The sequence below is a fragment of the Cupressus sempervirens genome, chromosome 4 (assembly GCF_028749045.1).
Source record: "Cupressus sempervirens isolate cs-2001-9-10 chromosome 4, ASM2874904v1, whole genome shotgun sequence".
Taxonomy (NCBI): Eukaryota; Viridiplantae; Streptophyta; class Pinopsida; order Cupressales; family Cupressaceae; genus Cupressus; species Cupressus sempervirens.
Genome location: NC_143121.1, coordinates 324,779,638 through 324,851,726, shown reverse-complemented (window position 1 = coordinate 324,851,726; position 72,089 = coordinate 324,779,638). Strand labels below are relative to the sequence as shown.

The 72,089-nt window shown below is 34.8% G+C and overlaps 1 pseudogene across 1 annotated transcript; it reads right to left on the bottom strand.

Moving 5' to 3' along the window:
• Positions 1-14,012: 14,012 nt before the first annotated feature.
• On the bottom strand, positions 14,013-63,945 carry LOC149561341 (nifU-like protein 4, mitochondrial; annotated as a pseudogene). The gene is made up of 6 exons (XR_016363803.1): positions 63,548-63,945; positions 61,502-61,666; positions 43,708-43,883; positions 18,068-18,158; positions 17,769-17,880; positions 14,013-14,359 (listed from the first exon to the last, which is right to left on the bottom strand). The product of XR_016363803.1 is annotated as a nifU-like protein 4, mitochondrial (transcript).
• Between the last annotated feature and the right edge of the window lie 8,144 nt (positions 63,946-72,089).

Sequence of the window (72,089 nt, the reverse complement as noted above, 5' to 3'; positions counted from 1 at the left end):
AGTTCTTGGTGAATTTGGTGGTTGTATGTTGCTTCTAATCAGCTGCATGTCAAAATCTATGGTTGCATGCTACTTCTAATCAATTGCATGTTATTTCTTGGTGTTTGAAGAAGTTATAACCTATTGGGGTTACACTCTACTTTATCTAGAATGGACAGGTATAGTACAGAGTCTCAGAGGACACGATCTTGGACAATTGATATCTAGAGTCAGAACAGTAGAAAGGATGGTTATTTAGACATTCGAGATAAAATTAGGAGAATAAGCCATGACATGTCTGAATAGTTGGTTGAGCACCACCGTATGATGAATGACATTTTGTTCGACCCAGCTAAGGTGGATAAGTTGACTGGGTTTCTGTTTGGCAGATTTTCTCACAAGGTAGATGACATAATTACCAAGAACTTACATGAGGAGTTTGAGAAACTAGCTTATAGCCAGGCAGAGGTCTCAGATTCTACTCTGGCACAGGAGGTAGTGGGTTTAGATGATGATTATGAGGATGTTGTTGTGCATGATAGTGAGATACCTGGTAGAGATGAGCAGACATTGAGCATTCATGACTTTGTTGAGAAAGAGTACCAGGCACAGTTAGATGCTTCGTCACATGAGGTTGAGGCTGGTAGTACTTCACACGATTTGTCTAGCCAGCTGAAATTGAACAAAGACAATATTGTGACTTCATTATCTCATCATGACAGGTATGTGGAGTTAGTTGGTATTGGTCATATTACTCAAGTGAGGATTTTTCTTGAGTTACCAGCTAATTCTAGTTTACAGATATGGACTCGATATTGTTATATTGGCATTTGGGATTCAGTTGACTGGAGATCTTTAACACTTTTTTGGTAGCAGTTTTTGTTTGGGTGCTATCATGGATTTGATTAGCAGATTGCACGGTGTTGTCTTTTCTTGTGCTAGCAGCTTGTCTGATGTTGGTATTAGTTTTTATACACCGGTGTTGGGCTTTGTTCATATATCCAGTCGACCATACTTGCTGGAATGTGTTGATGATCTTTCATATTTGGCAGTGTGTACAGATGAGTCCCAGGATCATATTGGCATTGATGACATCCAGGAGGATGCAGTGGGTAGTTTTGAAGACTTAGTTTCCTTGGGTATAAAGGAGTTGGACAGCAGTGCTACAGTTTTTGATACTCTGTTTGTTGATATGAGCTTTAGAGTTGATTCACAGGATATGGATGGTAATAATCTAGAGACTAGTAACTTTGAGGATACTCCTTTAGACAGTGCATCAGAGGAGGTTTGTAGGAGACAGTCAAGCCAGTGCCATCATGTGTCTAATCAATTAAGAGTTAGTGAGTGAGACATTGCTATCACTTGCCAACATTTCGATGTTGCTCGTCAATTGTTAGCAGTTTATGGATGGGGTTCTCCTACTAGTGATGAGCAGGGAGGTAGTTATCTTTCCTTGACAGAGTTCCACTCTTTATGGGAGGCTAACCAGATTCTGAGATAGGATTATATGCAGTTGGTAGCCAATAGAGATTATCTTATGGAGTGGGGTAGTACAGCATATGATGCATTGTTGGCCAAGGAAGATGAGGTGAGTGAGCTTACTGAGCAGCTTGAGGTGACTTCTGAGATTCTTGAGAGTACACAGTTGGCTTTCAAGGAGTCACAGTTTCATTTGGCTAAGGTGACCATGGAGTTAGAGCAACTACAGTCTTTACTAGATTCTGTACAGTCACAAGCTGTGGTGTTTGATGATCCGAGGATGTCCATGGTTGAGATTGTCAAAGATAGTGGAGATGGGGATGCATCCATCCTTGATACTAACATTGGCATATCGGATTCATCCCCACTAGAGTCAGGTTCAGTTGAGTTGGGTGCTGCAGCAGATTGTTGTGGTATGCCTGACATGGTGGTGACCTCTAGCACTAATGGCACGAAGACTAGAGATGTTGTATCAAAGACCATTTGTGATGTTGGTGAGCCGATAGTTGGCATGGTTCCTGCTAGTAATACTACTCCCTTGGCGATGTCTTTAGAGGTAGTAGTCAGTTCCAACTTGGTTAGTGATCGATTGCAGTTAGTTACATCTGGATTGCAGTCTGAGCCACTGACTGAGATTGGCACATTCTATCGACATTACATTGTGAGGTATGCTCATCAATTCACCTTTGATGACCATGTTGATGAGATGATGATACAGAGATGTACTTTGGTTCCTAGTGCTTATCATCAGTTATGGGATAGTTTGATGCCTCGGGATGAGAGTTGTGATGGGCATGACATAGCGATAGGTCCTACAGTTGACAGCTTGATAATACATGACTTAGAGTAGGATTTTTGGAGTGATGCCTCAGCGGGTGTTGTTATTGATTCTACTCCTTTGGCTATGACATCTCCTAACTTAGCTGGTGATCAGTCATAGTGGGTTGTATCACTTATTCATGGTGAGCTGTTGACTGAGGTTGGTTTTTTTTATCAACATTATATTGCAGGGTATGTACATCAGTTAGCATTTGATCCTTGTGCTGAGGAGTTGATGGCAGACAAACTTGGTTTGGGTTCCATTTCTTGATGTTTATCTTGTGATGGCTTTTCACCATCAAGGGTGCATGGGAGTTATGGTTATGAAATAGTGGTCGGTGATCTGCAGAGTTGTGTTGACTGCAGGATTTGTACAGTGTGTGGATTCTCCATACTTGGTACAGTTTCATTCGGGAGCATTCACCATTGTTGCAGAGTTGGATTGTACATTCTATATAGGCCAGTGGGATGCGTTGATGGTATTTACTATGTTGGAATTTTGATTTGTCCACTTTACTTGAGTTTTGATGTTCTAAGAGTTTGTGTCTCATGGGTTTCTGACCGTGGAAGTTGTGACTTTGGAGTTTGGTTGAGCAATAATTGTCAGTTTGATTATGGATTCCTCTTGGTTATATTGTAGAGGATATTGCAGGAGCCTGTGTTAATTGACAATAGTATAGTTCATGACTACATTTGGGACCCAGGTGGATTGATTGGTCTATTGTTCACACATTGCTTGAGGACAAGCAATATTTGGAAGGGGAGGACTTGTCATGTCCCCTTTTCAAATAATTAAAAATAATAATCTTTTCTAAGGCAAGCAGGCCCAAAAAGGTGAAGTTTTGGAAAAAAGGGATAATCTTTGGAAGCTAACGGACTAATAAATGAAAATTATTATTAAAATATGTTTTATTAACCCCTCTTGGACGTGAGTTAGGGTTATGCCCTCTTTTAAGGGGTTTGGAGGCATTTTGGGCTAATTCCAGAACTTGATTTTTGCTCATTTCTTTGTTATTCTTCAGAGGCTGCCAAACCTGTGGAGAAGGAGACCCAAGAATGGGAGTTTGCAGGTTTCTAGGAAGGCTAAGGATGGGAGTTTGAAGCCATTCCATGTGCATGCTCATGCAAAGTTTGCCTTTGTGTTGAACAGTGCAGATTTGTGGGTTTTCGGGTGTGTTTTTTTGTAAGAGTTTGGTGTTTCCAGTTGAGTATTTCATATTAGTTTGGGTTGTTGCTGTATGTCAGACTTTTAGATGTTAAAATAGAGCTGAATATATTTATTTGGTCGTGATTATACTTCTGTGATAGATTATTAGTGTTTTTGTGGTGTTTCCGGGCTATTCTATGTTGTTTTTGGGAGCTCGATGAGCATTATTTTTATCCTCCGTTTGGGAGCTGTTGTGTAAATGTTATACAGATCTGGAAATGTCATTTTGTAGGCTTTTATGCTATTCAAATTTTTATAATAATTTCCACTTTTAGATTTACTAATAATATGTGAAGCTGTGAAGTTTTTGGCACTATTTTTGGCATACCCGATTTGGGGTTTATTGAGAAATTGGTGGATCTTTGAAAGATTGGTTGTTTGATCTTAAAGATCTGATTAGAGTCTTGAAATATCATGTAAATTCAGAAAGGGGCATTTCATCAACCAACTTCAAAGGATTTCAAATGATGAGTGTACATGATTTTCAAGCCCAAGAGGTTGATTTTAAGTGACTAAATAAATAAGTGACAAACTGGTAAGGGAAATGATGTGCATCAATGCAAGTATGGTCTAAGAAAATAATGTGATATGAGAAGAAAATCAAGCCCAAACATGATCATGACAACCCTGACACAAACGTCCATTACAAAGTGAGTTAAAGCAGGAGACATACCACAATAAAAGATGAAAAGATGAAGAGGATTGGAGACACCTCATATGCCAGCCACACCAGGTGCTCAGCCCATGCACCTCCTCTAACATACAGAGTCCAAAGCATAAACCCTCATCAAGAGCATCGGTGATAACAGAGAAAATGATGCCTTCCAAAATGAGCGCCGAAATGAAATGTCTTTGTCGAACAACAGACTCCAAATAATTATATAATTTGGAAAAATATTATGGAGAATAGGAATGGACCATTCCAATAACATGTATTTTTGAGAATGGACATATGCTTGTTTTTGAGGTAAAATCGGTATATGTATCCCTATTCCCTATTCTGATTTGACACACCAAAAAGATACTAAACCAATTCTTATTTTCCTATTCCTATACCAACAAACAAATGGGGTTAGAGTCTTTGACATCATTGGTTGTTGCTATGGGATCATATTCAGTATGTGTTGATCGAGAGTAGACTTCCATTCACTGCCTCAGTATTTCCTCGCCGGTATTGCTTGGTGTGATTTGATAATTGATAATGGTGTTGCCCGTCAATGGGAATCCCTTCGATGGTTTACTTTTCGGTTATATATATATATATATATATATATATATATATATATATATATATATATATATATATATATATATATATATAATCAAATGATAAACATGAAATTCCATTATATTCAACAAGAATGTCCCACGTTTTGTGTACCCACTATTGGTTATGTTCTTCAATTCATTTTTTTTTATTCAGTATATTACGAAGGACGCGATTATCCTCCTTACAAATTGCATCATTGACTATATTTCAAAAAAATGAAAATGCAATGATTTTTTTTGAAATTTTCAACATTTGATCTTCATGATTTGTATATTTTGTGATTGAAAACAACAAAAAAATTGAAAAATTTTTGTTGTGTTCTAGGGAATCTGAAAAATAATCATATTTGACTTTTTTTCTGTTTTTTGGTGCATTTTGTCTAGAGATTAGCCAGTGCCTGTTACTAATCCTAACCAACTCTCATTTTATCTCTTCAATTTTGTATGCGATGGTAACATCAAACTTATCTGTGGTCAAGGTACTTGGACATGTTTCTTTTCTTTCTACTCATCTTAGTGGGAATAATGACACCTTTTCTTTAGTACACATGTCGTCGTTGATAAGATGTTCCTATCATATATATTTTCTCAGTGTTGATTAATAATAAGAACTTCTATGTACTCGTCCACTCCTCCTTATCTCTCTGTTATAGTATTAGGGGAGAGGACCCAGTACCTGAACATGTTCCAATGGTTGTTATAGGAGTTGTTAACTAAATACCAACACTTAATGATTTAATATCCAATATTTTGACAAGATTGTACCAATAGCTGTGAACTTAAATTTGTTCTTGTTAATGAGACTACCCATAATTGAATGAAAAGTGTCCCTTTTCTCAAAAAATGATGCCACATCAATTGCTTAAGTATGGGGGTCTCTAATGCACTACGATTGGTCTCACTTTTTTTTGGGCTGTTTTGGACACCTTGACAAAAAGCATGCTGATGTGGCATCATATTTGATGATGTGGCTCTGAAACCTTAGTTATAAGGAGAGGACTTGCCAAGTAAACTGCTAGAAAAAATGGAAGTGGTTTGAAATTTTCACATAAGATTTTGAGAAGCGTGAAATTAGGGTGCTCAACTACTAGATTATCTCCCCTAGTTGCACCCTTCACCATTATAATCTTAGCGAATGGGTCATTAGTTCACATCCATATAAGTGGCGATATGAAATTTCCTATGTCCTTGATAATACTTCGTCTGCTCTGCAATCCCAAATTCAATAAAAATTGTTGTTTAACTCCCTTATTTGATGCAAAAATCTAATACTCCTCAAATCGGTGATATGAATCTCTTGATATCGCAGAGTCGTATCAAGGTATAGATCTGGGGATAATTTCCTACATGCATTATTAGAGATACATCGATATTATACCTTTTGTTTTTTCTTCCCAATTACTAAGCATGGATTGGGCTATTTATTGCCTTATTCTCTGTATGCTTCATAGTATCTATTAATTCTTTTGTACTAGTTGAGTACCCTCATTTTTTTAATCTATGGTCCTCCATCTCTACATATCGACGACCAGGCTCTTCCATCATCAAGACTTCCTCAATACGGTTTGATATATTTGTCTGGCTATCAAAGCTTACTCTCCTATTTCAAGTTCGTAGCCATCTTTCATCGGATCTTCTTCAACATTATTTTCTGTTTTGTTGCAATTCTATCATCACTAACATTCTATTATTTCATAGAATTGTTCCATCATTAATCAACCTGGTCAACTTTTTTCATTTTTTGAACGAAGTTTAATAATGCTTGGTGTCCCCAACCTAAAGTCCCAATTAGATGTCGCCTATCATAGATGAAGTTGGCTAATTAATATTTTTTCTATTATGAATGAAATATCGATGCACATTCATCCGTAATATCTACTTCTTCATTACTATGTTTGGATCAATGTTTTCCATTTTCAAATTAGAGATCCGGTTCTCCATGAGACTATTGGCTATATATATATGTATATATATAATCTTTAAAAGCGCACAAGTGTAACTATGGAGGGCTCTGCCACACACTTTTTCCTGTGCAGTCTCTAATATCATTTGGCCACTCCTCAAATGGATGTTTGATTCCAATTGAATCATGATTTAGTTTTTTCATAATATATATTTTCTTAAATTTAGATTTCATAAAATTGTGTTCATGTTGTACAAGCTGGCAAGATGTTGGATCTGATATTGTAAGTGTCTTTTCTTTTAATATTTGTTATATATGATTCATTTCTATATTTTAATATTCTTTATTACTACCAGTTGCAGTTTATGTATAGTCGATAGGAGGTATTTTGAAAAGAATATAATAATGTGTAATGCAACAAAGTCCGCATTAACTTACAATTATAGAATAATACAATCATGAAATTTAGTATTAATACAAATTTTAATTATGTGTTTTAAATTAGGAGCAATTAATATGCTATCATAGTTATGAATACACAGTGAGAAGTTGAAAATTTGCTTTTAGAAGCTAAAAGGAGAAGTTATTACCTACCACAATGTTTTTTTAAAAATAAAGATTGAAAGCTAAGATAAGATAAACTTTCAAATTGCACTTTTATAATAATATATACTTAATTTGAAGTAGGCTTTAATGAAAAAAAGATAGGTAATTAGTAAGATGCATATATGTATAATTATTCTTTATTGAAAGACGTATATGGATGTGAACTTTGTTTGAGATGATTCAATGTCATGATGGAACCAAGAGTTTGCTAGAGGGGCTAATTTGTAACTCTAAATTCATAGATAAAATAATTAGAAAGCTGAAAAATAATTATGGTAAAATATATGTAGTATTGATAATGTCAACAGTACTTGTAGTATTTTATTAGTATTTTATTAGAGAAGAAGAATTACTAATAATCTTAGTAGGAGGCTATGCAAAATTTAAGAAAAAAGCATGTCGGGAGTGCTAAAGGATGTGATGTTGTAGCACATAAGATCCTTTTTGAAATCCCACGACAAATAGTTAGATTTTATATATTAAGGAATACATATTAATGTTAATAAACGTCTCATTTTGATTTAATTTTATAAAATATTTTTGTGCCAACGAACAAGATTAATAACAAATATATAAAAAGCAATCTAAATAGAAATAAAAATTAGATAAACATCATGAAATATTTTGTATTGTAATTTTAAATTTCAATTTAAGAAAAATATAATTCAGTTCAAAAATAAGAATGATTTCTAAAGATTTTTATTATAAGATATAATTTGCTATGAAATTATATTAAATTATGGTAGACCATAAAAGAAATAAGCTAAACAAAAGATTTTAAAATATTTCAAGAAATTTTATTAAGAAAAGAATTTAAAATTGTAAGAAACAAAATATTTTTCTTTAGATTTATGTATATTGAAAAAGAATTTATTTAAATTGTTATCTTTAGATTTTATATATTAAAGAATCTATAATAATGTTAATAAAGATTTTATGCTGATTTCATTTTTGAAAACACTTTTGTGCCAATGAAGAAGATTAATAAAAAATATATAAAATGTAATCTAAATAGAAATAAAAATTAGATAAACATCTTGAAATATTTTGTGTTCTAATTCTAAATTTCAAGTTAAGAAAAAGTACAACTGAGTTCAAAAATAAGAATGATTTCTAAATAAAATTATATTTTAAGATTTTATGTATATTTAAAAAGAATTTATTTAACTTTTATCTTTAGAATTTATATATTAAAAAATATATATTAATGTTAATAAAGATTTTATTCTGATTTCATTTTAATAATAAATATATATAAAGTAATCTAAATAGAAATAAAAATTAGATAAACATTTTGAAATATTTTGTATTCTAATTTTAAATTTCAATTTAAGAAAAATAGAATTGAGTTCAAAAATAAAAACGATTTCTAAAAGATTTTTTATTTTAAGAAAGATAAAATCATAATGATAACAAACAAGATTAATAACAAATATATAAAAAGTAATCTAATAGAAATAAAAATTAGATAAACATCTTTGTATTGTAATTTTAAATTTCAATTTAAGAAAATTAGAATTGAGTTTAAAAAATAAGAATGATTTCTAAAAGAATTTTTATTTTAAGAAAGATAAAATCATAATTTCAAGAAAGTCAGAAATCACCCACCAATACCATACAAAACTAAAAGTAATGAGACATATTTTAAAACAATAAGAACAAGGAAATGAAATTAAGATGTTATCTGACCTTTTGTACAAGTTTGACATTTCTATTTAATGAAGTGTAATTAAAATAAACAATTGGTAATGTGCATCAGACAATTCTTGAATCCCTATAAAATTAATCTACCCATAAAATATAAAATGATCTGGTTATAAGCAAGCTAAAATAGGTGCCAAACAGAGTTTGAAACCATGAAAATATATGCACCCACTACAAGACTCATGGGTGGAATCATTTTCCACTTACAAAATCAATAGAATCAGATAAGGTACCAGTTTTGACCCCAAGTTCAAACCAAAAACTAAAGGCAATTGATCTATAAAATGGTTGCCAAGATTAGATAACAATTTGGCTTCAGCATGTAGATTGCAGTGGAGACATTGAAGATCCCTACACAAACACATAATCAAATACATTAGTAAATGTTTAATCTTTTATTTTAAATAGAACAGACAAATCAATTAAATCTGTAGATCGAATTCGGGTCTGTTTAGAAAAACGTCATCTTGAGCTAAAGATTGTGGTCAAGAATCTAACACAATCAGCAATATGATCTAAATCGTTTGACATCTAAAAGTTAGCATTGGAAAGGGAAAAAACGGTTTCTAAAATCCCTTACTAGGTATTTCGCTTCAACGTGTAGATTGCAGTGGACACGTTCAAGAACAAAGTTGAAGGCTATGGATGATCATTTATAGAGTTTAATAGAAGACATCAAAGAATTAGCAAGTTGAAATAAAATTGGAAAACTTAATAGAAAAATAGAAAGTTTATATAAAAATGATACTTATTTGAAAGAAAATAATAGAAATTATTGTTTTTAGAAAAATTCCAAAAAAAACAAAGAAAAATGATTGGGCTGACAACTTTTCCATCAAATTTTTTTTTTTTGGGAAGAAAGCTCCCACATAAAGGCCTATCAACTTAATAATCTAATATTTTAGCCCAGTGGGTATTTGTGGAAACTTTGTTCATAGAAATTGATTTTTTGATGAAAAAGTTGTCAGTTGACCAAAAAAGTTGTTGGAAAATTGTAAATCTTTCTTGTTATTTATGTCATTTTTTATCTAACTAGACTTTTAACTCTCCTTAGCTCATGTTGTGATCTTTATTTATTTAACTTTTAATTTTTTAAATTGATTTAGATTTTAGTTTCCAAATAATTTTTATTTTTTTTAATATATTAGTTTAGTTTTTCCTTTAAATATTATTTTTTAGTATCTATTTATTTAGTAAATAGAATATATTTGTTAGAGATGTTGCTATTTTTATGTTGCTATTTTTTCATATTATTATTTTTATCTCTTATTAATTTTTCATAATATATTTTTTGATGGAGTTTTTTTATATTTGATAAATTGAATTTAAATAAATATATTTACTAAAATCTTTTAATTAAAAATTATTAATAATCTAATTTGTTCACATAAGATAAGATAAGATTATTAATGTCCAACAAAAGACCACAATGAGGGTCTATGGGACTAGAAGCTTACATTAAGAAAATAGCAGACAAATGAAGCACCAGATGATGACCACAAAAGAACAAGTACAACAAAAGAAGAAGAAGAAAGCAGTAGACAACATGGACAAAACTAGATATTCGTCCTCGCAGGGAAAAAGTCCAACAGTGACTGATCAGATTATATTTTAAATCTTCACTTTTAACTACTATTTTTCTTTTCCTATTTATTTAAAAAATAATTACTTGTGATATACATTACCTCATGTTGTGATTATATTTATTTAACTTTTGATTTTTTTAATTGATTTAACTTTTATTTTTTATTTTTTTTATTATATTAGTTTAGTTTTTTCTTTAAATATTATTTTTTAATTTTTATAATTTATTTAATTAATAGAATATTTGTTAGAAGTTATTTTTCATATTTTTATTTTTTATTTTTCTTATTAATTTTTCTTGAGTTTTTTATATAAATTTTTTTCATATTTGATAAATTGAATTTAAATAAATAATATTTACTAATCTATTTAAAACATTTTAGTAAATATTATGTTATTTAAATTAAAAATTATTGCTAATTTAATTATATTTTTAAAAATAATTTTATTATCGAGCACCTATCGACTTATCATTGCAAGCAAAGAAGCATGCAATTGCTAATATATTATATGACAACTATTTGTATATTTTTATTTTTATTTTTATTGTTATATTTCTGTTTTATAGAGATATTGCATTTGATATTATGCCATATTAAATTTATTATCATATATAATATTTATATTTGCAATTATCATACATTATTATTAATTTATAATATAGTATTATTATTTTATTTGACATTATTATATTTATCTAATTTATTATTATTATGCCAAAATATATTATTATTATATTATTACTATTTTACTTCACCATCATGATTAGTGGACATGGCATCTATTCATCCAACAAATTATATTAAAAATCATATAATATCATACTAATCTGAAACTAAATATGCATATTGTCATCAAAATAGATAAATCATTATAACTCCACTAGAATTAAAAAATATTTTATCAATTGTAGCCACATATCTTACAAAAAGTTACACAAAGAACTTCTCAATCACAAATATAGGATGTACAAAAGGATAAGAAATCCATGAACCAACAACAAGGAATATTTATCTCTCATGTGCTATCATTGAGCTTCTAGATCTCAGCATTTTCATTCTTCGTCTTAAAAAAACTCTTATATGGTATTAGTCATAGGAATTCTGTTGCATAGCCATTGAAGAACATTTGTCTCACATTTGAAAAGGCCACAATTCACATCCAAACTGCCTATAAATTTTGACTATAAACTACTTATATTGGACAAAAATGAAATCAGAGGCCAAAAAATTATGAATTGGACTTGTGAAGCCCAATTTGCAGTTGGGTACAATTTACTATTTTCAAAAATACTTTTTAATTTAATTTTCATCAATTTGCACTTAGGTAATCTTATTTTTGGATTTGATTATTATTCTAGCATTATATGTATTTTGTCAAAAAAATATTTGGTGTAACTTTTGGAGAAGGCCAAATCCACAATTGAATGGAGAGACTTGCACTGGAAACCTCTATTATATATTCAATATCGGACTTATTGCATCTTAGTTTAGGTTTACAGATCAGATAAATACATATTAACATACCAATATTAATTTATAAAGTTACAAGTGGAGAGTTACATCTTAGTTTAGTTTTAAAGACCAAATAAAAATATATTAACATTAGTTTATAAAGTTACAATAAATAATTGTTTTCTGTTAATTATTCTTGAAGAGAGTTTGGATAATTACTTTTACAGGAAAAATGTAAAGCCAATGAAATATGATGTAAAAGAAAATCTCCAAAAAGTAAAAAATATATACATACAATCTGTGATAATTTGTTGAGTATTGTAAAAGAAAATTTTTAAAAATAAAATAAATATACAATCTGTGATAATTTGTTGATTATTATCATTTGATTTTTTGAATATTTCTATTTGCTCTAGCATTTTCAATACAAGGAAACTTGCATCCAAATCATTGGAGTTTCTAGTGCCCATAGTGTTCTTGTAATGACGGCAAATTACAAGTATCCATTAGAAATTTTATATTCTCAAATTGAGAAGGATTGAGAAAATACTTAGATTTAGCTTTAGGAAATACTTAGATTTAACTTAATGCTCCTGAGCATGCAACATACTAATAACAGGGTCTTATATTGTAAAAGTTTTGATTCTCAAAAGACATCTTACAATATGATTGTGCAGGCTTCAAAAGATCTTCCTAATGTTTGCCCTGTTGACTCCCACAGGCATCTTAAATGTAAATGGCCCGATGGAGTTGTCATAGTTAATCTTAAGGCCAAAAATATTTACAGAATTATTGATCACAATAAAGATATCATTGAGCATACCAACACTGTTTGGTACTCTTCTTTTGAAGCTGATGTTTGGAAAAAATATTTTGATTTCATGTGGAAAAGTCCTATTGAACCTAAAATTAGATGTTTTAAATGGCTTGTTATGCTTGATAAGCTTCCTGTTAAAAGATATCATGCTGATTCTGAAATCTGCAGCCTATGTAGGCTTCTTGAAACTGGTAGACACATTCTCTTTGACTGTATTTTTGCTAAAGAGATCTGGAACATGTTTAATTTCATTTATCCTATTAATGTGAATATTTTAGACATTGTTACTGGTCATATTACTGGTCTTCATAAAGATACAAATTTATTTTGGAATATGCTGTCGTCTAACATCCTCTAGCAGATCTAGAAGTGCAGGAATGAGGAGAGGTACCAAGGTAAGCCGAGGGTTCTTTCCAAGGTTTTTCGGAAACTCGCGCATTTTAAAATTTTCTTGCAGGTCCATGCCACTATGATGATCGAGGAAAAGAAACTGAAAAGATTCATTGAAGACGGTCCTGCTACCTTCTTCTACTATGAGCTGAAACATGGGTCTCAATGGAGAAGAACGTTAGATAACCTACATGCTTTTGATCAAACCTGTAAAAGGCTAAACAAGGAGATCAAGAATAATGTCAATGCCAAAAAAGAAGAGTTGTTCATGTTAACCCAAATTCAAAAGTACAAAATTTTCGGGATGGAGGGTCCGCTCAGCTGGACTGCCTGTGTTGACATTCGTTTGGATATTCTGCACTAGTTGATTGCTCCTCATGTTGTGATTGTTTTTTGTACAGTTGTTTCTCTGGTTTCAGATGGAAGCTAGGCCTCCTTATTGATACTCTTTGAACTTCTCGGTTGTATTTCTTTTTGATCCTCTTATATCTAATAGAAAAAAAAGTTTTGATTATTTTTTCTTAGAAAATAACCAACTTCTTGCTATTTCTCTCAAGATGATAGAACATTCCTATACATGCATCAAGGCCTAAATTTGATGGCCACATATTTGTCTCGATTTCCTAGAGGCAAATAAATTATTTCTAATTTTGAACATAAGGTCAAAGGCACTCGAAAATTCAAAAAGATGTTGTATAAAACTAATACATTCAACTCTTGAAGAACATTTTTCTAAAACCTTTCTCACCCATTTAAGAGGTGAGCTTATATAACTTGTATAGTGGTATCAACTTTGCATAATTGAAAAATACTGAGACTACTATCAATTGCTCTTTTGAAATGGGGAAAATATAGTTACAATCAAGAATCCTTTGAAAAGAACAAAGGCAGGAAAACCTAATCAATCGTCAAGATTACAAGATATACAATATAACAAATACAACCATCCAAAATGCTCACTACTCCATAAAGCTGTTTGGTACTGATTCCTCCTCTACGTCCATTTCCTATTCCATTAAAACTATACGTATCCATTTACTGTTCCATTTAACCTATAAGTAAAAGGAACATAATGTTCGCTACTCCATGGCGCTACTTGTTACTGCTTCCTCCTCCTCTCCATCCATTTCTTGTTCCACACTTTTAACCTAGTAACAAAAAGAACCAAATCCTCAGGATAATAAAGGACAAATATTTAAGAATGTTCCTTTCATAGGTTGCATAAAAGATAAGTAACCGTATATAATATCAACATTACAGTCTACTAATTTTCATATAAGAATGAAGGGATAAAAATAATAGGATAATAAATATTAAAATGCAGCGAGATCATCCTTGTCATCAAGAATGATCATCCTTGTTCCATTGTTGCAAAACTAGAGGCTCAAACTTATAGAGTTGATTTTGAAGTTTGATTAGATATTAACAAAGAGCAACAAAGATTTAATAAAAGCTGCAGTAATGTTTTGAAGGCGGGGATTAGTAGATTAATGATTGAGGTATATACAGATATCCTCAATTTTTAACTTTCAAACTAAGTAGAGAGAGGGATTTGATTATACATGTGCGTGCATATTCGAGTGTAAGAAAGAATGAGATTTACAATTTAAACAAATGATTATAATAAATGCAAAGAAAAAAAGTGAATTGATAACCTTAAATATTAAACTTCATTGATTAATCTGAGTTAGTATAGGATTGGAATTACAGTGTAACTTAGTCCCCCAACCGTGAGGTTTTCTTTTCTGTAGTCTCTTTCTTGCTCTAAATACCTTGCATTGATCTTTGTCATCTTACAAAGATTGAAGTCCTACCTCTAACATATAATTTCACAAAGCTGAAATATAAAATTTGAGAACATAATGAGCAATACAAGAAGAGTATAAGGTAAAGTGAAAAGGTGCCCTTATTCATAAACCATGTTGGCGTACTGGCTAGGTTGTGACCCGAGTATCATCTTTTATAGGAAGCAGCTTCATCAAAGTGCAATGCACTCATTGCATCATGCTCTAAAATCTACACAATGAAGATAGCATAGAGGCATATACATCACATAACATGCTTCAAGAAAGCCCCAAGATTAACTCACCATCCTACCTGTTGTAAGTAATCCTTTACAAGATACCACTAATCTAAAGTAGCTTTAGAACTTGCACTATACCAAAGCATCTGCAAAGTCAACCTCCATGGTGCACCAATAATGAGCTTTAAAGTTTGACAATATGCCTCCACAATTGAACCTCGATAATTTTGCAAAAAAAGGGGTAAAAATTTATTAAGACAGAAAGAAATACAACAAGGAGAGCTCAACAAGGAGCTCGATCCTGAGCAACAAGATCATCAAATTCTTGCACCATCTCAAAGGACAGTTGCCTCCTATCCCTAATATTCCAACCCGGATCATGACTAGATGCCCATTTGGCTAAACAATCAGCAGTTCTATTCCATTCACAAGGAATATACGTGAACCTAATGAACTGAAAAGAGGAAGAGAAGAAAAGAATCTGCTTAACAACAGTGGCCAGCTGCCAACTAACATCCTCAAGCTCTTGCGAAGAAAGCATGTTCACCACCACCTGAGAATCAGACTCACAGATAATCTTACTCCATCCCCGCAAGCAACACTGTTCCACAGCATATAAAATAGCCTGAGCTTCCATGAGATTGTTAGATAACCTCGATAATTTTGACAATACACTCTTTCAGCAGTTTCCAACTTCCTCAAAATAATTACAGAATCTATGTTGACAATCCACGAGACTAATTTGAACTCAACACCAATTGCCATGGGCTAGCCATTGTTGTAGGAGTTTACCATTTGACTTTTCTCTTCAACCAGTATCTCTCAGAGACAGAAGTTGCATAATAGTAGACTCAAGAAAATCCAGACATCATCTGACCATCATATATCCCTGTCTTTAGGGCTTCTTTTTTTACCAGCTTCAACATTATATACTTCTTTAAAGGGAGGTATCATCTGATTTCATTGCACAGCATTTGACTTTCCACAAATTATTGTCTCAAGTTTAAGCTTTTGATGTTCAGCTCAGAACACTCTCTGCAATTTTTCATGGACAACATTACCTGTCATATGGAACTGAACATCATTCTCAACTTCGTTGACTTCTGTCTAGTTGTATGAAGGTCTCAACAGTGTCAAGCTTTTCCAAAAACATTTTGTAAGAGCATACTATTAAAATTTACCAGTTTTGATAAGCTTCTCTTGTAGCTCTCCATCAACATAAAGTCTGATCTCAACCTCAATTATAATCTCAATTTCAGCAGCATAATATTGTGGGTAATTAACCATTTCTTCCTCTTTTCCAATCAGTATTTTTATTTTGTTGCTTCTCATGCGTTAAAACAGTTACCACTCTGCTTCTCCCACTTCCTCCAATCAGTGTGAATAGAATCGTACATCTGAAGCCCTAGGAATATCGTTCCAGATTTGTACTTTCTCTGTTCTCACCTCTAAACATTAACATTTACCATGATTCATAATCTCAAGGTGAATCCTTTAGTCCAAGTATTCTGCATGCCAGTAACACTATGTTCAATATCACACAAACAAGTAATCACCACCTGCCTCATTTGCAATGTTGTTTCCTGAGCTTTTCAAGAAGTGGATGTGAATCTTTTGCATGTATACCTTTCTGTTATTGGCTCACGTTTACAGTTGGGATAAGAAAAATAAAATCACGAGATTGGAAACTTTTCATTTAGGGTCAAGAAGGGACATTCTAACTTTTCAACTTTGAACAGATTAATTAATTTTTTAAGCTTAAGCTTTAGATAGTAATGAGGGCTTTTTTTTATTTGTATCCTAATGAGGGCTTATTATAATTGGATTGCCACTGAAATAGAGATTGTGTTTTATGACAGCTCCACTTGCCTGCTATTTTAAGACCAAAAGTATGCATAAGCTTTTGGGTTTCATAAATAAAGATCATATGTACTTGCATTGTGTAGCTCTATGCAGCTGTGAGCCATATGTTCATTTGAGTTGCTCACTGATTGCATCAGGAGGACTCCTTAATGAAGCATGGAGCAGATTACATAGTGAGAAACTGACAAGAGACCAGAAAAGTATCTGCATAGCAAGGTTCATGTTGGAGAATAATGAACGTCATCACTTGTCACTGTAAAAGGGCCAAAGAAGAGTCCAATAATGCTTGCAGGGAATTTGCCCAAGACCAATGGGGCCATTCTGGACAATCCTAGGAGGAAGTCAGATGCAGCCTTTCAAACTTATTCCAACATGCATGGCGAATGACTACAAGAAGACTAGTTTGCATGCCTTAAGCTGTGACCTAAATTGCATATGACAAGAAGGCTTCAATGCCAGAAACAAACAAATCAACTCTGCCTAAATAAAGTTGAGGATGGGAGGAGATTAGAATTATCTAGCAGTAATATCCAAAGAGTAGCGAAGTTTCATTCATTTGTTTTACGAAAGGGTAAGAGTTCATGAAATTCCTATGATTATTGTAAAGCTACACCACAATAGCAAGGATAAATACTCTTATTTACTGAACTAGTAAGCATCTGGGTAACTACCTCAGGTACATAATGCATAAGCATTTTTTCAATACCAGACTTCAAAGTGAGTGCAGAGCTAGGACAGCCACTGCAGGCCCCTTGCATTTTCAATTTGACTATGCCAGTTTCCCTGCAAGAAAAAAAAAACAAAGACACAGATCATCCTTGGGCATTAGCTTAAGCTGATAAAAAGATTAAAAATAGAATTTTCTAAGCTCATTCTGAAGCATGTGTTGCCCCGGGAATAAAGATTTAATAATCCAAACACAAATTGTATGTTATTGCAGCTACAGTTCTAGCATAGCATAAAAACATACGGATCAAAGCCACACCGCCATCATCTTGTACAGCTGGTCGTATGCGTGTCTCTAATAATTCTTTTATCATGGCAACAGTCTCATCATCATCCTGAAAAAACAAGTAAAAAAATGAAATACACTTGCATAGAATTATATGTTAATTGTCAAAGTTAATTTACAGGTGCCTCAGAATGAACTCAAAGATCTAATATGAGTGTTATGAGACCGTATAAGTCTAAAGCTGAAGATTAGTATATTATACCCATTTAAAACACCTTCTGACTTGAAATCTTTTGTTTATATTATACTTAAACAAGTCTTAAGAAAAAGGTTCAGCAAAGCAAATATAATTCTGGTATGACCTTTGCTATCATGATGATATAACTAATGAAATCTTAACCAAATATGAAAGGTGAACCTGCACTATTCTACTTATCAGAAATAGCATTCTAGCATGTGTTTTCCAATGTTACATCTCTTGGACCATAAGAAGACATGATAAGAAGACATCAATAATGCTCATAAAAGAACTAACCACTTATCTCTCTTCATTCTTATGTAGCCTGTAGTGCCTACCATGTTTGCATCTTGTTATGTGTTTCTTCTTTTAATCCGATCCAAACTCCTGATATGTTAGTGCAATACTTTTGATTACTGATCTATTCTTTTGTCATTGCTGATGTTGGTAGTTGGTTATTCAGGTGATTCAGTAGTGATCATTTATGCATGATGTGTATGCCAGAGATTGATGTTTTATGATGGTGACTGTGATGGAGCCTAAAATTTGTGTCTCCATTTATACAGTCACTGAAATGTATTAGACATCATCACAAAGATAGGATCGAGACACTGTTCGTGGAAGTAGAACTAATGGTCTTGAAGGACAGAGGGTGCTTGAAAAATTGGACATCTCATTACCTGAATGAAAATATGCTACCATTTACTTCAGTATTCCCTCAATAGTCTAGAAATTATCAGCAGTTTTGTTTCCTTCCAGCCATCACCTTCAGTTTTAAAGTTACATCAGGATTGGTTAATTGTCTCAAGATATGGGTTGAATAAAGAAAAATATGTATATGTTATGCTGATTGTTTATAATGAGATTATTAATGGTGATACAGTGATAAATCTAAACAATACTCAAACACCCAATGCAAGCCTTCAATGGAGCAGCAACAGTCATATATGGTGACGATTAGAAATGAATTTGGCATCCTGATGTTTGCTTATATTCAGTTTTGGGTTCTATCTCCAACGAACATTTGGGGTATTTCTATATTGATCTATATCTGAGGGATGGAAAATATGGACATACTTGTGTTGTTCCTCTTCAGGATAGCTGCCTTTTGAGAAATGCCACTCGCCAGTCACCAATAGCTGCCATAATTGCAAATTTTTCAAAATCTAAGCAAGACAACTCATCATTTCAACATTTTTCTGAAGTAGTTAAATATTTTCGTGAGTTTGGCCATGTGGTGCATCATATTTGTAGCCGTGCATCATTTGCAAGGTTTTTTGGGCTGAGAATGAAAGAAAAATACTTATGTATCATTTTGATCAGATTATTCACACAAGTGACAAAGTGGATACAAAGGCAATGAAGCTGCATGCTACAGATACATCTGGTTTGAGGACCTTTTGATATACGTTTGGATATGGAAATCATCACACATCCAAAGAGAAACATTGACAGTCATAATCACGCCTCTTTACAATGACAGTTTAGCTGTGGGCATGGCCAGAAGACTGAGAATGGCGCTTCTTCAAATGGAACTCAAATATCCCATTTTTTCCCTGCATCTCGTCATATTGTTCAGTTTTCCAATGGGAAGGGTCCTGGAAGAGACACACGCATTATTTACCAATGGGGACATCTCGTGCACTACCAGGAGTTACCGATCATGTTCCAAAATCAATACGTAGTCTTCAAAAATTACATCCAACACTCACGCCATTCCAGTCAAACACTTTTTTGGGAGCATTAGGGATTGGGTCACCTGTTCTCACTTGTGAATTCATTCAGTAAATCCTATCTAACAATTTCCGTCCTGTTACAGGTTCATGTAACGTGAATGCGGATGAGAGGGCACCAAAGTTCAAGAAAAGTGTATACTAGAAGAGATCCAAGTGAAGTCACAGAGGGATTTTCCAGTCAGGCATAGGAGTGGAAGTTTTCATGGCAACTGATTGAGGAGCCCGTGCAAGTCTGGAGTGTGAAGATTGCAAGTGAATACTGGAGATTGTGTGTTTCCTGGAAACTAATTTAGGAAAATCCCATGAGAAATATAGACATGTATATATCGGGAGATTCAACCTGTAAATTATTGGACCAGGATACTATTAAATGGGGACGCTGATTTTGGACGGAAGCCCTGAATATGCGATGCATTTAAAATATACAGTTTGGAAGGCATGTTTATATATAAGATTGCAAACAAAACAATGGAATCAATCTTCACACATGCATAGAATCTGGACACGTCGGCCACAGGGTTGTTATGCGGATCCGCCTGTGTGAAATATAGTATACGAGTTCAGGAGTTGTCCATGCATAAAATAAAACCTTTAAACTCAAGCTTTGCCGATTTCAAAGGCATAATATATAAAAGTTTTAGAACTACCGAATAGTATTAAATCAAAGTTAAGTTAAAGTTTTAGTTTTTCGTCATGAAAAGGTGTGGTGTTTGGAAAAGCAACCGACACCCTTTGGATATTTATAAATATCAGATGTAAGGGGAGACAAGAGAGACATTCATATTTTCAAAATAACTTTCTAGCCTATGTACTAGGATATATTATATTATTTATTTGGTCAAGAAATGAGCAATTGAACAAAGCTTCTGGATTTCGGATTATCGAGCAGATTTATATGCAAGTCCAGGATTGAAAATTTGCAATAGATTGATCATCCATGAAGAGTGTCTACATATAATTTTTATTTTCCGGCAAAATCTGTAAGAAGAATTTATTTAATATATTTGCATTAGAGTTTAAATTATTATTAATTGTGTCCTTTATAAATGTCTTTTATTTATTTTTTATAAATATTTTAATATTCAGATAAGTGGATTGGATCATTATCACATTTTAAATTCGATAAGCATAAATATTGTGAAATATTTTATTTGTTTCCATATTTATGTCTAATTTGTCTCTGTAAGAGTTAAAGTGCATTTTAGACTTATTTAAAATTGCATTTAAATAATTGATCCTTCATGTCTAATTATTAAAATAGTTTATAATTTGGATATATTAGATTTTATAAAGTTGTACGTTTCAACTAATAATTTCGACTCTATTGCCCATCTAATTAAGCACTGGTCTTTTGCTCTTAATTCATGATCCATATGCTGGCAATTGTTTGAATTCTTGCCTTAGAGAAAGTAATATATTCATATGATACATTAATCTATATTTATACTTTATTTAAAACGTTATATCCATCATTTTCTTTTATTCTCAGATCTCAAGTCTAAAGTTTTCCTATATTTCTTACCATTTGGAAAATATTTATTGTGTTCGTGTTCCGATTGATCTGTTTTAAGTGTCTTGGATCTAAGCGTTTCGTCCAAGATTAGGTGCACCCGCCTCGGTCTTGCAGAGCCGGAAGCGCAGGGGATTTAGATCACATTGATTAATCCTGTCAAGTTGGCCTTAACCAGTTGGATATCCCAGCATCGAGCAAACAAGGCTCGTAGGATTCCAATCTACGGTTTTGGGAACCAACAGACTGGATGAATTTATATCTCATTATGATGCTTTGATTTCGAGATTAAAATACTTTTATATTTTGTGACCCGGTATACTATCTCCTGTGTTTAGAGATAGATTTATTAGCAATGTTACCTGGGGATTTGTTTCCGACATAATTGAAATGGAACATCCTGAACACTCGAAAACTTCAGGAAACCTGTCCCCTAGCTGCCCATAAAATTAATGGTTAAAACTTTCATAATGTATTTTGACTTCCACTCTCATGTGAACACTCAATTTAGATTATTTAGCACAAACATTTATGTTGAGGTTCTATAATATATATAAGCACTCTTTATCCATGTTTTCGTATAAATTTAAAAATTTTCCCCATTTTTTATATAGCTGTGCCCATTGTTGTCCCCCTCTGCGGGGGGAAAATATCTGTCCTGGAAACCCATTTCCCCATACCCCCGTTCCGAAAACCTGAGGTAACATAATTTAATAACATAGTTACAAGACTTGGATTTGCCTCAGACTCAGCAAGCTGATTTTTGACTCGGCCTTGATGTCTGAACTTGGCAAATGAAAAACCCAAGAAATTCAAACATTTTAAATGGTGTAAATCTTATATCATACATCATTTAATCAATCAACATCAAAGACACAATAATTGAGACAAACAGAAGCTACTTTGCACACATACACAAGATAGCAACAATCACATACATATAAATGCAAATATTTGAAGAAAATAAGTTAAACTAAATAATACATTAGAAACATAAATAGTATCAGTCAAATGTCTACAATATGAAACCCATGGAATCAAAATTTCAAAACATATATCAAAATAAAAGCTAGATCCCATAAGACTAAGGCTCAAAATAGTCTACATCAATGATTAGTCAACTCCACGACCTTCCCAAATAAATATAGTAGTAGTCAATCGATCTGCTGATCTATTTTTTAAGACCCCAATATTCATCTGTCAAACCTTTTTTCTCTCTTTCTTGTGTTTGCAAATGAAGGAATGACCTTTTTAGGTTTTAGAGAAGCCTATAAAGCAAAAAACTGTCAAACCAAAATTTTAAAAAAATACTTATCTTTTGCCTTTTAATGGCTAACTGCCAGTAGAGTCCACAGGGCTTGGCAAGTCAGCCGAGTCTGCCTGACTCTTGAGAGTCAACCAGGATTTTGCCTAACTCAGCCAAGTCAGAGTCCAAAGGCACTCGTGTGCACATACTAGTGTGTGTACCTTGCTTGTGATGGGTGGGCCACAGTAGGAGAGGACTAGAGGGTGTGCACATACTAGTGTGTGTACCTTGCTTGTGATGGGTGGGCCATAGTAGGAGAGGACTAGAGGGTTCCTCGAGGTTGAGTGGTGTGACCAACTACCACTGGGGACCGGTGTACAAACATCAAGTAGTCCCAACTGAAAGTGAAGACTCCTTTGGACTCGTGACCACTAACATTGTATCTATATTTTATCTCATGTATTATCTTATTGTTTCATTCAAGATCTCTATGATGTATTTCCTTCAAAGTTCCTAGACTCAAACTCAGAAAGGCTAACTTGAATCACAACTCGACAAAATGAAAAAACCCTTGAAATTATATACTTTTGTAATTATATATATATTCCATGAATCAGGACGAGACAAAAAAAACTCGGCCAAGTTTGCTCAGCTTAGTGACCTGGACTACCCACACAACTTGCAGCAAGTCATGGAACTCTGATTTCCTTATTCTTTTGTACATGATATTATTGTTCATATGATCTTTGCACTTGTGTAGTGATTATGACTATAATCATGACATTGGGTTTATGACTCATTGAGGTTAGATGTTATTACATGATGTTATCCTTGATTGTATTTATATGTACAAGATGATGGCCCAAAAGATAGAAATTAGTGTTATTATATTCTCTACAGAATATGGTGATTGTTAATGTAATTTCCATGATAGAAGCCTGTGTGTTGACCTTAATCATTTCCATTATGCATGTATGTGACCCCCCTTATATGCCTCCAACATCCTTGGTAGGTTAAATGATCTCAAAAAGATCAATTCTAAACATGTGGACCCTTAAGCTATCAATTTTACTAAGTTTATGACCTTAATTCCTTTCTTGCGCATATGTGCCTTTAAATGGCACATATGTTTCTTTCTATTACGCATCCACTCCAAAATGGTGCACCCATTCTTTGCCTCCTGCGCATACCTCCAAATTCTTCCCTGTCACTATGGTAGCATCTATAACTTGTTTTACACATTTGTAACGTGTGTTGAGAAGATGTGTGTTGTAAACATTGGATGATAATGTTTATATTGTATTACTTAATTTTATTATGTAAATGTTTCATCTAGATGGACGTGCAATATGGAGAGATTCCCATGGAATATTCTCGATGAGTTGTATTGTACGATTGTGATATTATTTGATGTAATTGTTTAATATTGGGGAACTAAATTAAATGCCCAATATTGGATGTGAGGTCAAAAGGGTTAGGTAGCACATGGTTTTATGTAAACCACTTGGTGATTTTGTGGGAGCTTGTTTCTATAAAAGTAACTGCAAGGGTAATTGTCAGGTGACATGAAAAACCGCCGTCAAGGACCAGGTACAGATATCGAGCAGTCCCAGCTAGCAGTGGAAACTCCTTTGGACTCGTGACCTATGCCATTTCAGCTTTGTTTGATCTCATGTATGGTATCTTATTGGTTCATTCCAATGCTCTAAGGTTTATTTCCTTATTCTTTTGTACATGATGCAACTGTTCATATGTTCCTGGCACTTGTGTAGTGATTATGACTATATTCATGATATTGATGTTAACGGCTCATTGAGGCTAGATGTTATTACATGATGCTATCTTCAGATGTATTTATATGTACAAGATAATAACCCAACAGATTGAAATTAGTGCTTCAGATTCTCTACTGAATATGGTGATTGTTAACATGACTGTGGTGGTAGAAACCTTTGTACTAGTTGTGTATTGACCTTAATCATGGCACATTGTCTTCATTATGTGTGTATGTGACCCGCCTTATATGCCTCTGACATCCTTGGGAGGTTAGATGATCTCGCAAATGATCAATTCTGAGCGAAACGATCAGTTCTGACCCTGATTTGATTCCTATGCATATGTGCCTTAAAATGGCACATACGTCGCTTTTTGTTGCACATCTACTCTCGAATGGCGCATCCATTCTCTGTCTATTGTGCATGCATGCAGATTCTTCCCAATCCCTGTGACAGTTGCCACCTCCGCATCCATGACCTGTTTCTGCGCATCTGTGCTCTGCAAAGCTGTGCATCCACAATAGAATGTAGTTCTGCAAGAGCTGTTCAAGTATGAGCATGTGATTACCCTTTGTTCTCATGGTTCCATTGATGCCATCACAGTTGGAATCTGACTCCATTTAGTGTATTGGTTGAACAGATCTTCAAAGTTAGACCTTGCATGTTTACAGTTCTGTGATGCCAGTGGGTTTTAAGGGATGCTATGCAACTCAAGAGGCTTGTCATCGCCACCCAAACACTCTTGTAGATTCTTGTTGAGCGGTCTTAATGTAGTGGCAATAGGACCTTTGAGATAGCCCTTAGATCTCAATGGCTTGGTATTGTTCATGTTTTTTTTGTGTCTAATGTTTAGTGTTCATTAATGCATAATGATATTATTATGATTGTACTGTTGGTGTATTCTCATTGTCAGTATAATTAACTATGCCTCGTTAAACAAAACAAACAAAGAGAAATTGTATTTGTATTCCTAAGGGTTCTCTGGTGGCCGTGACATTACCAATAATTTGGACTTCGAAGCTGATATCAACACTAGCAAAAGGTTTGGATATCCATGTTGAATGCTTCTGAACCCTCTGAGATTCTTGCTCCATCCTATGAGAATCTTAGTTTCTTGTAATTTAAAATAGGTATACATTTTTGTAGACAAGCTGAAATGGCTCATAAATGGGAGATCAAGGCGTTTGAACTTTGAACAATAACAGAGCTCTATGAGAAAAAAACTGCTGCTAAGATATTTGTCAGTTAACTTGGGAAGCAACATTTGTGCAAAATTATTTAGTTAATTGTATTAGAACATGTAATATCATAATAAAGTGTATATGTGCACTTGTATCAAGCAAGTAGTGTACTTTGTTGAAACTTCAATCTATTGCTCCATATAAATACTTTCTACTTTTAGCATATGATCAAAAAGTTAATATGATGCTCTCAACTAAGAAAGCATGCAGTTTCCACTAAATCTCATTCTTTTGTTTTTACCAACAAATTACATAAAAACTAGCCAAAAATTAGCAAGCTTGCCTGGCAACATTGCTTGACATCATGGGAAAAAAACTTCTGTGGCCAGATAAGCATGAAAACACTTCAGTTTTACATTTTTACCTTTCATTTCTCACTACTCATACACACTGACAATATTCAATGCATGTTTAGGTGAATCAACGGATTTTTGCTCAATTTTGAGCTGATTTGCTGAGCTTTTAGGCAGCAATCAGAAGTTGTCCCAAATTGTGTTTTTTATTAATCAGCTTGTTTATTTTTACTATCATACTAGGGTTTTATTCTTGTTTTTATTGATGTTTCTTAGCTGGCTGCTGGAGTTTATATTTTTTTTTTATGATAAAGACAGAAACGCAGATTTTTAGTTTGAAAATTGACATCAAGAAGCAACATGTTGGTGTCATGCCAGGAACCTTACTGGGAAGCATGGAACATTGCAGAGACAGGTAGGACTAGTTGTGTAGAATACATGAAGGTGACAAGACGCATCACCTCCCTCAAATTTCATCTTGCACAAATCCACAGAAGAGTTGCTTCCGTTGGTGATAAAGCAAAGTTCGAGAGATACAAGAGGTTAACACTCTACTTCCTTCATTAGAAGAGTAGATTAGAAAAGTAAAGGACTCCTTCAACCATGGCAACTGTAATGGGTTCTTCTCTTGAGACTAGAGTAGTTAGATCTCTCATTGGCCTATGGATACAAGACTCTTCTAGCACAAGTCATTAATAGTCAGCCATCTACATCACATTCAGAAATTCATCAGCTCTTTGTTCTACATAACACTCCTGATGCCCAACTTTTCCTTGAAGGTACGGCATGCAACCAAGAGAAGCAAAATGAGGCAAGGTTGGCAATTGTCAATTTTCGGTATGTCAATATGACTATAGCATACCATGCTGTAAACAGCTCTTATTGGGAGGTAATTGTCACTAATTTGATAGTTGCAAGGAAATGGTGAATCACCACCTCTTACAATTTGAGAGTATCATTAGATGGTGATGTTAGATGGATGGAGTTCTCAGTGGAGGAACAAAAGAGGATTTTGCACAGAAAAGAGTTTCAATATTTGGGCTAATGGGTGAGCACATGGCAGGAATGCCCTAATTAACTTTGTTGTTGCTTCAAGGGATCAATTGAGGTTCCTAAAGTCAACCAGCACCTCTAATGCAAAAATAATTGGTGAGAACTATACCACATATTTAAAGAGGTGATCTTGGAGGTGTGTTGGTGGTTAGTGTTGTCATTGATGTCAACCGTTTGCCTGCTTAATGTTCAAAGCTTGCTGATGACAACAATATGTGCTGATGTTGATATGTTCTAGTGGCAGTTTGATGTTAACCCTCTACCTGCTTATAGCTTAAAGCTTGCTGATGACAATAATATGTGTTGATGTTGATATGTCCTAGTGAAAATTAGTGTTGTCCTTTTGTATCAACCTTCTATTTATTACAGTTATGAGACCATGAGACGAGATGAGATATCGATGATTCTGTTGTTAACTTTCTGATGACACATTTGTGGAGTGATGCAGAATGTTTACCAAATGCATTGCTCCTCTGGCTTTAATGTGTTGCGAAAAACAGATGTTTTGCCAATGATAGATGGTTGTGGTACTGTTGGCTGAGTTTTCTCAGCTATAGATATCTACACAATGGGAGTTGATGACTACTTCATTGTGTTAAGCTATTGGATTAAGATGTTGATGTTGCGATGCTGGCCAGAAGTATTCCAGTGAGGAATGGTGTGTGTTGATAGTGATGTGTGTTAAGTGTGTTTGCAGAAAACTGCTCTGGCAGCTGCTTGGAAGAATGCTTCACATCCATCCATGTTTATTGGTATGACTGTGTGGTTTTGAACCTAGATTGTGTTTCTTGTGTTTGTTGCACTCATATCTTTTCAGGTCCCGATGTTGCAGCTGATGTTTGAGAAAATTGTTGTATGTCAGCACAATCTTGGTGCTGGACTGGTCTAGGAAGTGCTCCGCATTGATGCTTCCAGTGTTGCAGCTTGCAGGGATTGTTCGCAACGTCTATGCAATGTCTTAGTTCAGTTTTCAGAAAGAGATGTATACTGCAAGTATGCCTTTGGGGATGACTTTCATGATTGTGTTTTCCTGGCTTTCCAGTTATTAAGAACTTTGAGTCAGTCTGGCTTTGTCAGCTTGACTCATTGAGGATAAATGATATATGTTCTTGGGAGTGATATTGGATTTTCAAGGAAAATCTCCACGCAAGTTATTAAGTTCTTTAGTGCTGCACTATGTTTAGAGTTGGTCTTTAGTGTTGTTTGTGGCTATCTAGTCAACAAGGCTTGTTCTCTTGCTTATGTTCCTGATTGCAATAAACAATGTGTTGAGTTGGTATTGGGTTTCACTGTGCCATTTGGAGATCTGCATCAAATGGTTCCATGTTGAAGATGTGTTTTGGGCTGACTAACCGTTGCTACACGTTACCTTGCTCCTGACTTTGGAGGATGTGCACCAAGCATTAGCATGCGATGTTTGGGATTACATTGGGTTACGTTATTATGTTTTGGTTACTATGTTATTATGATTGGGTCCTCTCTATCTCCTAGATGGGACCACTTTCACCCCAATTATATTTTGGTGGCTGACTTGTCAGGATTACCCTTTGTCCCTTGTTCTGTCCAACCTAACTGATGGTTGATATTTATTCGGATGGTATAAGTAAAAGATTGAATCACTTGCACAGTGAGAATGGTGGAGGAATGATGAAAGATGTGGGTTTGAGGCAGTAGCAGTGGGTGGTGGAAGTTGTGGACTGAAATAATAATGGTTGCTAAAGACATCATGTCAAAGGCATCTACATTCTAAGGAGAATGCTAGGAGTCTGCAAACGGCCTATTTCATCATACTTCATTCCATATATTCTGGGTTGAGGCAGTGAGCTCCTCATTGGATTTTCTTGTATCTTGCCTTGAAGAAGTGATCTTCAGTTGCAAAACCTTTGTACCTAGCCCCAAGGCAATTGTCTTCGCAGCATGTTCAGCAGTGAGCCTCTTATAGCATTTTGCATATATTGTGAGCAGATTCTCACCATGGTTTTCCTCTCCTTGGATTTTCCATGTAAATCTAGTGTTCTCTTGTGTATTGGTGTTGAATGTTTTATCTTTTGTTTGAGTTTGAGGCAGTAGCAGTGGGTGGTGGAAGTTGTGGATTGAAGTAATAATGGATGCTAGAGACATTGTGTCAAAGGCATCTACATTCTAAGGAGAATGCTAGGAATCTTTAAAAGGCCTATTTCATCATACTTCATTCCATACATCCTGAGTTGAGGCAGTGAGCTACTTCATTAGGTCTTCTTGTATCTTGCCTTGAAGAAGCGATCTTCAGTTGCAAAACCTTTGTATCTAGCCCCAAGGCAATTGTCTTGGCAGCATGTTCAGCAGTGAGCCTCTTGTAGTATTTCACATATATTTTGAGCTGATTCATGGTTTTCCTCTCCTTGGGTTTTTCACGTAAGTCTAGTGTTCTCTTGTGTATTGGTGTTGAATGTTTTATCTTTTGATACTGTTGTTCAAAGTTACATGTTTGGAATCGAAGTAAAAGTTTAAACTTGATAAGAGATTAATTCTCCCACCCACAGCTTCCAAGTGTGTTCAAGGTGGGTGTGCGAGATGTTGTCCACAAACAGTGTAGCAACGTATGTGGCAGCCAGCAGGCAACTAGAGGGGAGGTATCCTACATTGATTTTCTCCTTAAGAATACTGGCAACCTTCCAAGGGTAAAAACCATGGTGCAAGAAACATAACAAAATACATCAGCAATAGCCTTGGGCGCTTAAACTAATAAAACAACACAGTGATGGTAGAGAGCCTGTGTGCCCAAGTACAACACAATTTGCCACCAATCGCATCACGTTGCAAAGCATTGCAGCATCATGTCATCTCTTAAGCGGATGCTAATGAGCACTCCACAGGAAGGACTCTCTTTATTGCAAGAAGCTGAGGGGGAATGGTATTTAAGACCATCTTGATAAGCTATTTGCCAAAAAGATGGGCAAGATCCTCAAGATGACATACAAATTGAAAGTAGACAGCTTGTGTGGCTAGTTACAACACAATTTGCCACCAATCCCATCATATTGCAAAGCATTGCAGCATCACTGTCATCTCTTAAGTGGATGTTAATGAGCACTCAATAGGAGGGACTCTTTATTCAAAGAAATTGTAGGGAAAATTGTATAAGACCATCTCAATAAGTTTTTTTCCAAAAAGACGAGCGAGATCCTCAAGCCGACATAAATTATCAATGATATTCCATTATAAGTTTTTATTATTTTAGATTACTACTTTTTTGTCATTTATAATCCAACTTACAATTTGATATTTTGTTTTCTTTTAGGTGTCAAAAGCAATGATACTGCAAGTTTTAGGAATGTGGACAAGGGGACTATTTTTTCAGGATGACAATTTGTTTGGAGTTTGACAATGGCTATATAAATAATGGGAAAATTTAAAATACATAGAGAAATTTACATATATACATAACATTCCGATGAAAGCATGGACAAAGCATGTCATTCAAACATTATAGAACCTTAACATACAACATTTCAATAGTCAAAATCAATACTCAATATGCATTCATACGGAATTCATCGTCAATAGCAACAAGAACAATAACCAAACTTCCAGATTGAAGCACGCTACCATCATTTAAGTTTAATATAAATTATCAGTGTAGATGTTGTAGAGATAGCGCTACAATTGCTCTGGAAGGTAACTTTGTGCAGTAGTGCCAGAACATGAAATAACATTCTTATGAAATACTAACATAAAAACATTGAAAACTGTGGTGGAGTTGACTGTTGCAGGTTTGTCATCGACTCCAAAAAGGGCTGCTACAGATAGTGGGTCAAGTATATCTCGCAATGCTCTTCTAACTCTAGACCACATTCACCAATGATCTAAATTGAGATTGAACAATTACACCCCTAAAACTACACCAACTCATTGTAAGTGGACTGCTATTAATATGATTAGGACTTCTATACAATTCCAAACATGATATAGGTCTGTTACAAGAAAATGGCACCTTGATGCAACTTGGAATATTCACAAAATGTTCTGCAAAAAAACCCAAATCAACCCAAAACCAACATAGCACTAATGTATTGCCACATAATGACATAAAGATACATGTTACAAGTTTCTAATGCGCTTGTCAGACTTTCCCAACACCTAGAGTGTATAGCATTACTGTAACAACATTCTTAATTTCACGATTCTCAATGTAGCATTGTCAAATACTAATATAAGGAACCCAAATAGAAAGAATAGCTGCCAAACAATAATAAGCATGTTAGGAAAAACTTGGAAGGAGGGACTCACTTTAAAATTAAAAAGGAAAGTTTTGTAAAAGAAAAATCAGATTTTTAAGTTTTGAGGCAGCCCATCCCATTGGTGACACATCAATCCTGGGAACATTCAAGACGCCCCCAAGGTGTCTCTGGTCATTCCCAAAAAAAAAAAAAAAAACTTGACATTTGTAGGTTTCCAAGACATTTCCTGTAAATGTAAACTTTCAACAGAAAAGGACAGAGTGCGGATGTCCCCTAGTCGTCCCCAAGTCTCAAAAACATTTCTACTACGGGGATGAGGGTTTTTTGGCCAAGGACGCATCCTTGAATAGCACTAGTTAAAAGATTTGGTGAGAGTTCCACAATTGGTAGATGTAAGGAAAAAAAATCAGGGGTTGTGATTTTTCTATATCAGGCCACTAACAATTCACACATAATTGACAGGAATGGACTGAAACAACTCCAACAACAAATTCTTCCAACTAGCTATTAAAGTATTATTGTAATTTAGCTTATAGTATTCATTCAAGTAGTTTGGTTAGTAACTTTCTATTCTATAAGTCAATCAGCCAGTTTTAGTAACTCCTATTATCATTTCATGGTATCAAAGCATAGGTTCCTTTTTTGGTGGATTTTTTAAGGAAAAATTTGTGGTTCAATTACCTAGAAATTTCAAGCAAATTTCTAAAAAGCAATTTTATTTTTTTAAACAAAAATCATGGGATTTTTTTAAACAAGTAAAATGTGATTTTTTGACAGATTTTTTATAGAATAATATTAGTGATTTTTGTCCTTTTTTAGGATTTTTTTGATCTTTTTTTTTCTTCAACCAAAATCAATTTTTTTAGAGCAGATAACTTTTTTATCATTTTTTGTTTAAAAAATAATCAAATTTTATTTCCAAAGACCAGACGTAGTTTATTGGAAAAGTTTTGTAATGAAATTCATGGTATCAAAACCTAGAGATTTTGGTAAAATATTTTCTTAAGTTCTTGAATGATTTTTTAAAAGAAAATCATGGGTTTTAATTTTTCTTGCAAGGGTTCTCTGGTCCTGTGACTGAGTGTAAAATTGTTACTAAATGATTTAGACAAGATTGTAGGGTATTTTAAATCATTTTTTATACAAAATGAAGATTTTTGACCATCTAGAGTTTGACAATTTTGCACAAAATCATGATGTTGTTTTGCTACAACTTTGTTTTTGTTTTTTATATTTTATCATTTTTCATCAACAAAAATTTTTTGAAAAGTTGTTCTTGGTTTTCATGCATTGTTACACAACATCATGATGGAAGGCAACCAATGAACGCTCACTATTTTTGAGAGTAGTATCCCAAATTATACCTTTATTTAATTTTATTCCTCGGTTAAGTCCCACTTAGTGTCCTAGGCTTCCACGTCAATTATGCTTGATCCAACCTTGAATTTGCATATATTCATGGCATCCCCATATCAAACTAGAGCCTTGATTGAAATCTAAGCCCGTTTTGGGTGGTCAAAGGCAAGTTGGGTCATCCTTGACCTAACAAATGGCCCCGAATTTGAATCAAGAAATAATTGTCTGATTTTAGCGAGATCCCCAAATCCATGTCATCCTTCTCCAAGTTTTGCACCATGAACTAACTAGAAGAGGTATATAAACAAAGCTACCTCCCTCATTTTAGCAAGCTATGAATTCAAAATCACCTTGACTAAAAAATGATAAATCAAATTCATCTCTCAAGCAATCAAGCAAGCATTCACGACACAAGGAGTGATTTGTAGATCTAAGCATTTGCAAAGGCATTCATGATCTTCCTATCCTAGATGCAATATGAAGACAATATCAAAGCCAACTTCATGCATATTCATAAGAAATTTGACATCAATAAGATTTGTGAGGTTGTGAGCACTTTATCAAGCCTCTGCTACATATTGGCACACTTACTTTTCAAGAATTTTCACCTTGATTTCAAGGTTGATTCCTTAACTAGGCTCTAACTTAGGCAAGCCCCTTTCCAAAACCATGTTCCCTCTTTTCCTACGTGCAGGAAACAAGTGGTACCCACGTGAAAGAAGCTACAAAAAGGTTAGAGAAAAGCTATAATTTGCAGGTTGTTGCATCAAAAAGTGTTGGGGTAGAGGTGAGTTTGATCTGCCCTTGACCCTCTAGGTCACCCCTAACCTCTTGTTTTGGGCTAAAATTCAGTTATGAGTTAGTCATTGTCTCTACTTCCCAAAGTGGTGCAAAAGCATCCTGGGGTAGCTAGCAATCTTTCATCACCCAAAAAAAATTTGTGCTTTATTTTCCTATCTGGAAGATAATGTGTGCAATTCTTCGTTCTTGCATTTCTGCATGTGCAATTTTTGTAGCTTATTGAGGACCTAATTTGGATCATTCTTCTATAATCACGCATCATTTGGATTCCTATTCGATGAGTTATCATTGTTTTTTCTCTCGAGTAATGTGGTCTTCGTTGACACCTTGACCAATTGGTAGATTTTCATTGTGCGATGGTTCGAGGCACTTTGTGGTAATTTTTGGATCATGTGTGGGTTTGTATCCCGAGTTGCGCATCTCTATGTGCTTATTCCTTTGGAGATTCCCCATCCTTTGGAGATTCCCCATCCTTGAGTTGCATCAAGTGGTATCATAGCAAGGTCCATTCCTTGGTCTTGATCATTGGAAGGTAGAACAGATTTTGCGGCTGCGATATCCTAAATCGGTTTTTTGTGTTGTAGCAAAGAGTAGATCTAACCCACAATTGTAGAGGATTTTCTCACAAAACTCAAAGAGATTGGGAATACCTCCAAGGAGAGTCAAAGGTATTATAGATAAGAGTTTTAGGGCTTTGCAGAGGCAAGTACAAGCCTTACAAGATGAACTGCGAAGGAGAATTCCATCACAAGTTGGTCAAGATAGTGATGAAGAAAACAAGGAAGAACACTTTGAAGAAGGTATAGAAGATGCCCGATATCCAAAGAGGCCAGATTTCTGAAAGTTGTGTCTAAAATAGGAAAGAGACTTAAGATTGAAATTTCCAAATTTGTTGGTAGCCTTAGACTAGAAGAATCGGTTGAATGGATTAATGAGAAGGAAGAAAACGTCGAGTACAAAGACGTGGAAGATCCTGATCAGGTCCATTTTGCAAATACCAACCTTAGAGGACATGCAAGTGTATGGTGGAGAGAAGTCCAATTGGAAAGAAATACAAGAGGAAAGGAAAAGGTGACTTTATGGGATCAAATGGTTGAAAAGTTGAAAAAAAAATTCATTCTAATGGATTATGAATTAGATATGTTCAAGAAGATGCAAGGGTTAAAGCAAGTTGACAAGAGTTTCGCATATTCATGGTTAGGACCGGTCATTCTGAAAACCAATAAGAAAAAAGTTTTTGGGTACATTTTTCATTTGAGACCTAGTATTCAAGAGGATTTAGTTACAGTTTGGCTCACAACAATTGTAGATGCTTGTTAGATGGTATTGAGGGTTGAAGAGAAGCTGAACAAAATATTTTAAGGAAGATCGAATAACAAGAATAGATTTGATAAGGCCAGTGCATCTAGGAGCAATGTGATACTGATTCCTAAGGAGGTCAGCAAAAGATCCAGTAGTAGTCAGACTATTAATGGTTACAAAGGTGGACCAAGAGGAAACAATGAATTCTTAAGAACTCTTTTTCAGTGTGGTGAAACAGGGCATAGGGTGTCCTTATAGAAGGATTGCACATTTGGATAGAGAAACTCTCTACTTCAAAGGAAGGCACATTAAATGTTGTTGAAGGCAGCAAGGTCCTTATTAGTAGAAGCTTTTCTGCATATATTGAAGAGTTGGTGTAGAGAAAGAACTTGTTTAGAACTAGATGTAAATGTAAGGATAAGTTACATAATATTATCATTGATGGTGGCAGTTCTGATAACTTAGTTTCAAAAGAAATGGTTAGCAAATTGAAGTTGGAAAGGAGGAAGCACCAAATCCATATATGGTTAGTTGGTTAGAAGATGATACTAGGGCTAGACTTGATGAGCAATACCTAGTAGCTTCAAGATTGAAACTTATTATGATGAAATATTATGCGATGTCTTGCCTATGGATGCTTATCACTTATTGTTTGGCAGACCATGGCAGTTTGATAAGCGCATTGTGTTTGGACATGTTAATACCTATTGGATAAGGAAAAAGTCATCAAAGTATGAGTTGTTGCCTTTGGAAGACAAAGGGGATGCAAGATGTGGAGTCAGTAGGATCTGCCCAATTAACATGAAACTCAGAAAATTGATCCACTAGTTTTGGAGACGATAGCTAAGGAAAAGAATATCCTTTGGTGAACTTTTGGAGGGTAAGGCACAACTGACATCTTTGACCTCACTAGTTCAAAGGATGATGGAAATTCTGAGTACTGGACAGAATTGTGAAGCTGACACTGGACTGCAGAAGGGTCTTGTGGAAAGGTCCGAAGAAAAGGTGGTTCTGATAAGTAAATGTGAGTAAATGCAGCAAGAGGTTTGTGGTGGAGTTACATGAATTGTGGATAAGGTAAAGGATGATAGTGGGGATCAGTTACTATTTGTTGCTGATAAGAATTTGAAAGGAATGGTAGGAAAAAGGATTTGCAGAACTTGAAGAAGGGCAACAAGCAGAAGCTCAGGTTGCAGATGAGGAAGACTTGTGGATTAAGAATGAGCATGGAATTTATGTTTTGAATTCTGTAAAAAAATTCATTAGTTCCTCTTATGGAACATCTTCTATTCACCTAGGGTGTCTCATGCAAGAGCCTCCTTGGGTAGCTGGCAATTTTGCATCACCCAAAAACAACTTGTGTTTTCTTTTCCTAACTGGAAGATCATGTGTGTCATTCTTTGTTCTAGCATTTTTCCATGTGCTCTTTTGGTAGCTAATTGAGAACCTAATTAGGATCATACTTCAATGATTGTGCATCATTTGGATTCCTATTCGATGAGTTATCCTTGATTTCCTCTTAGGTAGCACGTTCTTTGTTGGCACCTTAACCGATTGGTAGATTTTCATTGTACAATGTATAATTCATGTGTGATGGTTCGAGGCTCTTCATGGTAATTATTGGATCTCCAGTCGCGCATCTTTATGTGCTTATTGGATCAACCATTGATCTTGTCTTTAGGGCTTTTTCTATTTGTTGTAACATGTTTTCTTGATATTGGAGAATGTGATTCTTTGAGCCATCTTGTGAGTCTCAATGCCTACAAATATAATTTATGTAGTGTAAGGTAGGGGAGCTACAAAAGGAAATGTTAGCTTTGAGTCTTGACAAATCATTAGGGTGATCTAAATTTGGTTTTCTTTGTTTGCCTGCAACCGGGAAAGCCGTATAGCCTAGGATCTATGAAGCGAGTTTAAATGTAATTGGATTACACTTTGATACTTTGTTGTTTTGTGATCTTCTTGTTTTTGATGTGTTACGCATTGCTGCAAGGTTTGGACATCTCCATCACAAATCTAGTCCTAAAATCGATTCCTAAATTTTGGAAAAATGCAACATTCTCCATGGGAATATAGGGTTCACAAAAATGTGATAAAGGAACAATTGTGTGATGTGTGTGGGTGGTTTATTAAAATGTATGGACAAACTAGGAAGCCCAAATGTATTTTATTTCTTACATTGTAAGGAAGATGATCTGCTAGACTCAAGAAGGCTCAACCACTAAGTGGATGTACTAAAAGTGGAAATGCAATCTCTAAGGCAAGGTAGAGAGAGGTTTTTCTGCATGTACAAATGGACAACAAACTAAGAAATCAATTTTAAGGCTGGAAATGGGAAGCAGAGACAATGGCTAACTTGTAAACTGAATTTCAGCCTGAAACAAGAGGACAGGTCGACAATAATGTCCCCATTTTCATGAACATCAGATTCAAGGGATTAGCATATTATCGTGACCTTTGTAGGTTGATTAATGTGGGTACAGGGTCTTCTGAGGCAAACGCTTGGTTAATGGAGGATCTTATCTTCTCCATGATTCCATACGTTCCAGTTTGGTCTTCGTTCGGGTCAGATCAGGCTTCATTTGGGGTCCATTTGCTATACTTACTATTTCTATTAAGTCCGAGGTTGATCAAGAAGGGCTCTTTCTATTTTTAGTAAGGCAGACATATGGATAGAGGATGCAGTGGTTGATTCCCTGGTTCAGAAGATTTGTTGAGTTAATGAGATATTAATTTTTTAATGGCCTTTATTGATATTTAATTATTTGAGACTTGGGTTATATTAAAGTTAAAAATTAACTATATAATAAAATGGGGACCACGTTGAGGATAATGAGTAATTAATACTCACTGATTAAAAGTGTGATTTATTAATGATATATTAAAGTCAACTCATTATTGTAAAAGATATCAAAATATTAAAGCGTCTTGCTAATGAACATTCACGGAAGGTTATAAAAGAGCCTTGGAGAGAAAACAAAAGAATTCTATTGTGCATTTGACTTTTACAAATTCATTGAGGAGTTGTGCTAAGGGTTTCGGATATTGAGAGCTGAAAGAATTGAGAATTCTTCCCAAGTTTTTTTGCACTCTGAGCTGGTGGAACTATCCAGCGAAATTGTGGCCAGAGGAGGCATCATTCATTGCCATCCATTGTTACAATTTGTGGTTGATTTTGTCCAAGATTTTTCAATGTCTGGTCCAGAAATTAATTTTAGAAGAGGTTTCAGCATTTTTTTAAGATATAGTTTACCAATGCTGAGAATGATATATGATTGCAGAATATAGGCAGCTGCAGCTTTAAATGGAGTGATGGCAGTCTTGTTTACAGCCTGTGATTAATTACAAGGCCCTGCACTTGGTTTTCAAAGGCAGTGATTTACATTTAAGGGGCATGTTTTGGGTCAAAGGTGCTGACAATTTCAATATCCAAGCATAGGCGATAATAGTGACAGTTCACAATTGGCTGCAATATCAATTTGGATGTCAATTTGAATACATGTTGCTGCTATAGGTTTCAATAGTTATTTAATTTCTTACTTCATGCATACACTTGACATTGTAGATGGTTTGAACTAAATGTGGAAGAACAAGAATGTGCACCAAATGTTCAATGCAATGCGATATTCAAATTGCTCATAGTCAGCTTATTAAATTGCATGCCAAATGTTTGTGAAAATGTCCATCGGGCTGTAAGTGCACAATTTAAATGTAGAAATCGTATGTATGCATTCAAAAACACAAAAAATATTGCATTTGCAATTTAGTTCTTTGCCTAGATATCTTAGAAATCATTTGCAAGCATTTAAATGTCATTTTAAACCATTCCAACTAAGCAAAAACAATCTGAAAAATGGAAGACAGTGAGATAGAGCTTGCATGCAAAGTGTTTGACAAAATGTCAAACATATAAAAAAGTAAAGCAATTTGGTGTTTGTTAGAGTTAGAACCAGCAGACGTTCTTATAATGACCTGTAGGGTCAGGGGTAAGTCAAACCTACCTTTGACCTTGCAGTTTTGATAAAAACGACTTGCAAACCATAACTCTCAATCTGACCTTTCAATAGTTCCTTCCTCGCATGCACCACTTGTTTCCTGCACACAAAAAAAGAGGGAAAAGGGTTGTGGAAAGGGGTGCGCCTAAATCAAACCTTAATTGAGGAATTGCCTTGTAATCTATGTTGCCAAATTGGGAATGGGAACGGGTAAAAGTACGTGGGTACAGGGGTACAGCAAAACAAATTTGGGGGGCCTTGGGTACATTTTTGGTACACTCATGCAAATACACACACACACACACATATAGATATATACACATACATATATACATATATATGATTAAAGGTTTAGAATGTCATATACCAATAAATATGCTAAACAAAACCATTACAAATTTCAAATTATGAAACATATCATTCTAATTTAAATTCAGGCTTTTGTATTAGAAAGTTCAAGCCAGAATCTCATGATAGATAAGTTCAAAGTTCACTAATCAGCACTCTGGGTCTTTAGAATATGTAAAAGATCAAATTAGAATCATTGAATATTTTGGCATTTAAAAACACAAATCCCAGTAGTGTACCGACCGAAGATTTGCTTCAACATCTGATTTTAGTACGTTTCATACCCAAAATCACCTGGAAAAGTCCCATGATTCAGCAACTTAGCATGAAATTGAAAAGAAAATGCCTAGAAAGGAAGCATGCAAATATATAGCAGAGGCTTGATAAAATGCTTATACCTTCAACCTTCTTGATGTCAAAATGCTCATGAAAATGGTTGATATTGTCTTTGACGTTGTATTGACAATGAATATAGGATAGGAAAATCATGAATACCTTAAAAAATGCTTAGATTTACAAATTACTCCTCTTCCATGCCATGAATGCTTGAACTTGATGCTTGCTTGATTTTCTTAATTGACTTGATTGCTTGAGGGATGGAACAGATGCTTGAGTCAAGGTGAGATTGAATTCATACCTTACCAAAATGAGGGAGGTAGCCTTGATTACATACCTATCCTAGCCATTTTGAGGTGCAAAACTTGAAGGATGCCGACATGGATTTGGTGTTCTCACTAAAATCAACTGATTGTTGTCTGATTCAAATTTGGGGCTATTTCTCAGGGTTATGGGCACCCCAAATTTTGCACTTGACCCACAGAGTCACTGTTGACCACCCAATATGGGCTCAAATTTGGATCCAAAGTCCAATTTGATATAGGGATGTCAAAAATGTATGGGTAATGAAGGTTAGATCAAGCACAATGAGCATGGAAGCCATGAACATTATAATGGGGCCTAATTAAGGAACAAAATTTATAAGGATACAATTTAGGACAATACGCTGGGTCTTAGGACCCAGCATTGGCTGCAAAGAGTTCATCGTTTAGTATTTTTTTGCACAAGTTTGTAAAATTTTGGGGCAAAACTTGGTGTAGTTAGTAGAATGACCGTTAAGGAAAGGGTATTAAAGTAAAATTGTAATATTTAGCCTATAATGGTCATTTAAGTAGTTCTAACTTCCAATTATGTAAATCCATCAGTCAGTTTTAGTAACTTCCATTTATGTCTTCAGTTCTCGATTGTTTCTGATATTGAAAGATCTTTGTAGTATTTTATAAGTATTCCTCTCCTTTGTTAATAACAATCAATATAATTTCATTGGCTACCACTTGAACTCAAGGTTTTCCTTCTCTTTAGACTTTGGAACTAATGGGTACTTCATTGGGGGGCTTGCAACGCTGCAGAAGGGAGGCTGTTTTCTTCACCTCTATGCATTTAATACAAGATCGACATTGTATCCAGTGAAAAATATATATTCAATGTTTGACATAATTTATGTAAAGGTTAATCAAATTTCTAATTTAATATCAGGATATATGCTTGGATCGTCTCTTCTTGCATTGTTTCAGATTTTAATGTAATATCACTGTTGATATATTTCTAATAACTCTTTGCTGCAGACCGCTGGAAGATAATATTATTTGATTTTGATATTTCTTCTCGCCGATCAGGTTTACATACATATACTTTTGTGAAGAGACACGTCCATGAATAGACATGCCTCCACATACTAGACGTGTCTCTATGTTAGACCCAGCGATATACATATGTCTATTGATTGTCAACAGTTGTGGCCATTCATGTTGGTATCGCACGATAACACATGCTGTTACTACTTGATGATATCCGATTTGTTTGGTTTAACACTGATTTAAATCGGTATACGTGGAGACATGTCTATACATAGACGTGTCCCTATGTTCGACCCAGTAATATACATATGTCTATTGATTGTCAACGGTTGTGGCCATTCATGTTGGTATCGCACGATAACACATGCTGTTACAACTTGATGATATCTGATTTGTTTGGTTTAACAGAGTGATTTTTATCGGTTTCAAATCTGGCATGGCACATCCATAAATATCAATGTTAATGATCAGTGACAATGGATTAAAAAAGGCAATCTCTCCATTATTGTGATGGCATAAATCAGTATATCTAATGATGTTCATTAACTTACAAGATAGATGATTGAATGAGAGACTTCAACTGTCTCTCATTCAATCATTTATCTTACCGAAGCTATTATGTTCTAACAATTTAAGTATTATTTTTAATAAGTTCAAAAGTCAATTTCATCTTCAATTAAGTTAAAATTTTAGTTTATTTTTCAGTTTACTAAGTCAACAGTTTTGCCCTTGCAGATTTGTAGTGCGAAGATTACGGCACAAAAATGCCTCACCATTCACATTTTAGTCCAGCCCATTTATAGGCATTTGCTCAATTGGAGCACATTTGAGGCCAATCGTTCCAAGAAGTGCAACAAGTTGACTTGAAAAGTTAGAAGTATCTAAAAGATCTTGTTTGGTACAGTACAATCTCTTATAAACCAGAAAGGCAAACAAAAGGGTCATATGATGCCATCGACCTTGATAACATGTATTGATATTCAAATTGGATCACTGACGATGTAAATTCCCTCTTCTCCACAAATGAGATCAGCAATGAGGAGTTCATCGAAGAGCCTCCAAAGCTACAGAAGGGAGGATGTTTTCTTCACTTCTGCATATTTAAAGATCAATTTTGCATCCAGTGAAAACTATAAAACCGGATTTAAATTTCAATATGTCCAAAAGGGACATCTTGGTCGTGGTATCTTGGAAGTGACGCCTGAAGGATTGTCTCTCGAGCATAGCCAAGGAACTAAGGCCCTTACTGACTTAGGGCTACATGGAAAGTCTCAATATGAAACTGGATCTAGAGAAATTTACCCCCAAATAGTATAGGAGGAAGTGATCTTCAATCTTCATGCCCTGAAAGTAGAATCACAATTAACAGTTACGAATCACAAAAGGAGGCCAACCCATGAAGAAGTTGTTGGAGCCCCTCTAATGAAGAAGCCAAGAGAACAATGTCGTCGGCAAAAAGTAAAATGGAGATCAAAACCTAGTGCAAGTAACAGCCATTGTCACGAAGCAAGAAATCCCAAAGGAAAGTCTTGAGCTCATAAATGTAGATACTAGAAAGAGTTGGGGAGAGAGGGCAGCCTTGCTCACCCCAATGGTGCTCTGAATAAGATCTGAAAATCCCTGTGGAGAACTCAACCTGCCCACCACACTCTCGTATAGTCTCATGATGGTCATCAAGAGAGTCTCAGAGATCCCACTATTCGTCGGCCTCTAGAAGAGAGTCACCCAAGGAACAAAATCAAAGGATTTGTGAAAGTCTATGAAACAACAATAGACTTTTGTCATGGGGTGTCATGCCTCCTCAATGATTGTCTACAGAGTCAAGATACGGTCCATGATTTGAAAATCTATATGAAGCCCCGCCTCTCCTCTAGCCCAACAACACCAACAGTCAAGCTCCTTGGATAAGATAGTATTCAACATGGTTGCATAAAGTTTAGCAAATGTATGTCCAACCATGATGGTCCTATAGTTGCTGGGGTCCAAGACCAACCCGGTCTTATAGATCGGATAAATAGTACATCACGACCAAGAGTCAGGGAAGCAAGTGCAAACCACTCTATTAAAGAGCATTGTGAGAAAGAAGCCCAAAATTGTAATACCAAGCTTGAAGAGCTCCACTTGGAACCCTTCCTCATCTATTGTATTGCTATTGTTCATGCATCTAACTGCCTCATTGATGTTGGAGAATGTGAAGAAGTGGCAATGAAGCTAGGGAGTGGGTGGAGAGGGGCCTCACAAGAGATCTTGTAGAAAATGTTTGTAAAATACCATTATGGATTTGTAATTACTAATTTATGATCTTATGACACCATGATGTGTACTGACCTCCTTATTGATCCATGAATGAACAAAAAACTGCTTATCAGCTCTCTAAATTCAGTGTAATGCATAATTTAACAATATTTTTGTAAATATAATTTGACAGGATTTTGCAAGTTACCAAATCTGAGTACAATGTGGATCTTCCAATTCATAAGTTTTTAAACAATAGTTCAAAGTTCAAGCATCCAAATACGAAATAACACAAGAGAAGCATTGAAAAAATTGGTTCTGATGTGTTGGGATTGCTCCCATCAGATGCTCTACATATCTGTTGCATATGCTCCTGGACAGCCACTTGGTGGTTGAAGATTTGATAGTTACGGAACACATTTTTCTTTTACCCTGGAATCTATTGAATTCCATAAATCCATTCAGAACTTCAGGGTAAAAAGTGAAATATTTCTTGCATAGTTGCTTGTTTCAATTGCTTAATGTTTGCTGCTAAGCCCAACATTTATTGTTTTAGGTTCATATTAGACAACTAGCATGCTTCATTAATTCAGTCGATCCATTTTGCTAATTAAAATGAGAAAAGGTTATTATGTTCATTCTTAGAGGAAGAATCACATGTTAATGTAGATTTACCTCTGTAATGGCGGTATCTTTGGAAGCTCCCATATTCGAGTCGTAAAACAAAGGTTGCCCTGATGAATAAAAATCCATGACTGCTGCAAAGATTTCAGGTTTTAAAACATCCCACAAGGCCTCCTCTAATTTAGTTACTGTTATGTGGTCAGATCCGAAATAAACACGTGCAACACCTGAAAACGCACATTACAAGAAAAACTTTAAAATGGAAAATCAAAACTAGACCAGATATTTTATGGTACCATCCAAAATAGTCAATAGAAGTCCAAATCTGAAATTTATAGTCATGTGAGAACAACACAAACATCTTTCATAGTACCTTGAACAAGAACTAACTTTCATAACAGCATTTACTTCAAAACTTTTACATAACTCCTCCACTAAAAATCAACAATGTAGTATGAATTCAGACTATTCACCACACATGAAACCAAAGTCAAGAAAAGAAATACCAGCCAAACATAAAAGGATAGATGATCTTATTATTAACATTTAAATTTTAACCTAAAGATAGACATTATATAGGTTTGTAGCTTTCAGCTACAAAATGATACAGCCTTAGAAAGTTGAAACTTATAAATGATTATTTTGTACAATTCTGAAATCTCACACTCTTCTGTTTTAGACATGTTCATTCTCAAAGCTTTTTCTCACCATAACCAACAACAATTTATAATTGTAGGGACAATAACATTTCAATCACCCACCAGTCAGTGTTACAATGCAATTCCTTCTTTGTTTCTAATAGATTACAGCAGATACATGAAAGTGACTTTGTGTCATTAGTTGTAAAACAAACTGTTGATTCTGTTTAGGTGTAGCTTGATTTCCCTTCCTCTATCAACAGACACAATTGCAACTTGCTGGATAAGATCATAATCTGACCATTATACATATATCTTAAATTCTTCAATCAACTTTGTTATGCTCTTCTACTCTCAGTCTCTTCTCCATTATGATATTGGTCTTGGCCAGCATCACCACATTGCAATGCAGGTTTTCAAAACTATAAAATTATAAAGTTACACATACTTACATAAATATAAAAAATACATATATGTAGTTGGTTTCAGGATCATGCATCATCTTCAGTAGCTATAGCTTAATACAGTTTCTGTAGTAATCATATTATACAATTATCCTACCTTAATATTTATCAACATATTTGGACCTAACTAATGGAATTGTTTATTGAAACTAAAAACAATATTATGCTGTAAGTTGCATTTATCCCACCTGAATCTTTTTCAGCATTAACCTCAACAATATACTCCATCATAAACCTGCTCTTAAATTACACTACCGATGTTGCATATTTGCAGACTCCACTTTCTAGCTTATAGCTTAGGGCACACTTTATTACATAATCTTCATTTATGGTTCCACAAGCACAATCAATTATGAATTCATAACATCCATCAAACCTCAGTGTGTATGCATGCATAATGTAAATGGGTACATCATATGATAAATCATTCTTGATCTTCTTAAACTCGCATGAGAATTTTCTAAAGGGTTCTTCTTGATAAACTTGGATCAAACTTCAACAAAATTAGTTTCTAAATAATACAACTTTAACTGGACTTGGACTATTGTACTTTTTACTGCACTTTGCTTACATGTCTTTAACTGTACTTTGCAATCTCTGCTTTAAAGGATCTCAAGTTATAATATTTTTCTGAACTGCAATGATGTGGCAACTAATCAGCTACGTGAAGGCTTCGAAAAAGTTTTCCCACAGAGCAGATTGTAGACAACAACGAGAAGCAAAAGAACCACTAGCTCTCTAATAGCCTCCACAAAAAACCACCAATTGTAGTGTGGGGTTAGGCTAAATTTTTGTGTAGAGATTTCTATATTTCATTGGCTTCTACTTTAGCATTGATTTCCTACTAGTGCTGACTTTCTTTTAAGAGTTAAGATGCATGTGCTAAATATTAGAGAATGAATGATAATGATAATATAATACTATCTGGATATAAAATCATCTTATTCACAAGTGATTTGATTATTTGAGTAACTAATCGTGAGGTACATACTATAGCTGCAGTGCTGACTTTCTAAACAGTGTTGACCAAGCACATAGCTGTAGTTGACCAACTCTCCAGAGTGCAACATATATTTAAGGTAAAACTGATGATGGCTGCATTTTCAAGATATTACGCATCACATTAACCTTCTATTTATTGAATTTCACTGCAATTGTTAAAGGTTGATTGTTTGTACTGCTCAGGTTGACCACTACTGTTGCTCTTAAGCCCCTGGTTTCAACAGATAAAACAGAATAGGTCAGCACTTCAATCAAGAAATGTGGCAAAGACAGAACAAGCTAACAGTGGAAAAAAAGATTCTGGCCAACAAGAAGCAGGATAAGGGATGCTGGCAAAACCAGAAGAGGTCAACAGTTCCATCAAGAATTGTGGCAAACATAAAACAAGTCAACAGTGGAAAAAAGATTTTGGTAAACAAGAAGCAGTATAAGGGATGCTGGCAACTGATGATGGCTGCATTTTCAAGGCATAAAGATCACATTGAATTCCCAATTACTGAATTTCACTGCAAATGTGAAAATTTATTATGTTAATGTTTTGAACCAGAATATTATAAAAGCAATAATCAGGACCTTTAACATCAAACCACAAGATAAACAAACAAAGATTTACTCTGAGAAAATCCTCCTACTCGAGGGAAAAGCCCTACCACACCCAGAATATACCCTTTATTGAGTTTTCCAAAACAGTATGGTTATCTCTTGCTTATGCTGGAGACTTCTACCAGTCAGTCGATAAACTTTATGATCAATTCAGAATAAGACAAAACTATGTATGAGTATCTCTCAGATATGCCTACCACATAAAGACTTACAAATGCAATATCATTATGTCAATCAAACACAGATCATGTACACTATTAATTATGCACTATGTATAATAACTATATCATCTGAAATTTGAAAATAAGGCTCGAGAAGCATATGAATCAGACATAGAGTGATTCCCAAAGAAGAGATATCATACTGATGCAACAAACAACCAACAAATGTTGTTGAGAGATACTCCCACGGATCTGCCATAACACCTACCAAGAAGCATTCACACAACAGAAAAATCTCCACCAAGGAATACTAGAGTCTGCCATCACAATAATAAACTAAAATCAATCAACACAGTAACTGTCAACGGCCACATGTAAATATGCAAGTCATAATCATCAGATATTCAATATTCAATTCAATATGTGCCCCACAAATAATAAAGAAATAAAGGTCTTTGTCATGGAGAAATTCTACAAGAGAAATTGGAGAAGCGAGATCGGAAGGAAGAAATTATATTATATAAATGAGTTCAACCCCGCTTGTGATCAAGTCCAAAAAGCATACATAGGAGCCAACATTTCTTGGAGGGCTAAAATTCTTATTGCTCAGCTGAGAACCAACTCTCACCAACTTCGTTGTGAGACCGGACGTTGGAAGAGGCCAAAGGAGGCTTGGGAAGAAAGAATTTGCAGATTCTGCAATTCTGGGAAAGTGGAAACTGAACAGCACTTTATTTTAGAATGTGAAGCCTACAAGAGTAGTAGAGATAAATTTGCGGACACTATATGTGACAGTTCTTGGCATAACCTATTCAACGAAGAGTACATTGAGCAATTGGGTGGACTCATCATCATCCTACACAAGCAACGAACATTGTTACTTAAGTCTGCTTGAGTTGTCTTGCTGTCCCATAGGCTATTTTTAGCCTCGTGGACGTTAAAATTTTATCTATCTATCTATCAGTGAAACCTGGGGACTCGCACACCCCCCCCCCCCCCAAATCTTGAAGTACCTATCCCTCGGATGTCCCTGCACTGGGTACTTGAAGTACCTGAGTACCCCCACCTCCATTCCGCAACCATGCTGTTGCCAGGATGGGTACTTGAATTTCTATTTGATTTTATATTTTTGAATGTTACAATGTTGAATGTTCCATAGTTTTGTTTCGTGTTGCACTATTTCTATGTTCAAGTATTTTAATTTTGTATGATATACTGAAACATCATTTCATAAGTAGCATTTCAAGTTCTATATGTATAGTATATAGTACCCCCTTTCCCCCCCAGCAGCTACCACCATTCCCCCGCCACCCCCCATAGTCCCAAAATTGAGGCCTTTCGCCCACTGTAACATCCGGATATCTAGGGTCTAAATTAACATCAATCATACTAAAAGAATACAGTTATTACTTCGTTTCAAATAGGAAGACAGTTATATCATTCAGGTTCATGTGAATAAGATTTAGCGCTAAAATCTGATAGACAAAATTTCTTCACTTAAAAACTTGAAATATCTTCAAATGAAATTATTACAGAAATTGAAAACTACATACCTCAGAAATCTAAGATCGAATTCAAACTAGGGATGCTTTTGCAACCACCCGGATTAGTCCACAAATACACTATAACAATTTCACATGACAACTATCATCTAACAACCACTATCTTATAATCAAAGGATAAATACAATTAAATACTTTTATTATTTTAAATTAGGGCATCACATACCACTATATCAATTAGGACATTGTTTACCTTCAGTTCATTTACGGCCTTTGATACCGCTATCTCACTTAGGGCTTCCAATACCACGAATTCATTTTAGGGCTTCCAATACCACTGTATCATTTAAGGTTCCAGCTGTCACCCAATCAATTAGGGCTTCGGATTTCCTTTCCTTCCGATTACTTATCTGTGACAGTTTCTCAAGATTAGATAAATACTTATATTCAATATTCATATAAATGAAAAAATTCACAAATCAATCCAGGTGTAAAATAATGATAACAATGAATTTAACTCAATTCAATCTTACCTCTTCATAATAAAAAATGATAATACCTGTTTCTAATAACAATTGAATGCATAGCTTATCTCTGTCTGACTCATATCCAACATCTTGACTGGGGTGAAACATTGTCAGGGGCTTAACCACCCAATTTCAGACCATAACATATCCCCACACGATCTTTATCGAGAGAGGCCCTCCCTACCCGGAATTGGCAGGGAACATCTTATCATCACTGGGCATCATGATATATAACACGCCATACGACTTGGCAGCAAGAGATCACCATAACAAGAATATGCATGAGCTAATATATATTAGTTTGTTTATGTATGAATGTATAGGTTACTGATTTCATTCTTGCATTTCTACACCTCCTCACCATAATCAGGCCATCAGGCCGATGATTTCTAGGTGTAATCAGATAAAAGATCACAAAGATATTTTACAACTTCTTCACCACATACATTCTTTGGTGTGGATTCATTAATCATCTCATTATGAAAGAAAAGAATGAATTAAGTTCTGATCAAAATTGTTATTTAATTTTATTGTAGCTTAATCATGGATGATACAAGTTAAAAACAAAGATTATCAAAGAGATATTAAACAAGAATCTTCACTTATCATTTCAGATTGAAAGGAAGAAGGTGGGTTCAGAGTTTGTCTTAGACGTAGTAAATTCACAACTTGGGATTTAGTTATAATTTGATTCCAACATATATTTGCCTAATTGTACGGCATGGTTTCCATTATTAGGATCAGAATACAAATGTATAAATATCTAACTTCATCTTTCATCCTTTGCATTTCAATGGAACTGTATAATATCAATATCACTATCTTCTACTACTGCTGTTATGAAAAGAAAAGCAAAACTGAGAATCCTGTAGAACCTGGAACATAAATATATACAGGGTTTGCTGAGTTATGAACTTGGCAATAAATAAGAACAACAAATTATGATAACTACCTTACGTGACTCCTTAAAATGCTTGGACGGTTCCTTGACTACTTCACTATGAACCGCGGCTGATTGATAGAGGGTTTTCCTAGTCATATTAAATAGCGGAAAAGCATATGCATAAACTTACGTGACCTGAATGTTTTGTACTCTGTGACCGGAAACAATAAACTTTCGCACTTCTCTTGCAGTGATCATATGAAAGGAATAATGAAGAGAGGAAGACCTATGCCATATCACTACTCCCTGGTGTTATTTCCTCACGCCCACACCCTTCTACAATGGGTATATTAACAGATGGTTTAGAAGGGTTTCTGAGCATAAAGGAATGGATGTGCCATAGCACCAGAGCCAGAGGAGAGCGTTAATTTTCAACTCTTGATATTGATTGAAAGCACTAGCGGGTGATTAGAAGGGTCATGAAAATGCAGAGAGGGAGAAGTTATTCCCAAAAAAATATCGAACTCTTATCTAAAGGTCGGCTTGGCTATTCGGCTACCTTCAGTTACAAGATCTAATCAAATTCCCAAGAAGTTTATATGAGTAAAAAAAAACATAAATTCTATTAAACATGCCAACATTAATCGGTCAAAAGCAAGAATATAAGTTGGAAGATTAAAATTTGAAGATTATAATAATACAATTATTATAATTTGATCATTATAATGTACAACTATTAAATTATTAAATAATAATGGTGCCAAATCATTTGATTATATTTAAATGAACATTTATAAACAATTATTAAAAGTACTACGACAAAAAAAATTTAAAATCCTTAAAGATACATTATATAAATAATTTAATTATTTTAATTAAAATATTAATTAAACAACTCAATTATTATAATTAAACTACTCAATTATTATAATTAAACTATTTATTTAAATAACTCATGCGACTCCACAGATGTATTCTATTCCAAGTTGCTAGGTCTTCTATCTATCTACCTAGTGATGGTGACGCCCTGCCTAATTCTTTTCTAACAATGCTTCCACCCCTTCGAAATGCACCGTGCAAGAATTTTCTCCATAATTACATTATAAATTATATAATCATAAATAATCATAACAGTTATCCTTTCATCCTAATTTCATGAATTCGCAATTAACGATCAACTAACATGTCATCTGCACTTGAAATCATAATGACCAACTAACTTACCATTTCGCCAGATTATATCAAATTAAACTGTCAACTAACTTCATGCGAACCTCAACGGCTATATTTCAAACTAGGTCAAAAATTGGGATGTAACACCCGCCCCCACAGCCACCCTCTTGGAAACTCATCCCAACGTACCCCAGTGTCAGTGCTACACTATAATTATGAGTCACCTCACAATGGCCACGCAATATATGCGAATGATGCCGGAACATACTATCTCAGTAATGAATCAAGAATAGTATAAGCAAGAGAAACCAATCTCATGTGAACAACTTGGTCATGACTGGGAGTCAACATGATCACTCAGTTGGGCAGAACAAAAAACCTGGAGGATGCCGAAACACATTTGAAATTCCGACATCTCACAAAGAGGGAGAGAGCTATAAAAACATCTCAATGCCAATCAGATGAACTACGCAAAGCCATCAGGGAGCTGGAACTCATATCAAATAACAGAGCAGAATGAAGCATGATAAGAAGAGATTATCATCACACAAAATTTCTCAAAATCCTTACAGCAGACAATCACAGGTAACTAATCTCTCTCACAGCTACATAACTTAAACAATTATTTGTAGTTTGTCTTCTCAGGTTGACTGCCATAAAGATAATTACTGTTGCTCTAAGCTCCCAGAATCAACATGAAAACCAGAATAGGTCAGCAGCACCATCAAGAATTGTGGCAAAAACAGAACAAACCAACAGTGTGAAAAAAATTCTGGCAGAAAAAGAAGCAAGACAAGGGACGCTACCAATGTTATAAATCAGAAGTTCCACTATGGATGGTATTAATGATAATTACGAGCTTACAGTAACATATTAGAAGCCAACAGTTCTCTAAGAGATGGTGACCATTGTTATATGCCTAAGTTGAGAGAGATAGCACAGAATATGCAGATTCAACAGGATTGCATAATACCAGAGATGAGTAAAATACAGCAATAGCATGAATATCACAGAGTCACATTACACCATGAATGATTGATATATGTTTCATTGCATAATAGTTCCCACATTAACCACATTCTCACTTGTTCCAAGCTCCATACAAATAGACTCTATACTGTCACCATCTGACAACACAAATGACACCTCTTCAAAACAGTGATTTATTAACTAACAAAAGTCTGTCTTACTTATTCATGGCATAATTGGCACCTACAACCATGATAATTAAGACCGACAACAACTAAAGTAACAAAAGTCTTACTTACCTACTCATGGCATAATTGCCACCTACAACCGTGATAATTGAGACTGACAACAACTACGGATGATGACCAATTTTAGATGGCAATATCATGTGGGATGGTGAAATCATTTTTAATTTATCTGAGATGAGAGACAATTTTAATGATAGCTGATGTAGGTTTTATTTTTATAAATTATCCAGCATATGTTTAATCTACTATAAAAAAAATTTAAAACCTATAGCTAACAATAGATTTCCAAGAAGTGGCATCACTCAAGCAATAGTTTTACCTCAAGCATATAAAAGATACCAAGGACTCTTGTGGTGTGGCTTTGTTGACTATTGTTACAAAAGCAAAAGATCACATAGTTGACTCTGCACACTGGCTTAAGGATGATTAAAGTATAAGCAAGAACAACTGCTTTTTAACCAAACTATCTTTAAGCCTTCATCTCCATTTAAGATTCATTGTCCTTTACTACGATGGTTTGGTTATTGTTATTGCAGATTGTCTATTTCCATATACTCCATCCATTGGGAGTACTATTCTCTTCTCTGACATGAGAAGCAATTTTTCTTGCTTCTCAACAACTTGCACTCCATGAAGATCTTCCTCATTTCCACAAGACCTTGCCACCCACTCTTCTCCCAAGTAAAACTACAGCTTCTAACATCAGCCCTAATGTGTGGATTTCCTATGCTAGCTTTTCTTTACAATGTGCATGACCAAATTAATGTCTTGGTCCCTACCCCGTTGCCATCAGCTACCACTGTCTCCAAGTATATCATCGAGAAAGCTATTATTAAGTTATATACCAGCAACACAGCAGATTGTGAAGGTCTGCAAATTGTAATTATACAAAATAGTGTTGATCAACTATCATCTTACCTTCCCATCACCAAAACTTTCCAAAAGAATGGTTTGTTCAAACTTCTCTTAGTCTTGGTGCCAACACATAACCATCCTACTCATAAATTTGGAGGTCTCTTCAACCTTGAAATCTATGAGACCATCATGAATCAGGATCCATTTGCCAAAATTTATGCCACCATGTCAGGCATGCAATTTCTAAGCACTTGGAGAGAGGCAAAATTAGAGCTCAACAAGCAGCTAGATTCAAGAGACAATCAGACCACTGGCCACATATTGACACTCCCAGCTATCGTTATGGAGGCTCCCTATTAGTCTTCACAATCTCCTTGTTTTATAGACTTCAAGGCTCTTCACTCAGTTTTGAGACACCTACTTTTCTAGAGGATACGAGATGTTATTTTTCGTGATTCTCTCATTACCAAAGCATGGATGATTTATGAGACGATTATTAAGCACTTGTGTATTTCTCGTGGTATTTTTGACTTTGTGAAGAGTGCCAATGGGGTCAAAAAAGGCTTTCCTCTTCCATTAACCCTCTCCAATATTTACATTAAGGAGTTGGGAGTTACTTCGGCAACACACCCATATAAATGAATCAATGATGGTTGGATTTTACATGAGGTCATTATAGGCTATAGCTATGCTACTTCTTTCCAATGATTTCATTCTCCTCTCCCATTTGACCAAAGGCTTACAATGACAAATTGATGCCTTGCTCATTTCTACAAACTTCACTAACTTGTGGTCAGCCTTAGTAATTAGTAAAGTCATTACTTATGAACTTCACCAACTTGCAGTCAGCCTTAGTAATTAGTAAAGTCATTACTTATGAACTTCACCAACTTGCAGTCAGCCTTAGTAAAAGTGAAGTCATTAGTTTCAACATTTCCAAACATTCTTTCCAAATCCCAATTCTCCCGCAAGGAAGCAGCTTTGGAGATCACATCAACTTAGACATACCCAGGAGTCCAATTTTTTGGTCCGATTGCGTCTTCGCAAGGGCTATGCCTCTCTATGTCTTGGAACATCAATGTTTCCAAATCTGCTTCCAAGATATTCCTTGAAGAATAGATCTTTTTGATAGATCATGAAGGTTACAATTTTATTTGTGTTTGAAGTCTGGGGACTAGACACGGAATTCATCAATTGGACCCATATTAAGAGGGTCCAGGTCCTCATGATGTGGCGCATGAAATGTAGCAATCTAATGATCCTCAAACCATTGCCTTGACCGAGTTTATCGGCTAGCCACTACCTCTTAAGACTATCTTCTTGCTTACTTTCTACATCCATAAACTTAGATCCATGGGTGATTCAACTTCTAGTCATGAGTGGTATCCACACTTATCTCTCTATTACTCTAAGCAGATCGCTTCATTTGGCTCGAAGTGATAACTACATTTTTGGTATTTTAAGACAAGCTTGACTAGCTTGATCCTTTCTATCAACACCTCTATTGATAGAGCACCTCCACATATTCCACATATTCCTTAGACACTCCTACTCAACTCCTTCCTTTGAAGGTCAACTTCACTAGACCTACCAAGAAGGACATTTACAAAAAGTAAAGCAGTCACTTGGATATCTATTCATATGTCACTCAGCTTGGAGCTTGATTTTTACACACAACATTTCTTATAGCCTATAGTTTAAGGATTATATATTATGACATCCTAGCCATCTTTCAACATCATTGAACACACTACTTGAGGTTTACTATTAAGTATTTTAGCTTGGTTAGGAACTTCCACACAGGTTCAACGTGAATATGCAAGGAAAAGTTCAAGTGGTTTGAGTTACTCTATTTTCCATTCACTTTGATGATTAGAGTTAGTCTTTTTATTTTGCTAAATAAGTCTAAAGTGCTACTATCTAATGGTGATAAACACTTATCTTCCAACTCACCCTTATAAGTAAGAAGGATATTTTGTAATCCAAGCTGATTTTTGAAAGATTAAACTTTGAGCAAAATTAGTATAAAGATAGGACCAAGATATAGGGACAGATGGCTTCAAAAGCTTTTTGAAGGACTGAGATACTAAAGTTGTAACATTGCAGAACATAGAACAAATTGTTGATTCCATGCAATTGCGAATAATATTAGTTGTGGAGTTTGCCTTGTAAGTTTTTCGAAGCAATCAAAGACTGATTTGAAAGTGTAATTTTCTACGCATGCTTCTTTATTCTGAAATTTTCATCATTGTGTGATTTAGCAATGTTATTTATGCTTACTCCATGAGAACCCTAAAAGAAGAGCTTGAAACAATGTCTTTCAACAATTTGGTCTTAGTTGCACTAGATTGTTTGATAAACACCATATTGGCAAAGATGAGGTTTTCAGAATCCTTCATATCGAATGCATCAACAAAATTATTTGATGCCAATGGTAAGCAGTATTAGGGAATTTGGCATCTAAGGCCAACTTAGTAAAAGTTGTGGCCTTCAAATCCTATTGTTGGGGAGTGAATCCTCAACCCTACAAGTTAAGGTCTTTGTTCTAATGATTTTTATATTTTGTTTTCAGTTGTATGCTTGTATTTCTTAGTTTTATTCTAATTTAGATTTATTTAGTTTTTTTATAATAGCAAGAAATCAGGTTGCAAGAATGACTGGTAATGAAAGTTCAAGTGGGGAAGGAACTGATAGATTCATAATTGATATAGCATCTCCTTTGTAGAGACACCACAAGAATTTCACAAATTCTAAGAAGCGGGGCATATATTTGTTAGTGTAGTTATTGTAATTCTAAACCAAAAACTAGCTGATACTCTTGAGTGAAACTTCACTTTATGGGCCCTGCTAGCAAAGGGATGGGAATGTGTCAAGGCCTACATAAGGAGTTGTATGCATAGATAATTGCACTTTCAAATCAGTCTTTGATTGCTTCGAAAAACCTGCAAGGCAACCTCCACAACTAATATTATTCGCAATTGCATGGAATCAACAATTTGTTCTATGTTGTTCTGGAAAATTACAACTTTAGTATCTCAGTCCTTCAAAAAGCTTTTGAAGCCATCTGTCCCCATATCTTGCTCCTATCTTTAGACTAATTGAACTCAAAGTTTAATCTTTCAAAAATCAGCTTGGATTACAAAATATCCTTCTTACTTATAAGGATGAATTGGAAGATAAGTGTTTATCACCATTAGATAGTAGCACTTTAGATTTATTTCGCAAAATAAAAAGACTAACTCTAATCTTCAAGGTGAATAGAAAATAAAGTAACTTAAACCACTTGAACAGGATTTGTAAAAGAACAAGAAGAGGTTGATAGATTGGTTCAGATATCGAAAAAAACTACTTATAGTGGTGTAGCGAGAAAAAAAATTACCCATTGATTTAACTGTAGCCTCAAAACGTCCATTCTCACCTATACCAAAAGTGGAAGATGAAGATGAAGTACAAGGTATTTGAAAAGGAGGGAAGAGACAATGCTGATCAAAAAATTGCACATTGCCTCTATGCCAATGGTCTTCCTTTCAACTTGGTGAGATCATAGTATTGGTGAGTGTTGGCAATCAATAGTGCACTGACTGGTTTCATAAGTTCTAGGTTTGAAAAGATGTGTACTACCTTGTTGGAAAGAGAGGAATGCTATAGAGACCTCCCTTCAACCAATTAAAGATTCTTGGACTAAATCAAGTGTTCCAATTGTTTTCAATGTATGGAAAGATACCAAAAACCATCCATTTATTAATGTCATTGCAATGTCCCCAAAAGGAGCAATGTTTTTTAGGGTAGTTGATTATGTAGGGTTAGTGAAAGATGCACAATTCATTTCCAGAAAAATTATTGAGTCCATTAAAATGGAGGGTAATGAGAACGTAGTCCAGGTAATCACTAGAATGCGAAAAATTGTAGGGGCACAAGTGCTTTTAGTTAAGGACCTATATGAGCACATTTGTTGGACACCGCACACAATATGCTCTCTCAAACTAGTGGTGCAACAAATTGGCACTCAAATAGAGTGAGTGGAACAAATATATGTAGAGCTCGAGGAGATCCAAATGCTTGTGATGAACCACAAGATGTCTCTCAAGTTTGGAATTGTTTAAGGTAAATACTAAATTTAATTTATTTATTTAATTTTATTTATATCATGTTCATTTATCAATTGTATATAAATTTTCTTGATAATTATTTTTAATGTGTTATTTATCTATTGATATTGTTATTAACTTAGGTTGCTGAGAGTTGATTTTCAACCTCAACCAATAGGGTGTATAGAAGGCTTCACATTTAGGGAGGACCCAAAAGGTTAGTCATTGGTCTTGGATGAAAATCGGTGGATTTGTGTGGAATATGCATTGGAATTCACCAAGCCTAGCATGACTTCGTTCTTATTTGCTAATACACATGCACCTTTCTTAGGGGATGTCTATGATGGAATGGACACGATCGTAGAGAAAGTAAAATTGGCAATAAAAAAACATGAGGATGACCTTGTAGAATGTGAAAACTTTTGCAATAAGGTAAAATCACTAATTCATCATCATTGCAAAAAGATGACTAGACCTTCTTGCATCTGCCCAATCTCCATGGTACTATAGCAAGAAAGTACTTTCTATGCCAAGAAAATTAGCATCATATCAAGATGGATTTGCTGATGGGTATTTGCGGGCATTTAGTACTCTTCCAAGATGAAGAAATAGAGAGAAGTTAAGCAAGAATTTGGCATGTTTGCCTCAAGGAGAAGTCATACTCCAATAACTATTAATGACCAATACCCCATGGAAGTTCCCAAATGGTGGAAAGTCCATGGTCAAAAGTTTGGATACATCCAACCTATTGCAATCAAGATCCTCTCAAAAGTATTTTGTTTTTTTACACCAGTTTTATTCTACAACTTAGTGCTTGATATTCTTTAATTTACTTTGCAGTTTTATTTTATCTAGGTTGCAAGTTCTTTTGTTGTTGAATGGAATTGGAGAACATACTCCTTTATCCACTCAGTGAAGCATAATCAACTGGGTTCAAAAAAGGGTGAAGACTTAGTTTACATTCATTCTAATTTGCATTTTCTGTCATGTAAGAAAGAACACTACAAGGATGGGGTAGTAAAGCTTTGGGATGTAGTCCCTAAACGTGCCAACTTGGATGCAACCATTTAGGATCTTACAAGACTTACTATAGCTTAAAATGATGATGGTGACATCTCCTAAATATGGTGCATTGATGCAGATGTAGGGTTCCAGTTCACAACCATGTAAGCATATTTCACAATAATGGGCTCATACCATTCTCACAACCCCAACACTAGTCCTCATATTACAAAGTTCACTTTCAAAGGACTAATCTTTGACATCTCAAGCCTTAAAATGGACAAGGATTCATCATGGATGGGTTCTCAACCAACACTTTCTATTATTTTCCACTAACTCCAAGTTCCCCTTTGTAATGCCTTTATGCTTCAATAGGTTATGAACTCCAATTAACGGCTCAATGGTTCATAGGGCTCAACCAACTTTAGGAACATCTTAGATCCATCAAATAAAACATTTAAACACCCTTGGCAACTCTGAAAAACTCTGATTTTTTCAAACCTCTATATGCACCCTCTAACTAACTTATCTCCTACTAGCCCTTGCAGATGCAAACAGGGCACAACTTCCAATGAAGGCTAGATACTCGCAAACTAAATGTAGATTCAAAAACCTTTTTGGAGGTTCTAAAACATATGTAAAGACACAGTTGGTTTGGAACATTTCCACCAAAAGTTGATTGATTTCAGTTTTGAGGGCTTAATTAGGTCTGTTTTACAAAGCATCTATGAGAAATTCAAAGGCCAGATTCACAAATCCTATTCTATTTCCCTCAACACATTATCAATAGACTAAATCCACCATTTTTATCAGGAAAAACAACCATCAAGTTACCTAATCATCAAACCGGAACCCTCATTCTAGGCCAATTTTGGCTTGAACCAAGAGGATTTTTTACAAGTGTCATTTCCGAACCCTTCCAAATCCTGCCAAACCCCAGACATCTTCCAATAGGTCCATATATGCTTCCCAAGCCATCAAATACCCAGCCATAAGAACACTTGTTCAAAACTTAACACTCATACCTCCTTGTGTGCTTGCAAACTAGCAATGACTCACCTAGGACTTCCTTAAACACAGGCAGAACACCATTTATTCACTCTACTACGACCATAATCTTCTAGAGCATCCAAAATCATTCAAACCAATAGTTTTTAGAATTTTCCAATGGTGAATCATAACCCAAATTGCCAAATTGGTCCACAAATCCTCATTGGCAAGGGTTTCCAAACTAGTTTCAGAAAAAATGCAATATCTCCCTCAATAATTAATGAATTGACCTAAAACCACTGCCAAATTAAAGCTAACTCAATCCTTTATCCAGTAATATGAGCTTCAGATCATGTATCATCCATACAAAATCGTAGAAAATGCTGCAACCGGGCTGTTACAGGAAAATTTGGAAATTACAGCCACTAAAACAATCATAATTTCAAAACTTAATGAAATTCATCCAAACTTGTTGCAAAGGCAAGAAGACACATTATCCTATCAAATGAAATCAGTCTCACTTCATTATCTAGCTGTACAAAGCCATACAGACCCTGGAGACAGTAAGAAACCAGAAAATTTGCATAGGAAAAAATGCTTTATTCATATGTATGTTACAATAAACTGTCTTCTTCACATTCCCTGAGCCTTTCAAGGCCTATTTAAATGTGTTCCATCCCAAACTAACCTCTCAAACAACCAAAATCAAATTTTAAACATATATGACTATTGGCCTTCCCTGTTGCATTTTTACAACTTTAGCTTATAACAATTTTTACAACATTTTTTTTGGCAATTTGAGCAACTTGCATAAAAACTTATCCAACTGACCCTCCAACATGAGAAATGACCTTCATAGGTCTTATAACATCAAATGGAACACATACAAACATAAACTTAGACCCTTATTACAACTATTGACAACTTGGTTGCAAGAAAAGTTGTTTGACAACTTTCGTTGCAACTTGACAACTTTTGCAAAATATGGCCTTATAATGACCTCTATTACATCATGAATGGTCTTATTATGTCCTCATTACAATTTAGAGACACTAAAATTGAATCAAAGATCAAGTGTTGCCTCAGGGAGACATGAAGTTGACATGGTGCTCGTGCACTATGCATCTAGTGCGAGTGGAGCCACTTTGGGTTCAAATGATCCTCAACTTGCAGCAGCTGAAGATAAATATTCAAAAAATGATTTTACTTTATTTTTAAATCCTTTTAATGGTTGATGAATCATGAACTATATTTTGTAATTGTAATGATTTTCTGATTTTCATTGGAATCATGAACACAGAAATACATGATATGGCTTATTTGAATATTTGTGAACTATCAATTGACATTTATGATTTATTTATCTTTTGCATTGGACATTGATAAATGCTGAGGTATCATATTATCAAATGATTTAAGTCTGTATATTTTTTCAATTATATTTTTTTGTCTGTATACATATACACATGCACATACCCTAACACATTCAAAACCCCACAAAAAAATTCATGTATCCATGTACCGGGTTCTTGTACCCGCTTCCACATCTGGATTTGAACTGTTAACTTAGTTTCTAGCAGGTAAGTGAAAATAACAAGAATTGTTCATCTTCTGCTGTTATACTGTGGCTTCTATGAACAAATCACCAATTATTTTCCAGCGTAGCAGAATACACCTCTTGGATTTTCACAACATTCATGAGATTTGCAACTGATTTTGATTTTGCAAACCTAAACTGGAGTCCTGTTTGTCAGTTTCAACATTGCTCAAACTTCAATAACATCATCCAATCAATGGTTGCAGGCCCTCAGATGTTTGTTGAGGAAATTGAATGGTACCACAGGCTGTTTTGAAGCTGTGTCATGCTCTATTCATGTTACTGTCTTGCTTATGCAGGAGATAGCAGTCCTGACTATTGGCAGAATCTACAGGTATGAAGCCTCTGCAAAGGCCCATAGGTGCTCTGATAGAAAAGTATCCATGTGTATTAACTAATTGCAGCTTCTTCAATGTTACTATTCTTCATGATTTAATTCACTATTCACAGATCATTTCCTACTATAATAGATTTCAATTCCAACACTAAAAGCAGTTTTAAGGTGACTATATAGTCCTTCCTTTTTGGACAAAATTCAAATGCAAACACTAGAGAAGGATATAACCAAGAAGACTTTCAGCAGAATGCCACAGGAGACTCCTAGGTTCTAGATACTTTTACAATCAGGGGAGATGGATTCATAGAACTCCTTATTCCAAAGAATACAGAAAGAACATAGAAATTAGATAAAAGACCATTACATCCTCAGATTAGAGGACAAGTTAAAAATTTGGAAAATTCAGAGAATCCTAGGATAGCAAGTGCGTGCTATAATTCTTTCAACAAAAAGTAACACCGTATGAGGAACTCATTTAATAAGGTAAGAGTTACATATCAGGGTTTGAATGTTCCTAATGATATAGAAGAAAATTTATGTGTTGTTCAGTATTTCGAAAAAAAACATATTAATACATGAACCAACTATAATCATAGACATGAATCAAATGAAATGGACAAGGCATCAAACCTTACATGCCTAAAAAGTATTTCTAAGGCAGCATATTCACCACTTCAAGTTCAAAAGTTAAAGATAAGAGTCTAATAAAACTTAAATGAAAGCCGCGTTCTCACACTAACTAAAAGTTCAAGAAAAAGGATGGGAAACATGTTTCAATATTTTATCAGTTTAATGCTGCCACCTACCATCAATACCAAAGAGTGTCTTAGCCAAAGGGGAACCCATAGCTGTACGAGCATTTGGAAAGTCTGCACTTCCAACTTCCATTACTGGCTTTCCAGGACTGAACATCAAAGACAGGGGATTGGGAGTTGACTGAGTCTGTATAAACATGCTCCTCCGCTGACCTGCTAATCAAGAATTGCAAGAAAAAAGTTAGAAATCAACTGCTGCTAATATCCTCGTGCCTCAATACAAATCAATAATGGTTAACTGCCACTCATCTCCAGAAAGTTTCAAGAATTGTTAGTAGCAATTGTACTAACTTGTGATGGACACCCAATAGAAGCTTATAGGACAACTTCAATCAGTTAAAAACAGACACACACGTATATAGGATTTGCCAGGCTGACAAGATTCAGAAGTCATTGAAATATTCTGACTACCCCTTGGCCCTTAGATTATATATGTGAATTTGTTGGCCATTTTTTATAACAAAATGGTCAGTAGTCAGTGGTAGTTTTTTCCCATTTCCAGGTACTCTTAAATATCAAATGGTTCATAGTCAAAGTTATTCTTTTGTCAAACAAATAAGGACAGCCAATTAGCAGCTTTAAGTTGTATGAGGTGTAAAATTGTCAGACTGTTTGACCATTTAAGCTTTTGGTGTTTTAAGAATAGCAGCCATTTCCAAACAATAGAAAATTGTTTGCAGTGGAATAAGCACATTATATAGAACCAACAAAAGTACAATTATTTGTACCCAACTAAAGCCATAAACTTCATGGAATTAAAGATGTAAAGAGCAATCAATGACATTATTTGTACTCAAGGATATGCATAATATGGAGCAAAGAACATCAATCTGCATGACTTTAACTACAAAAAATAAATATTTTTAGCCAACAAAATCACTAAGATGGAAGCCAAAAAGAAAAACATCAGTTATAATCAATATTTAATCTACAACTTTCAGCAAACAGCAACAATATTATGATGGGTGAACAAAGTCGGCCATATCCACCACAAATTCCACTGGACCTACATTAATATTTATGACAAAGTGTGATGGAATTTATTACAATGTTGTGCCACTCATACTACTTTGAATTTCAGCAATTGAATTCATTGAAATGTTAATATACAGTTAACAAAAGGCCATAGTTTGCAACCAAGTAAAGCCGTAAACTCACGGAATTAAAGACAAAGCACAATCAACTAGCTATATTTGTAGTCAAGGAGAGTTGTTAAAAGGAACAAAGAAAAACGACCTGCAACCAACACAATCCATTACTTAACTAATATGAATAAATATTTTAAGCCAACAAAATCACTTTGATAGAAAAAACAAAAGTCCTATATTATAATCAATATTTAAGCTATAACGCTTCCAGAGAACAGAAGAGATTGCATTTCTTTTGAACAGAGAGAGAGAAATAAAAAAACAAAAATATTTTACCGAAACCCCACATTTTTTCTATTTATTTTGAACAAGAGAACACTTTTTTTTTATCAGTTCCCAAAATTACTAATTTTTCCCAAAGTTTGTATATTGAAGACCTTTGCCATTTTTTTGCCGGCACAATCTTGGTGCGTCTGTTCTTACTGATGACTACTCTACCAATTTATTCTAAATGACCTAAAACTCTTTATCAATGGCTGGGTGGTTTTGAACATCTGCCCTGAAAGAGCTCAAATTTAAGAATGTATTCACTACGGGCAAACCAAATTCTACAAAATCATTTTTCTTTAAGCATTTAGAATAACGACTTGGGCTCTGCATGGAGTTCGGCAGAATTAAAATTGCCCAATCCTTCCCAGAATGTTTTCTATCCTTCTAAAGTTTTAAAAAAAAATATTAAATCCACAAACTATGACCAGAGTATGAAGTAGATAGATCACAATGCCATCGGAATTATTTTTTATTTTTTATTTTTTAAACCAGAGATGTAAAAACCTCTACAGGAGAAAACTCTGTTTTATAAGATTAAGTAACACGAGAGAGACGTGCTTTGGAAGAAATTTGCCGAATGAAATCGAGGTGACAGAAAAGACGTGAAAAGAAGGCTTACTGAATATTTTGCTGTTCCATACATGTGCGTGAGAAGAGCGTCCTGATGAAATTACTGAGCCAGACATGCCATTGGTCAAAGGAGAACTCGAAGCTACGAATAATTGACGGCGGCCGACGTAAAATTGGCTGCCAATGCTCCCAAATCTTTTTATTCTTGTAAAATTGCGAGAAAATATACCAAGAAACCCTGACATGGTAATTGCAGTTCCTGTTTTTCTTCTCAGAAGCGCTTAAAACAGTGATCTCGTAAGTAACTGAGATCTCCTCACAGACGGGTTTCTGTGATTCCTCTCCTTTGGAAAGATGCCGCCTTATATACAAAGGTTTGACAGTAATCAAAAACAGCAGAACTGCGGACTAAGAATTTGTAATCAAATATGAAGTCTTACGTCGGGCAAATATTGCGCGATACTCCTAATATTTTATTTATAATAAGCATATTAAAAGATGAAGAAGATACATAGTAAAGATATAAAATTGGGGTAATTTGAAATTTGCGAAATGTTAAATATATGCAATTGTGTTATGGGTGACCGATGAAGATCACTATTTTCATATTACTACAAAGAGAAGAGATGTTATATTAAAAAATAAAATAAAAAATTATAAGATTTAATACAATTTTTAGTCTAATTTTAAAATATATTTAAAATGTCATTGAAAGGTTCTTAAAGAGTTTATGTGGGATCAAGTCTAATGAGTGTAAGACTCTTAATTCCAAATATCAAAAGGTCAAATGCTACCTTCAAATCCAATTTACAAATTCAAAATAATTTGTTATTTTTAAGGGAATATTTTTAAGCTGGCACACAAATTCAAAGAAGTTGGTGGTCTCATGAAAACAAAGAGCAAAAAAAATCCTTCTAATTTTATTTTTTTAATGTGAAATTAAAATGTTTAACAAGTGGAAAAAAGCATTTTTAAGCTATTAGAGCATTTTACAGTCCCACCCTCCTTTTTCACCTACTTGTTAAAATACAAGGGCTCCTATTTATAAAAGAAGAATCCAAATGATCCATCAACCCCCCTCATAGAACCCCTCCCTAAACAAACATAGCAAAATCAACTTAAGGGAGAAAATGATCAATTAAATTGGGGTCTTGATTGAGAACTCCAGATTTAAATATATATAAAATATGGATTATAAGTAACAAACTATAAAATGACATTTTAATAATGTAAAACTAAAATTATAAAAGACTATGCAAAAAAATTTAGATTAAACTTGGAATAGATATTTTAATTATGACTAAATATATTTTTAAAATAGTTGTTATACAGTATTTTAAATAGAATATTTAAGAATAACATATTGTTAAAATTATTCAAGACACAATTTTGACCTCCACATATAACCATTATTCTTTATCAAGGTAAAAATAGGCTTTTAAGGGGTCGTGAAACCCTTTACAATTAGATTTTGAGGGAAATTTATAACTCTGGTAAGATTAAATAGTTGCAAAAGATAAATAATACAGAATAGCAAAACTAGCAGCTAAACAATGGCTTAAAAATGAATTGCATGCAATCTCTTGTTGCCCCTAAGAATAGAACATATAGGCCAATGCCTCACATCAAAGAAATAGTCTCCCAAGAGATTCATAAGGTTTTGGAAGGCTCCCCAAATCACATTGAGTTTTGAAATGGCTTCCACAACAATAATGGGTTTTAAATACCTCCCAAAACCAATACAAAGATTTAGTAAGCTAACCAAACCTTCAACTAATGAAATCAACCTTAAGATAGAGAAACGGAGAACTAGCTTGGAAAAAAATAGCCTCACAATCAATAACTTCACATTATGTTTTAATATGGCTCCCAAAACTATCATCACATACCACCTTGTAATATTGATTTATCAAAAAGCTAGCTAACACTATGGGGTTTTGAAAGACTCCCTGGACCACCATAGGTTTTGACTTGGCCCTCACAACCACCTTGGCTTCTAACATGGTTGTCAAAACCATTAAAGGGTTTTGATATGCTCTCTAAACCTCTATTAACAACCTACAGAGATAAGGCAGTGGAAAGCCAGCTAGAAAAGGAGTAGAAAAAACTCCTACCGCCTTCAATTTGGGTTTTGAAATGGCTCCTAAAATCAATCTAAAGTCCATAACTATGACTTACCAACCAACCTACAACACTTTACAAAACTCCTATCCATCTCCATAAGAAAGGGTCACCTCAATAGGTGTTGTAGAGGATGGAACCACCAAAAGGGTAACTAAAAACTAATCTAGCCCTATAATTTATCTACCACATCTAAGATAAAACCGCAAAGCACCATTGATCACATTCCAGCAATAGTACTCCACCCTAATAGGATATATCAAGCCACCTCTATACGAAGTTGGAAAGTGGGGAACTAGAGCAATATAATCCAATCCTACATTATAGAAAACACAAAGAGACCCACCTCGAAATGGACAAGCGTCACCTTAAAAGAAATCTTGTAGGGAAGAACATGATGTAGTACAACCACAACAACCTTATTAAGAGAAGAGAAAAGAAAGCCGCATGATCTAGCTAGGAAGGGAAAATCCTTAACAAATACACCACTAACCAAAAATAGGCAAAAGCCAAGATTGGCACTTTAAAAATGATAGCAGTTGCTTTACTCAAAGTAACCCAACCAAACCGGTAAGGAAACAAAAAAGGAAAACCCCTAACACAAGAGCTCAAACGAAGAAATAACAAGGAACCGAGAAAACCAACCCAACCTAAAAGGCCTAACACAGAAGGAAACAAAGGAACCCATAAATCTAAAACCATGAAAAAGAAAAGAGGAGAGAACACCTCACCCAAAGCTATGAAAATCCCCCCCCCCCCCCCCGCCCCGCCCCCAATAACAATAGGAAAAAATAAAAAGAGGAGAGAACACCTCACCCAAAGCTATGAAATCCCCCCCCCCCCCTCAAATTAACAATAAGAAAAAATAATAATCATTAATTTCCCTGAAATTGAATTTCATCCTAAAGATACTATAAATCAGAGATATCGACTTGCTTCTTTACAAATTACATTGGAGTTTTATAACAAAGTAAAGAGAAAATGCTAAGTGGAGATAGAACATTCCAACTAATCTGATTTAGGATGGTTAACCCCCTCCCCTAATGATGACAATTACTGAATTATAAAGATAAGCATTGGGATTCAGTTTTGAGGTGTTACATAGGAGATGCTCTGATTTTGAAACCCTAAGTTGATCCTAGACAAGTTAGTAATATGTGTAAGAAATAATTAAGTTTTCTTCACATTCTCAAACGACAAGAAGGGAATGATCACATTATAAATAAATCAGATTAAGTATTAATCAATAGGTTGATAGTGTGGATGAAAATCATGAATATTAAATTACATCATTTCATCCCCTTTCTAAATGTGAATAAGATGAAGAGTTAACAAACATGATTACATGAAAAGACCAGCAACTCTTTGTATGATTGTCTCTTTGAAGTCTCTTCAATTTCCCTCTTTCTTTCAAACTCCCTTGACTCTAATTTTCTTGGGCTCTATTTAAGGTCGGTTCTAATTTCTTTAATCTCATAGGGTGCCTAAGATGAATTCGAAAATCAAGTTGAGGGGCCCCTCTCCCCAAATTGCATTTGATGAACCTATCTATAATGTGCATCTCTCACTAATATTGCAAAACGCCCATTATTTGATCCAAAGAGTCATATTTAAAATTTTGGGAAAGGAATTTATGAACAATATAGACTGGTATAGAGTCTTTAGCAACATCCCTATCATGTTTGTGGCTATGGCTTTCTTATAAGACCTAGATAAACCTAGTATTTCAATCTTATGCAAATGGATTTTTAAGCAGGAATGTATAGGAAACCTTGACAAAGCAATGTCTTGTATCAGAAATTATATATATATATATAGGCCTTGCCACTATGATGTGCTTATAGATAAAAGACAACTTATTCCATTATACCCTCTCATTTCATCTTTTGACTCTGGCATACAGGTAGAGTGGCTCCCCATCATCAAAATAAATCTAGTTTTTCAGTTAGTTTTCTTTCACATTCAACCAACCAGTAGTAGTAATTGGATGGACATGTTGAAAGAAGGAGATTGTTGAAAATAGATTGATACAAGTATGATAAATGTGTTTTAATCATTGTGTTGTCACTTATATCAAACATGCTATCTTTTTGGTAAGATAACTGCTTATATGATTTATTTACTGTCACTTATATGATTGATGAAGAGGATTTGATCAAAAGATGTAACAATAACACCTAGAGGAAAGGAGTTATGCTACATAACAGAGTACAAGAATAAGATAAGACAATGATATCATAGTGCATTGATAATCTACTTAAGGTTGCAAAGGTTGGTTACACTAAGCAAGTTCAGAAGAACAAGTTAAACAAAGTTTTTCTGCCAAACTTGATCGAATGGACAGTAGGTGCCGAGCAAAGTTAGTGCAAGCCTAGCAGAAAATCAGTTGGAGCCAAGTAAAAGTATATTCTAGTGTATTGTAAGGAAACTCAGGTGCAGAAATAGCTTCCTACACTAATCCCTTAAGGAAAGTATTGTGCAAATTCCTATTAAATCCTTACAATTTCAAATTCGATATTATGTAAACAATAATATTGCAGTCAACCATGAATACAAAAAACAGACAGAGAAACAAAATACATAAACATAAAGATATGCCGATGGGGAAAAAAACTTTTGGTAAAACAACCCCACCCCTCCGAAACCTACACAATGTATTATCTTCAACACAAAGGTTCACTAATACATTTGGCATCAATTTGCGACGGCTAAGTGTCGCAATGTGTCGCCACTACGACAGTAATAGATGTCGTTGTTTTTTAGTTGCAAATTACGACGTCTATCCTCTGCCGTCATAATTTCGACGCCCATCCATCGCAATGAAACCACTTTATAACGGCACGAATCCCGTCTCAATGCATGGGACGTACGTCGCAATTTCGATGTCCACCCTAAGCATTGCGACAGGGTCGCGTCAGCATCTGGCCACGGGGTTGCTATGGTGGCAACCGTCCCAATACTTTCCCTAGAGGTCGCAATTGCAATGTCCACGACAAATTGCGACGAGGATGCGTCGGCACCTGGCGACGAGGTCACTGTGGCGGCAACGCCGACGGCCATCGCAATGCTTGCATGGACGTTGCAATTGCGATGTCCATGCAAGAATTGCGACGATGTCGTTGTGTCTGCAACACAAGGGTCGTCACAATGGTCAGGTGGACGTCGCAATTGCGACATCCACGGTAAGCACTGCAGCAGGGCCGCTGTGGCGGCGACGCCAACTGCCATCACCGTCATAGCAACCCCGCCACAAGCATATTCAGCCTGCTTCTTCAGCCACAAACATTAGCAATGTTACACCCATTCTGAACCACACCAGCTGTAATTTCTAATGTCTCAGTTTGCTGCACAGAAACACAACCATTTATTTTGTTTGACAGACCCTTTCCACAGGATTGTTGTGGATACTTAGAAGCGACTAAACATGCAAAACTTTTCACAGCTGGATACTCTTTTCCAGAAGGCATTTTTGCAGAGCGTTTCTGCTTAAGAAAAATGTCAGCCTTTTTAAGCTGTAACTTCGTGCATTTCTTCCTTTTATTGGATTGTTTCTTCCTCAAAATATGCATTGCTCTTAGAAGAAAATGCACCCTGAAAGACAATGCTTGTAAAAATCGAGGACATGGAAGATGCTTCATAAGCTTTAATCTGTTTCTACTAATGAGGTAGTGGTTGTCCTCATGGTGTTTTTGGTACTTTTGGCTGGAAATACATTTAATTTCTTGACTATATTTCTGCAACCTATGTGGATGCATAGCTTTTACACATGACCCATTCATTTCCCTTCCCTTACAAAGCAAAGTACCATTTTTGCCTCCCTGCCAAAAGGAACATATAAAGATTTATTAGGACTAAAAGCAATTTTCTCAAAAACAAACATATACACTGCAGCATTAATACAAAAAACAAGCACCTAAAATAAGGAACCATCTTCCAAGGATAGGAGCTTAGCAGCCTCACTCTCATTATCTATAGAATTGTGGACCACACTACCATTCTCTAGATGCTCACCAGCTACAAGTTTACCATTTGAATCATTTTTTGGAAGTTTAGTAGCATGATGTCGAGTAATAATACCTATCAAACCATTTGTAGAATGTTTGACATTCTCATGATCTGTTACCATTAATTTTTGAATAAGCTTCAGAATTTCTACCAATATAGTTCTCATTATCATTGATCACATCATAGTTTTGAGAATGTCTAACAACCATAATGTTAAAATTACCCACAAAATCAGTTCCCTTTATTTCAGATTCCTGCTTCTTAACATTATTACTAGACCCATTCAATGTGCATCCATTACTTATGGTATGAGTTGACTAGAAGACATTATTTGTTTGAATACCATTGGTTCTTGGAGGCACCATCTATAATGTAGCATCATGATCTGCTGATGATCTGGATTTACTGCATGACTGGCCAGAACTTGTTTTCTTTTCTAGACTTTTTGAAATGAAATTGACATTTGACAAATTTTCTACCTGTTGGGGTATCTTGTTTACACCTGCAACACTAAAAGAGATTGTTGCTGTTTGGAAAGAATGCATGTTTTCTATCACCTGGGGGGCATATGAATCTTGTAAGTGGTTTTCCTTTGGATGTCCAATGTTCAATGACACCCTCTTCTTTAGTTTAGAGCCATTATACTAAGATTCAGACCCACCTGCTATTTGAATGCTAGTTTTCTTATCTTGTATATAGAATAGCATGTAAGCTTTCTAGGAAAGCACACTTTTCTCACTGACTGAATAGACCTAGAGTACAAAATTTCATAAGAATAACTTCAATCAGTCTAAGCAACTTTAGTATAATTAGTGTTACCATATAAAGAAAAGTTTCTACATAAAATTGTAGTTCTTTTGTGTATTATGTTATACACAAATTATAATGAGCTTGCTCCACAAAATTAAACATGTCTTCACAACTGTAGCAAATGTATAACTGATTATCATATAAAGCATGCCAGATGCCTATGGATGAACGAATAAAGCAAAAATAATGACCAGAATGTGTGCTCCAGCCATCATGAACAAGAACACCATAAAGAGTGTACTTAAAATTGCCCTCCTATGATTGATCAATAGACAGAGAAACTAGAATATCATTCAAATGTGCAAAATTTATTAAAAAACCAGTAGATATTACAAAAACTATATTATGAGATTCCACTGAAAATGTGATCCATTGGCAAATAATATTGTAAGGGCTACTTACATGTGAACTGCTAACAAATGGTTTGAGATCCAACGTACAACCAAAGTCTACTTTTTTGTCAATTTTTCCTCCAAATCCAACTACACTGAAGCGCTTGAGATGAATTGCAAGAACATGTGGTGCTTTATCAATTTTGAGTTGTTCTAGAGCCTTCACTTTTACTTTGCATCATTCACATTGATCTCTTTTCACACCCCCATCTAACTGCTCCACTGCCGTGTAATGGGATAATGCTTTCAACAAGGAATCTGCTCGAATGATCTCTAGGCTCAAATCTAAGAAAGGATCAAATTTGTTTGAGCAATAAGAACATTGTGTGCACTTCACCTACAAGCCAGGTTGAAGCAATTGTTAATGAATAAAATACTTTTCTAAGACTATAACCTAGAGTTCCCAGCATAAAAATAATTTTGAAAGGTTTAAGTGACTCAAAAAATCCCATTTTTGAAATGAAGAGTAAATCTTGGAGGTGTCTATAAGCCCCTCTCTATTCCCTCGCTAATATTAAAAAAGATGATTTTTAGATATGAATAACTTCTTATGATATCTTCTTACATTCACTCATCCTTGTTAACAAAGTACAAAAAAATTTGAAAATATAAACACCTAAAAATCACAACCTGACTTATGAGTCGGCCACCAAATATTTTATGTACTAGACTCTTCTCATAAGCAACAGGTGATTCAATTAAACAATATAGATAAATATACTCATACTAGTGAAAGAAAGTTTTATGTTTTTTCTGTGTTTTTTTGAATATATGATTTTTTCCTTTGTTCAGAATATGAAATATATAACAATGCATGGGAGTTGAAAGTGTAGATACAGTGCCCCTCATATGATCTTTCTATCTCTTGAGTCAATTCTTTCCGATGTGCTTGAGCATACATAGAACAAACCTGCATCCTTTATAAGTTTAGGCCAATCTTGTGAAGCAACAACCTGAAAGTTCAAGAATCACGAGAAAAATTAAACATGGAAAAAAATCCAATACTATCATCATTATAATCTACTAGAAATAGAAAATCGTTCATGTCCAAACCTATTAATAAATGCCTAAATGCAACACCTTTTCCTATAGAATAATTCATCTACTCTAATTTTAAAAACTTATAGAAATTATATTTCAGAAGTTTGTTAGGCAAAACACGTAGATAGATATGACATTATTCTCATGCTCAAATTACACACCCACTAATAGCATAACATATATTAATTCAATGAAACTAATTTTAAGAAGGGTTCAGTAATC